The sequence below is a fragment of the Bidens hawaiensis genome, unplaced genomic scaffold, assembly GCF_021521415.1.
Source record: "Bidens hawaiensis isolate Kalapana, Puna unplaced genomic scaffold, B.hawaiensis_p1.1 tig00004126_1, whole genome shotgun sequence".
Classification (NCBI taxonomy): domain Eukaryota; kingdom Viridiplantae; phylum Streptophyta; class Magnoliopsida; order Asterales; family Asteraceae; genus Bidens; species Bidens hawaiensis.
This window is the reverse complement of record NW_027491245.1, coordinates 2,268,410-2,340,498: the sequence shown is the minus strand read 5'-3', so window position 1 is coordinate 2,340,498 and position 72,089 is coordinate 2,268,410. Positions and strand designations below refer to the sequence as shown.

Below are 72,089 nucleotides of genomic sequence, written 5' to 3'. Positions count from 1 at the left end.
TATACTTTATAAAATATATAAACACCCCATCTTTTATAAACCATTTTATAAAAGAATACATAGTTAAATAATCATTCCAATAATAATTATTTAAATAAATAAATTAACCAATTAATTATTTAATACTTTCAAGTAATTATTCAGAAACCCATTTTTCTGAAAGTGTCGTGTTCTGTATTTGTCTTATAGATCTTATCTTAACAAATACATAATTGGTGTGTGTCTAACTCGTTATTGGGTATGACCCGACTTGGATCAAACATAACTAGCCACATTAACTTAATTATGTGTCTCGGGCATACGATATTCCAACACGTCGGGCGTTAGACGCGGACGGGGTGACGACGTGGACGACGATGGTCAGGGATCAAGCGTTAGACGGAGGGTCGACGACCACGTCGATGTTCATGATGCGACGTTTACAGCCGCCGACATCGACAACACTCTGTATTTATAGTTTGTGTGTATTTTGTTTTATTATGTAAAAACTCGATGTTTTTGTATATAATAATGTTTTGGTTTGGTGTATATACGTGTTTATTGTTTTGGTAAAAACATTTATTACAGAAACTTTGTATATAATAATGTTTATTGTTTTTAAAAATTTATTATATAAAAACAATAAAAAAAGGGAAAAAAAAGACATAAAATTTAAAGAAAAAAACACAAAAAATAAACTAAAAAAACATAATAAGACAACAAGTGGGTTTTTTTTCTAAAAAGACCCCTTAATAAGCGGCATACAGTGCTATAGGCCGCCTATTAAGAGGTTTTTTTAGAAAAACCCAAGGTGCCTCTAACATTTCCCTTTATTTTCTTTGTCAGTTGTTGCTGCCCCATGCTTCTCTTTCTTCATCGTCCCTTTCATCTCTGTTGTTTGTCTCTCTCTTTTTCTCCTCACCGACTTTGTCTCTCTTTCGATCTCTCTTTTGTTTGAGAGATCGTCACAAGGTTAGGTCACCAGCTTCGTGGTTGACTTATCGACTTCTGTCGATGATCGAACATTTGCGATTGTGTATGGCGGTGACGGAACTAGACAGGGATGTTTTGTAGATGGTGGCGACGGATTTTGTGTGTTTGGGTGATAAAGGCTACGATGACGAGGTTTGCCATGTCTAAATATCTTGCATGTATTGCTCTTTCTCTGTTTTTGATTCAACTGAAGATAATTGATAAGGTTTAGTTGTATAAGATTAGGTTTAGCCTAATTGCGAGATTCAGATTATGATGTTTATGATATATAATGAGTGACCTAAAAATTACACTAACTAAGATCAGTTTTTTTAATTGTGATTTTTTTTTTATTGTGATGTTTCTTACAGGATAGATTGTCATGAAGAGGGTCTTTTCTAGCCTCAATATAGTAAGCCCTACTCCTTCTCACATGCTAAAATTATTAATAAATGCATGTGTCTTATTTTCGATTAGTTGTAATTTGGGTTTTGGTAGTTCATGGGTGAATAATGAATATGTAGATGGAAGGCTTCTAGCCCCATACAGCTGCTGAGCAATTGTTAGTTTAAAAGGATTTTGGGTAGGATTCAACTTTCTTCACGAGTTATACAGTTTATATGGAACTTTGTGTTTCAACTCACAACCTTTACCGTTTACCCTGCACATCGATGGGGTTTAATGATGATCAGGTAATGAAGATTCATGCTACTAAGGTACTTATGCTGTTAACATCTTACATATTGACGCCGCATCGTTTAACGATGTTTCAATATTGTTTATGTATTTTTATTTTTTTTGCTTATCACAGATTTTACCAAAATAAATGTATTCTTTTCTATTTAACCATTTAATGACATTAGTTACATTACAATATATCAAGCTATGCATGGAGCCGATCGTCATATTATATTTGGCTGTAACATGACTTTGGTATCCATGACAGATTATCTTTGATAATTTAATCTTATTTAAAGTACTTGACTCATTTTGTTGTTTAGTTTATAGTTTTAAATTTCATTATGTGTTTGCTTTTTTTTAGCTTGAAGGCGAATGCAACATTGCTGACGATTGCAGCAACTAGCAAGTGTGATTAGATTCGGTGCTTCTTTGTGTACGACAATCATGAGGAATTTAGTAAGATAGTGACCATGAAATTGCCAAAAGTGGGACTGCTCCATAAGAAAGGCGGTACAGAGGTGCTGGAAAAATTAGTTGTTGTGGAGCTTTACGTTGCACGTTTTGTTTTATGAATTTGCTGCGTTGTTGGAAAGTATTCTTATATTTTCATATTGATTGCCACAGGTTGCTGATTTCAAGTTTGTTTACGTTAGGACAACCATCAGGTAAATATTAATATCATTTCTCTCTTCAGTTTTGTGGAATGCAGTGTCGGTTTTCTACTTTGAAAATTTTTATCATACACGCAACAAAAATCAAAAGGTAGCAGAAAATGGTATTTTATCCACACATATGCATATCCATATACATATTCTGCTAAAACAAAGTAACATCCGATGTCTTTTTTGTTACTTCTAACAATTGACCAACTTACCAAAATAACCATAATTTGCAACTTCAATTGCGTGTGATATTCAAACAATAATGGTAATTGTATGTGTAGTAATGTTATCGTCTAATGAACTTTTGTTCATGCATTCATGTGGCTCATCTAACCAAACGGGCCAGAATGAAAATAGTTGGTTATATTCTTAAGACACGTACGTACAATTTAAAACACTTTTACTTAATGTTGTATACTACATGTATTGGTGAAAAGAAACAAATGATATAGAGCGGAGACGAGCATTTTGGGACCATCTAATAGAAGTTGAAAAAAATACAAACTAATACACAGCACATGATGACAAGAGTGTTGAATGGCATAAAAACTAACTATTGGAAGGACCAAGACATGTCTTCAAAAGACCGTATTTTGTGATAAAAGTGGGATACGGGTATTATCTAGAACACTCTTCGCATGTAGCCGTTGTTTTCAACCATCATAAATAACATATGCCAATTGTCGTAGTCAACTTTGACAACTTTAGCACCATCAAGAATATGCATTAGGTTGTCGTGTGTTGATGCATTGCTACTGGTTGTGTGTCGTTTGTAGTCTGTTATTGTTTATTTGGTATAACTAAATTTTCGCAAACTGCTATTTGGTTGCAGCATTTGTTGTGCTTTGTACAATTTCATTGTTTGTGACTTTGTGGTGAATAACAAGGTGTGACAAAAACTTTATGGCAAGTGGATGATTCATTGTAACATTATTTGACCAAACTTGCATTTACAACAACACCGGATAACTAAACGTTGCGGCGGGTAAGCCAACTAGTTATTATTATAAACAAAGGCTTTACAAATAAACTAATGATTCAAAATATAAATTAATATTTTATAAAGACTTTCGCTAAAACTCTGATATATTTACAAAACATGTATCAACTATTGGTCACACACCTAGGCCCCTAGGTCGGGGTGTGACATGTTGCTATCAGAGCCATCGATCTTAGTGAATTAGGTATTTAATCATACCTAGGCTTTAATCAGATTCAAGTTTATAATAACCATTAGTATTCAATTAATGATATCAAAGAAATAAATTGAATGATTAAAAATTGTTACGGATAAGATATAAACAAATATCAATAAGATAGAAAAACACACTCCTATCCTTAATATAACCTCGTACAGATGTCCGATCGTCAATCTAGCGAAGAATACGTTCAGCTTCGATCCCGTAAAGGGAAAGGCTATATGGGAACATCTTTTCTCCCAATTCCTATATCTAGCAACGAAAGTTCATACCAAACAGCAATGGAGAAAGATTCAGATTCGTTTGATTCTAACATCCTGCTAGCCCAGATTATTCCAAATCAAAACATGTATGGAGACGTATCAAGTAGATCCAAGAAACCAATGGTGTTGAAAGGAAAGAAAGTAATGACTTATTCAAAAGAAAATCCTCAGGGACAAGAATATTATTCAAAGATGCAAGATCTATACTTTACCCATACTGATGGTGAACGTCAAGACATGGAAATGCATGACATTGAAGATGATTCAACTCATTATGAAATAAATGTCACCAAACTAACTGAAGCAATGCTCAAGGAAGGAATGGATGCTGGGGAAAAGCGAAAAGAAAAAGAGAAAGGAGAAAACACCAACAAAGACAATAAGATCAAAAGGTTGATTATTCGATGGAAGAAATAAGAATAGTTGTAAACAAATGCAATTGTAATAAATGTCGTGCAATCTTGTAACAACATAAATAAGTGATATATTTTTCCTCGAAATTATTAATGTATCTTTTCAAATAATTATGTCAAGAAAAGATTGCAAAAACTCTCAAGATAATTCTTCCAAGTACATCTGGAAGTAAGAGAGTAATAGCTAGAAAGAAAGGAAAGGTCCAGTTGGACAAGTAAGCTAAGATTAAAAGAAACAGACCTAGAAAGATAAGTATAGAAATTCTCGTGGTCTATTTATACACAAGGTTTGTACTAACCACTTCAAGAATACACAAGAAAGTACTGATACCTCTCAAGAACCCCATCGACTATCATCGTTAAAATACTTGAAAAATAATATAAAATAATTATCGTTTCATGCGGTTATCTCAAACATCAAGTTCTCAAATAAAGAATAAACAATTAGATTGCGTCATTACAAGACGAACAATCTCAAGAAAGATTAGAAAAATCCTCTCGAAATGCGACAAGCTTAATTAAACATTTCATAAACAAATCAATCTATCGTACTTATATCAATTGTTCAATGTCACACCTCTGTTGTAAATATTCAATAATTAGTATATAAATAAATAATTTCGTTCATACTAAAATCTATTATGTATACAGAATGCCGAACCAAAACAATCAAGAGAATAATGATGAAGCTTTAACTCATAGAAGCAACAAGGATGTAACAAAACCTGCATAGGAGATTTCTGTGCAGTATCTGGTCAAAATCCAAGATATGATTCATAATGCAATGACTCCCTTCATCGATGCAATGAAAGAAGGGTCACACAAACATAAAATAGAGCATTCAAATAAATCTTCTAGAAGTCACCCCTACCGAAAACCTTCTCATCATGAAGAAAGTGTTCATAGCTCCAACGCTGAGAGCAAATTCAATCACAAATTCAAGAAACAACTAGTAATTCAAGGTAGTAGTTTTAAGAACTTCAAAGAATTTGGACCAAAAGAATTCTATGGCGATAAAGGTGCCATATCAGCTGTACGATGGCTTGAAGAAATCGAGTCCATTGTTATCATCAGCAATTGTACTGAGATTCAAAAGATTCAATACTCCTCTCAATACTTCAAAGGTGAGGCTTTGGAATGATGGAATACCCTGATCATGTCAAAGGGTAGAGAAACTATGTACTAATTAAAGTGGGAAGAATTCAAAGAACTGGTGTTACGGAAGTTCTATCCCAAGCATGAAACCGATCTTATTCAAACTAAGTTTATGAAACTCAAAGTGGAAGACACTAATCTCAGAGAATACAAATCTAAGTTTCATGAGTATTGTAGATTGGTACCACATTTGGTAATACCCGAATCCAACAAAGTAACCCGCTACATTTGGGGTTTACCTCGGGAAATTAGAGATATGGTAAGGTCCCATTTGCCTCAAACCGCGGATCTAGCCATAGAATTAGCCGGTTATCTTATGAATGGTCTTATCAGAAATCAAGAAGATGATAAGAATAACAAAGGAAAGAGAGAAGAAACCGAGGAAAAAGAAAACAAGGAATAGCAAAGAAAATGAGGAAGGATCTTTTAAATATACAAGACCAATCTGCCAAAACTGTGGCAAAAGACATAACGGGAAATGTTTAATACCATCTAACTTTCCCAAAAAAATTCCATTGATCACATGCAACTTTTTCAAGAAACTCGGTCATTCGGAAGACGATTGCAGAAGGAAAACAATTGTATGTTTTAGCTGTGGAGAAAACGGACACTTTGGCTCAGAATGTCCGAATAAGACCAATAACGTTAGTGGAAGTGGTGCTAAGAAAGGAAAGGCTAATATGTTAAACATACAAGAAGCATCCGACAATCAAGAATAGAAGTAGACAAGAGTATGCCAACGAAAGTCAAGATCTAAAGGCATTAGAAGTAACTAATAGTTTAGTTAACTCTTGTAAAGTGTTTGTAATCTAGTTTCAAAAGAGAAATTTTGTAATCATATAAGGGTATTTAAATCCCTAATGTATATAAAGAAAATATTAGCATACAGATCGTGTCTTTACATAAGAATGCTAATACCTATGAAAAGAGATAGTTAAATTTGGATCGTTAATCGATCAATTTTTTACTTTTTTCACGAATACCGTTTTTTGAGCGTTTTCTAAGCGTTTTAGGTTTTTGGCTGAGCGTTTTTTTTGTGAGTGTTTTCTGAGCGTTTTAGGTTTTTTCCTTTGAGCGTCTCGCGTACCTCTCGTAAGTTAAGGCATTAGCGTACAGTATCTCTACCATATATATATATATATATATATATATAAGGGAAACTCACCAACACATCGTGTTGACCGTTATTTTAATATGCTTTCAGGTAATTAAAATGAAGTATGGAAGCTTCGCGAAGAGCGCGGAAAAATAGTGACGTGTGTTTGAATGAAAAATGTTGACTTTATGTTGAACTTGTAATTTGAATAATAATCATGTAATATGACACGTGTAATGACTCTGATGGTTAAATAAAGTTCAACTTTCATTATAAATGTATACTTAAATTGTGAGTGGCTGAAACGGCGTCTGTCACCACCCGAATGACTTGGTCAAAGTCTTCCGCTGTCTTAATTAAGATTTTCGGGGTGTGACATTTGTGACCCTCTTTCCTGTCTCGAAATTGGTTCTCTCAAGAACCCTAATATCATCAATAACTATACATCCTAAAGGGGAACTTGACTAAGCTGACAATCATGTCATCTGGATCATACTCTTCTGACGTATGAATTGGCTTGCTCGCCATTTTTTCTGGCGATCGGAGTTCGAACGAACCGATGCTTTAATACCACTTGTAAAGAAAAAGATAAAATAGAGAAAACAGTGAGAAAATTTCTGTTTATTAGGCGTGTAAACGAACACAAACAAGGGCGTGTTCGTGTTTATTCATTTAACTTTAAACGAACCCGAACACTTAAACAGACACATATTTTGTGTCTGTGTTCGTTTATGTTTATTTGTGTAAGTTCACAAACATAAATGAACATAATTGAACAAAGGTAAACAAACATAAATGAATAAATGTAAGTGAACGCAAACAAACATAAACGGATATAATGAATGAACACATATAATACCATTAAGTAGATGACTCTTCAACATAATATATAACTATTTTCTATTAACATGTAAACGAACAGATATAAATAAACAAAAGAAACATGTGTTGATGTTCGTTCGTTTAATTTAACGATAGCGAACACAATTTTTTTGTTTATGTTCATTCATTTATTAAACAAACGACACAAACAAACTTCCGAGTGAATGGTTCATGAAAACTTTGAATAGTTAGTTGGCATTTACAATTATGGCCCTACAACTTCAATTTATTACAGTTAGAGCCTTTCAAAATTAAAATCTGTAACATTTTCTCTTGCGTTCCATCCCCCCTAGGAACAGCCAACGTCCGATGTGATTGATAGATTTGCCGCCATGGAAGAAGGTTCAGTTTCTAAACTATCAGCAACGGAGACAGACGACAAAACATTGATGTTTATTGATTCACTCGACAATTACCTCGTCTTGATCGAAACATTATCTTCCACCTTTCGCCAGGTACTAGTGTTCCTTAAACCAATTCAATATTGGAGATGTTCTTTCTTTCATTTTAGTTATATAGATATTCAACTGTTTATCAAGATTAGGTCTTGTTAATGAGGTAACTGCAACATGAATCTTGGTTATTATTTATTTATTTGGTGGATTTTTTTCAAGCTAATATATGAAACTGATTATCACTAAAGAATAATTGGATTTCATATTTCCTTTGCCTTACCAAATTCCCAAAGTACTTTTAAGTATTATTCGGGGTTGTTTTTTCCCTTCGTTGTACATTTTATGCTATTCTAATGTTATGATTTGAATATTACTGAATACTTTGTGTTCATTGTTATGCTTGTATTTGTAGAAAGTGGGCGTAATCATATTTTTGTAACGATGTGATGTGATTTCAGGGATGGCTGGAGTTAGCTAGTGCTCGGCATTCAATGGGTGGTTCGCGTGTAAACCCCACCTTGCTTAGCCTTAAACCCCATTCTGCTGCTACAACAGTGGAACTAGATTATTGTGACAATGGTATGTACTACCTTCATTCTTGAATGATTTTTTGGTTTTGCTTTAATACGGTTTGGACCAAATAAAAAAACGGTAACGTGTGAATAAATTTAAACCTGTTTATTTAAACGGGTTGGTGGGTTGACTTGTTCAACTAAACAGGGTGGTGGGCTAGACGGGTTAAACAGGTCCGCCCAAACCCAACCCCTTTTTTAAACTGGTTAGATGTGTCAACCCAAAACCTAATTATTTTAAGGCTGAGTCGTGAAATTGCCAGCCCAGATTTTTTGTTTTAGTTGAAACAAGTCGGGATTGACCGGAACACTTATGTTTTAAATTCGCAAATTTTGACTAAATTATTAATTAGGAAAATAGGATTACAAAAATCTAATAAAAGTAATAATATAAATTTAAAAATATATATATTTAGGATGTTCTATGCTTTAAAATTACAATTTAACTGACTTCAGTCCATTGGACTGGTTGCCATTTTTTTAGCATCTCTTCATCGTCAACCCATTTGACCCGTTAAATATAAAACATAACTCAAATAGACAAAACTGATAAATGCTACCATTCGGTTTTCTTGATTTTTCAGCTGCATGCATACTCTACAGAAACATCTACAAATCATATGCTTAGATGCTCACAACGATATCATTTTTAATGTATGTATTTTGTTTAGGAGATATCCAATGCTTCAACTATTTTTCCAATAATAAGAAATAAATTTTTATATTTTTTATAGATCCTTATTATTGCTGCTATAGTTCTTTCTGTCACAATTGTGTGTGGCAGATCGAGTATTTCTGAAATGTCATCTAAAAATTTCATGGTTACAAATCATGGGTATTTAAAATTGTTCATTAATCTCCCAGCTGGCTCTACAACAAAGTCACCAAAGTTCAGTTTATGTAAATGGACATCTACTGATGATAAAACCGTCTCGTTGAAGAACGAAAACATCGAACAGTTAAATGAAAATCTGAGCAGTCAGGATTCTGGTAACCGTTTTTGTCTTCAGTATTTTTGCAATGCATAATGATATAATTTTTTTTATACTTTTTAAGGATTACAACTTAAAAGAAACCTTACCTTGATTATTTTTGTTTATTCTTATTAGGAAATGAAGAGAGTACACTGGAAAGTGGCAAAGGATCTGAAACTTTGACATCACCCCAAAAAACAGAGAAACATGTGAGTGAATAATTAAAGAAATAAATAAACAAATGTACCCTGTAAAATATGTCCTAAGAGGATAGAGAGGTTGCACCCCCTTTTTACGGGTGTGAACCAATGGCGAGGCTAGGATATTTTTCTTATGGTGTTGGTATTTAAACAAACTTTTTGGGTCAGTTCACCTAATAAAAGAGAGTCGTAATAAAAATACACTGTCAATAAAAATACTCATTTAAAATACTGAAAACACTTTAGTAATTGTTGGCTGTGGCTAGCCCCCCGCCAAACACTGCTGGTGCGCCTGGTCAAGTGGTCGCACATTGCAAAAATCAGAAAGACAGAAACGATGGTCGCAAGTCACTAGTTTGTTGCTTTCACTAATTCAATCGGATATTTTTTTGGAACTTAGGTTAAACAATTAAGACTAATGGTATAATTGGTTAAACGACAACAATAACTTTTTTATTCAGTTAAAGTTATATAAAAGAGTGTTTAGTAAAATTTCTATGGGTAATGGGTTCAAAGTTATCACTGATTATGTGAGTGAATACATATGTGAGATTTTAAGACATTTGGTTAGCAGTCACGTCTTATCTGGGGTCTAAGACCCCACCAATAGCTTGTTGTATGTGAAATTTACTGTAACAAATTATGTCTAGCTTAAAAAAAAAAATCTTCATGTTATATATTATATATAGTGAAACAATATCATAAAGTATATTATTGTTGTGTCCTAACATTTTTTTTATTTAATTTATTTTAATTATTTTAACCGAATTTTTATGTTTGAGGTTCCAGAAAGAACGAGCAAAGGTACTATCGATGTTTGGGACTTTGGTTTCTCCAAAGCTTCGTGCGTCTCAACTTTCATTCGAGACCGGTGAAATTTCAAATGCTATTTAAAATAACATCTTGCTCTTCATTTTTTTTCCTGTCGTGGGTTTCAATAACATAAACTATTGTTTCTTTTGCAGCCCTACAAACACTTGTAGAAATAGCGAACGCGCGATCATTAATTCTTGAAGCTCATGATGCGCTTATTAAGGATTCAAAGAACTCAAAGGAATGACAAAATGGCGTGAGCTTATAATTTAATGTTCCATCCATATTTGTGCACAAAGAACAAAATCGAATTTTTTTCGTTCATCTTTAAGAGCTATGGTAACTGGATTTTCGAATAAGAAGAAAAATTTGAAATGTGTTATGTAATGAATAACTAGAGGAGCTAAATGTCTTCAGAAAGTCTTCTTCTGTTGATATCCATTTGGTAAATCGATCTTCGGGCATAGATCAGGTCCTTGCAAATAATCAAATAAATCATCAATTCTCGATACTGGGCACCGAATTTTAATGATCGGTTTGTTCAGTTCTAGTTCCTGGAGTTGTTTGGATAGATTTTGTTTTTCTGATGACACCAATCTGTACGAAGATCTAGATATCGGTGCGTCATCTTGTACAAGATCTAGTCTAAACTCAATGTGTTTTGACGGGAATTATCTAGGAAAAGTTACGGGGAAAACTTCTACATAATCTTGAATTGTAGGTATATCTCAAGGCATAGGGTATTTTTCATGAAAAAGCTTGCGTGTCTTGGCAACAATCATCAATTTGGTATCACACTAGTCACCATGTATTACAAGAGTTTCACCATTGTCGAGTGGTATATGTACTAGCCTTTCCGAACTCACGATCTTCGCATGTTATTCAGATAATTAGCCTATGCCTATATCGAGGTTGTCTAATTCGATAGGTATATAGATCATTACAGAGATTATAGGCCTCTATCGATAGATTACGGTCACGGATGACTATAGCGGTTTTTATTTCAATAAACAAACCTAATGAATACCTTTTATCTAAATCTATTGGTCTTCTGGCAAGACGGGACATTTTGGGTTTTCCGTTTCCTTTTCGTGTTTGTAATCATTACCCGACTTGGGTTCGGGTTCGGATATGTTATCAATAAAGTCCCTTTTTGCTTAATATTTTTATTTATTTTTATATATAACTATGAGGCTTGTTCAAAATCTACCCCCAAACTAACAATTTATCCACTTTTTAACCCACAACCATAGATAAAGGACCTAATTGCAAATTAACAAAAAAAAAACCTTTCCCTCCTCCTTCCTTCATCACCATCGCAGGAAAAGAACCCTCCCCCCCCCCCCCTTTTATTGAACCATAATTCACGGACTAATTGATGAAATTAATATTGCCATATCATTCCTTACCTTAATCCGATCCTACACCCTAATCATGGGAATTGTCAATCAATTAACAGCTAACAATACCAAAAACGAACCGCGGCTGGCCTCATTCCTAAATCTCTATATAAACACGCTTATAATTCAATTAAAACTGCACACACACTCACCTTGACCTGGCGAATCAAAACCCTAAACTAATTGACTCCTACGCCGCTGTTGATGTGAGAAAATGTATCTACGAAAACTACGACTCACAACTAAGCTTTAAATTCAAACGAAATATCCTAACTTAAGTTCACACAACCGGCAAGTGTACCGATCGTATGTAGTAAAGGCTAAGGAAGTCCGAGTATCGTACACAAAGACACGTGAAGTGTGTAAGGCCCCGTTACCGGTAACCCTACTTGCGTGTTGGATTTACTCATAAACACAGTTCTAAATATCAGAGTTAATTAAAAACTTTACGCGGAATATAAAACTTTCATAAAACATTACATATCAATTCATAATCATGTCTTTAAACATTCCTCTTGTCTTTCAAAATCAAAACGTAACTTATAAAACATATCGGATCTTCAGATGCCAGGCTTTAGTCTTCTGCCATGTGTCCTCCACTCAAGCCAGCTGTCTCATCCTACTCACCTGCGTGCATACTAAAAGTCAGCTACGCTGAGTGAGTTCTAGTTAATCATACACTACCATACAATACCTTGTTACATACATACGTACTTAACCTCATAACTTTCTTTTATACACACATAAGTACTCATACCTTCATTCTTACTTACATACTTTCTTTCTTACTTACATACTTTCTTTACATTCATAATCATACGTTTTAAAGAGCCTTTCGCCCTATAACCTCACAGATATTATAAGGGTCTGGTCCCTAACGTCACAGATATTATAAGGGTCTGGTCCCTAACATCACAGATATTATAAGGGTCTGGTCCCTAACATCACAGATATTATAAGGGTCTGGTCCCTAACATCACAGATATTATGAGGGTCTGGTCCCTAACATCACAGATATTATTAGGGTCTGGTACCCTTTTCGTAACCATACAACCATACAACCGTCATTTCCTTCTTTTATTAACTTTATTACGTTCATACACATAAACATACATATCATACTTGCCATATTTATAACGTTGCAACCTGACAGTACGTGCAATATCCGAAGATCGTTCACGAACCATCAAGCAATCATTCATACATATCACATATATCGCATATGGCTTTATAACGTTACAACCTGACAGTACGTGCAATATCCGAAGATCGTTCACGAACCATCAAGCAATCATTCATACATATCACATATATCACATATGGCATACACTTATCACTTAGGATAAATGTATTAACAACACATCAAGTATGCACACAGCCCCGAAAACATAACAAGGAATGGGGCTAGAAACTCACCTGGATCCTGTTACGCTCGCCGTTGATTGTAATTCCTTTCTTTAACTGGGCTCGGCTAACTGTATAATATTTACATATATCAATTACTGCTACCACTATTACTACTACTCATTTTCGATAACCGCCTTAACACATTTTCCATTAGGTTTTTAATTTATATCATAAACGAACTTCACTTCAGGCGAATCTTGGAAACAACTTGGTTCTGGCTTGATTCGATCGAATAGGAACACGTTCGATCGAATACAACACGTTCGATCGAATAGGAACACGTTCGATCAAACAGGAACACGTTCGATCGAATAGGAACACGTTCGATCGAATATAACACTCATTCGATCGAATACAAAACTCATTCGATCGAATGAGTTGGAGACCATTCGGTTGCTTCCCTATTCGGTCGACTGGACTTGTTCGATCTACGCATTCGATCGAATGGACTGATTCGATCGACTGGTTCGATCGAATGAGTCTGATTCGACTCCTTCAAGCTGGGCGACGGAGAAACCCACGGGTTTTCCAGATTTTCCAGATTTTTGACCCAAAATCGAAGTTTTTGACATGGAAATGCTCGGGATTGAAAGGGCTATCGATTCCTAGTACTTTTAAACACAAAAGCTTGCATTTTGACACCAAAACAAGGCGGTTTTTGACCCGAAAACTCAAGTTACGTTTTTGCTCGATTTGAGGCCGAAATGGTTATGAAAACGGATGATTTTCGAGAGGGACTTACCAAAAACGATTAGGAACAAGATTGTGGACTCGGATTTGTGATTTGAGAACTTTCTCTCTCTAGCTTCTCTCTCTAGAAATGAGAGTGTTTGGGTGGGTGTAAGTGAAGGAAGATGGTGAAAATGGTGGAAGTGTCAAGAACTTTCGTTTATATACTACGGGTTTGGTTAGGCTCGGGTTGGCTTCCTACGGGTCGAGACAGGCCGAGTTCATAAAATGACTAAGCCCAAGACCCGTTCCTTACTCGACATTAAATAACTAAAACGTGAATTTACTAAACATAACTTTCTTTTATTTATCAATATAAAAATTTTAGGATGTTACAAGTCTTCCTCCCTTAAAGAGGTTTCGTCCCCGAAACCTAACTATTACATAAACAAACTAGGGTAAAACTTGCGCATCTCATCCTCGACTTCCCAAGTAGCATCAGATCCCTTGCGGTGTTTCCATATCACTTTGACCAAGGGTATAATCTTGTGACGAAGCTGCTTCTCCTTGCGATCAACGATCTTTATCGGTTGCTCGATGTAGTTCAATTGTTCATCAACCTCAATGTCCATTAATGGCACGTGAGACGTGTCATCAGCTAGACACTTCCTCAGATGAGAAACATGGAAGGTTGAATGAATTCCTTCTAACTCATCGGGTAAATCCAGTTTGTAAGCTACTTCACCCACACGTTTTACAATCTTGAACGGTCCAATGTACCTCGGACTCAACTTTCCTCTTTTCCTAAAACGGATAATCCCCTTCCAAGGCGAGACCTTAAGCATCACATAGTCGCCAACGTTAAACTCAATTGGTCGTCGCCGCTTATCCGCATAAGACTTTTGTCTGTCTTGAGCGGCTTTCATTCTTGCTTTGATCTGATCGAACTTTGAAGACGTTTCTTGAACCACTTCTATACTTCCCATTTCCTTCTGACCAATCTCACCCCAACACACCGGGGTTCTACATCGTCTACCGTATAGCATCTCAAACGGTGGCATACCAATACTCGAATGGTAACTGTTGTTATAGGAGAACTCTGCCAGATGCAGATGATCATCCCAACTTCCACCAAAATCTAAAACGCAAGCACGTAGCATATCCTCAAGGGTTTGGATCGTCCTTTCAGACTGTCCATCGGTTTGAGGATGATACGCCGTACTGATGTTCAACCTCGTCCCCATAGCTTCATGAAATTTCTTCCAGAACCTCGAAGTAAACCGTGTATCCCCATCAGACACGATCGATAACGGTACTCCATGCTTGGTTACAATTTCTTTAATGAACAAGCTTGCTAACGTTTCTGACGAGATGGCCTCTCGTATGGGCAGAAAATGAGCACTCTTGGTCAAACGGTCCACAATCACCCAGATGGTATCATGATGCTTAGCTGTACGAGGTAGCTTAGTTATGAAATCCATGGTGATGTGTTCCCATTTCCACTCAGGTATCTCTAGCGGTTGCATCTTCCCATAAGGCTTTTGGTGCTCGGCCTTGACTTGTAAGCAAGTTAAGCACTTACTAACATAATCCACTACATCACTCTTCATTCCTGGCCACCAGTAATCTCTTTTCAAGTCTTGGTACATCTTTGTAGCTCCAGGATGGATTGAGTACCTTGACTTATGAGCTTCATCTAAGATTCGACTTCTAAGATCACCATGGCGTGGAATCCACAAACGGTCAAATCTAGTTTTAACTCCATGAGTGTTTTCCATCAACTCATCTTGCTGGCCATAAATCCTTTCTTTCTTTACTAACCCTTCGTCTACTAACACTTCTGACTGCACTTTGATGATTTCTTCAAAAAGACTTGAGTTCATGATCAACTTGTATGACTTCACTGTTGCAAGGACTTCCTCATTCTTCCGACTTAACGCATCAGCGACCACGTTAGCTTTACCGGGGTAATACTTAATCTCACAGTCGTAATCCTTTATCAATTCTAACCATCTTCTCTGCCTCATGTTCAGTTCTTTCTGCTCGAAGAAGTACTTTAAACTCTTATGATCTGTATAGATAGTACACTTAGTGCCGTACAGATAATGCCTCCATATCTTAAGAGCATGCACTACAGCTGCTAACTCCAAATCATGCGTCGGGTAAGTACTCTCATGGACCTTCAACTGTCTAGACGCGTAGGCTATCACCTTCCCTCGTTGCATCAACACGCAACCTAACCCTTGATGCGAGGCATCAGCACAAACAACAAAATCCTCATCACCATCGGGTAAAGTAAGGATTGGAGCTTGCGTGAGTCTCTTCTTCAATTCTTCAAAGGCTTCCTCCTGAAACTTTCCCCAATTGAATACTATCGTCTTACGGGTCATACCGGTCAGCGGTGCGGCTATCTTGGAGAAACCTTCGATGAATCTCCTATAGTAGCCAGCTAACCCTAGGAAGCTTCGTATATCAGTCGGATTCTGCGGAGTCTTCCAATTCGTTATCGCTTCAATCTTAGCTGGGTCCACGGTAATCCCCTCCGGATTAACCACATGACCTAAAAATTGCACTTCCCTTAACCAGAACGCGCACTTCGAAAACTTGGCGTACAACCTTTCTTTCTTCAGAACTTCCAATACCTCTCTCAGATGCTCGGCATGGTCAGAATCACTCTTTGAATAAATCAATATATCATCGATGAAGACGATAACCGACTTATCCAACATCGGTCGACACACCCTATTCATCATGTCCATAAATGCTGCAGGAGCATTTGTTAGACCGAATGACATTACAAGGAACTCGTAGTGTCCATACCGCGTTCGGAACGCTGTTTTAGGGATGTCTACCTCTTTCACCTTCAGCTGATGGTAGCCTGATCTGAGATCTATTCGTGAGAACCAACCCGAACCTTGCAGTTGGTCAAACAGATCGTCAATCCTAGGCAAGGGGTATCTATTCTTTACCGTAAGCTTATTCAACTCACGATAGTCTATGCACATTCTCATACTTCCATCCTTTTTCTTCACAAACAAAACCGGTGCGCCCCACGGAGAAACACTCGGTCTGATAAAACCCTTGTCGAGGAGTTCTTGCAGTTGGGACATCAATTCCTTCATCTCGGACGGTGCTAGACGGTAAGGCGCCTTCGCGACGGGCTGGGCTCCTGGTACTAGATCTATCTGAAATTCTATCTCTCGCTCAGGTGGCAACCCCGGAAGATCCTCAGGGAATACTTCTGGGTAGTCGCGCACAATAGGAACATTCTTCATTTCTTTCGTCTCGGCCGTAGCGTTGACAACATACGCCAGGTAGGCACCGCACCCTCGCCTTAACAAACCCTCGGCTTTTATCATCGAAATGACATTAAGCCCATAACTCTCCTTATCACCATAAACCGTCACCGCACTACCATCCAATGACTTTAACCTTATCATCTTACTTTTACATACTATCTGAGCCTCAAACTCAGACAACCAATCCATACCCAAGACTACATCGAACCCTCCTAAGGCCATAACATACAAAGTAACAGGGAACTCATGTCCCTCTAACTCTATCTTACAATTCTTCACCATTTTTGTTATTTTCACCGAAGTGTCACTTGCGGTTTCTACTACAAAAGTTTCAGACACTCGGCAGCCTTTCATTTTAGCTAGTTTACTAAACGTCGTAGCTACAAAACTTCTATTCGCACCAGAATCAAATAATACAGAAGCGGAAACATCGTTCACTAGAAACGTACCTGTGACGACATCCGGAATCTGCCTGGCTTGTTCCTGGGTCAGCATGTAGGCTCTAGTTCTGGGCCTAGCTTGATCGGCATCCTTCTTTCCACTACCTCCAGCTACACCTTCAGTGCACTCCCTTGACATATGGCCTGTCTTGCCACATTTGTAACATGTTGGCTTCGCACTGCACTCATTGGCATAATGCCCTACCTTCCCGCACTTATAACAGGCATTCGACCCCATTCTGCATTCTCCACCATGAGCCTTTCCACATTTGAGACAAACATTAGAACTTTTACCCCACTTGCATTCACCACCATGCCTCTTTCCGCAGGTCTTACACGATCTCTTCTCCCACACTTTCTGTTTCTTATCCCTGGAGTTCCATAACTGAGTACCGGGTCGTTTAGCAGGAGTGACCCCTTTCTTCTCTTTCTCTTCGTCCCTTTCCACCCCATCATCCGCGGCCACGTCAGCATAGACCATTTCCGCGAGTCCAACAGCCGAATCAAAAGTAGCAGGTTGAACCGCCCTGACTAACATGCGGACCTTTTGTGGCAACCCCCTCACATAACACTTGATTCTCTTGACTTCAGTGTCAACCATGTCAGGCACCAACCTAGATAGTCGGTTGAACTCCGTGGTATACTCACGATGCGTCATCATACCGGCTTTTAAATTCTGTAACTTCATCTCCGTTCTTTCAACCTCGGCATCTGCACAGAACTTCTTCATTACCAACTCTTTCAAATCTTCCCACTTCATCCCTTTGATCTCTTCACGGGTCTTCCTCTGCTCCACACTCTCCCACCAATACATAGCCTCATCTACGAATGACTGAGTAGCATAACCCACAGCTTGGTCGGGACGGCATTCGCTAATGCGGATAACCTTGTCCATAGCGGTTATCCACTGGAGAGTAGCGATTGCGTCTCCTAAACCAGTCAGCTTAGGCGGGTCACAACCTTTGAAGGACTTATAGCTGCACCCACCTTGTCCTCCTCTCCTATCATCGACTTTCACAGACTTATCCCCACTCGAGGCCCCTCTTTCACCTTCCCCATCCCTTCTACCATCACCACCCGCCCCTTCAGCAGTTCGCTCACGGCTTCCAGCAGATCCTTCGGGATTCAGGTTCTTCACAGCAGCAACTACAGCCTGAACGATGGCTGCTTGAACTGCGGGGCTAAGTTGAACTTCTTCGTTGTTGTTCTGGTCTCCTCCAGCTGCGCTTCCTTCATCTTCGGTGTGGGAAGCTTCTTCCACCGAGGGTTGCCGGACAAGACGAGGCCTGCCACGACGCCCAGTGCGACCCCCAGTTTCAACAAATTCTCCAGCTCCAGCCATCAGTATCCTATATGAGAAAACACAAACATCATCACTCAAGGAACTATTTAGTACAAGGATAGTAAGGCTAACAGGTAATAACAGTGGCCAGTTGTGTTTAGCTGATCACGTTACTTTCCGTGTCCTATACACTTCCCTTTATGAGTCTATTTGTGCTGGTTCTACCTAAGCAGTTTGTCAAATCAAACAATCAATTATTCCTATCCCTGACGTTCACATATCTTTCCTTTCTCATTAATATATATCATTTAATCATACACCTTACCTTCACTGATCTTGCTTGAGCGACACATGGCATTCTTGAACTGGCATCTTCTTTCCTTTCTTACTTAAATCCCATTCTCTGTTCGAGTCTAAGCATGTAGGATGCTTAAATCTCTCGAACTTTGCTCTGATACCAACTTGTAAGGCCCCGTTACCGGTAACCCTACTTGCGTGTTGGATTTACTCATAAACACAGTTCTAAATATCAGAGTTAATTAAAAACTTTACGCGGAATATAAAACTTTCATAAAACATTACATATCAATTCATAATCATGTCTTTAAACATTCCTCTTGTCTTTCAAAATCAAAACGTAACTTATAAAACATATCGGATCTTCAGATGCCAGGCTTTAGTCTTCTGCCATGTGTCCTCCACTCAAGCCAGCTGTCTCATCCTACTCACCTGCGTGCATACTAAAAGTCAGCTACGCTGAGTGAGTTCTAGTTAATCATACACTACCATACAATACCTTGTTACATACATACGTACTTAACCTCATAACTTTCTTTTATACACACATAAGTACTCATACCTTCATTCTTACTTACATACTTTCTTTCTTACTTACATACTTTCTTTACATTCATAATCATACGTTTTAAAGAGCCTTTCGCCCTATAACCTCACAGATATTATAAGGGTCTGGTCCCTAACGTCACAGATATTATAAGGGTCTGGTCCCTAACATCACAGATATTATAAGGGTCTGGTCCCTAACATCACAGATATTATAAGGGTCTGGTCCCTAACATCACAGATATTATGAGGGTCTGGTCCCTAACATCACAGATATTATTAGGGTCTGGTACCCTTTTCGTAACCATACAACCATACAACCGTCATTTCCTTCTTTTATTAACTTTATTACGTTCATACACATAAACATACATATCATACTTGCCATATTTATAACGTTGCAACCTGACAGTACGTGCAATATCCGAAGATCGTTCACGAACCATCAAGCAATCATTCATACATATCACATATATCGCATATGGCTTTATAACGTTACAACCTGACAGTACGTGCAATATCCGAAGATCGTTCACGAACCATCAAGCAATCATTCATACATATCACATATATCACATATGGCATACACTTATCACTTAGGATAAATGTATTAACAACACATCAAGTATGCACACAGCCCCGAAAACATAACAAGGAATGGGGCTAGAAACTCACCTGGATCCTGTTACGCTCGCCGTTGATTGTAATTCCTTTCTTTAACTGGGCTCGGCTAACTGTATAATATTTACATATATCAATTACTGCTACCACTATTACTACTACTCATTTTCGATAACCGTCTTAACACATTTTCCATTAGGTTTTTAATTTATATCATAAACGAACTTCACTTCAGGCGAATCTTGGAAACAACTTGGTTCTGGCTTGATTCGATCGAATAGGAACACGTTCGATCGAATACAACACGTTCGATCGAATAGGAACACGTTCGATCAAACAGGAACACGTTCGATCGAATAGGAACACGTTCGATCGAATATAACACTCATTCGATCGAATACAAAACTCATTCGATCGAATGAGTTGGAGACCATTCGGTTGCTTCCCTATTCGGTCGACTGGACTTGTTCGATCTACGCATTCGATCGAATGGACTGATTCGATCGACTGGTTCGATCGAATGAGTCTGATTCGACTCCTTCAAGCTGGGCGACGGAGAAACCCACGGGTTTTCCAGATTTTCCAGATTTTTGACCCAAAATCGAAGTTTTTGACATGGAAATGCTCGGGATTGAAAGGGCTATCGATTCCTAGTACTTTTAAACACAAAAGCTTGCATTTTGACACCAAAACAAGGCGGTTTTTGACCCGAAAACTCAAGTTACGTTTTTGCTCGATTTGAGGCCGAAATGGTTATGAAAACGGATGATTTTCGAGAGGGACTTACCAAAAACGATTAGGAACAAGATTGTGGACTCGGATTTGTGATTTGAGAACTTTCTCTCTCTAGCTTCTCTCTCTAGAAATGAGAGTGTTTGGGTGGGTGTAAGTGAAGGAAGATGGTGAAAATGGTGGAAGTGTCAAGAACTTTCGTTTATATACTACGGGTTTGGTTAGGCTCGGGTTGGCTTCCTACGGGTCGAGACAGGCCGAGTTCATAAAATGACTAAGCCCAAGACCCGTTCCTTACTCGACATTAAATAACTAAAACGTGAATTTACTAAACATAACTTTCTTTTATTTATCAATATAAAAATTTTAGGATGTTACAAAGTGGCTCAGATTACTAACCCTACTCAAGTCATGCCTAAATAATATATTTGTTTTAACATATATATCTAAACTAACTTAACTTAACGAGCGGTGTAATGAAACTAACTGGAAACTTAATGGGATTTAACGATAATAAGAAAACGAATCACCTAGGTAAGATGACTTAACGGGTATAGGATGGCTTATGTGCTAACAAGTGTTTGAATCCAGCTTCTAAAGATGAACTAAGATATATGTAATCAAGGCAACTGGGTCCCTACGGTCAGTTTTACCAGAAAACCTAACAACGTCTATTTAGCTTTTAATTTACGGTTGTTTATTTACATACCCTGATGATTTATTACTTGGTCCGTATCAAAATCACAATCCTCACTAAGGCTCGAGCTAATTACAAACCTAGGAAGAGAGGGCTAAATCAATAATAAGGACAAAATAACTCAACTTACAAACTAATCTAGTCGATAGCTAGAAAACCGCACGTGGTCTCGCATCGGGTAACTAAATCAACTAAAGCAGATAGATAAGCTAACCCCTAAGGTTTTGGTACAACTCAAAGAGGATGATTCTACTGACCTAAATGATTCAAGAAACAAAAACCCTAATGGCACGCGTCTACCAAAATCAATCAACACACTCAGTATTAACCGAACTAGCAATTAACGACTACACGAAACAAATTCATGCAATAATCAAATACTCAGGGACCATGAAACCTAGAATACATCTAATGGCAGCAAGGTTCATGGAATAGTATCACAAGTTATGAACTTTACAATAACTAAACAATCAAACTCGAAATTAGCACCGAAAAGTGATAAATCAACCGTTAAACATCAAACCTAGGTGATTTAAATAAGTTTAGCCAAGCATAATGAATGAACAACAGATAAAATAGATAAATATGATAAAATTGTTCATTAGAATCTGATTACAACTTGTTTGAATGTCTAAAACTCAAAAACGAACACACAATCGTTAAAATACTCAAAACCGACAACCGTGTGATGAAATAACGAACTGGCTGCTCCCCCTCCTTGGAATTTCGTCTGGAACAGGTCTTGGACGGCTGTAATGATCTAAAAATCGTTCATAGGGTTTATGCTCAATATATAGATGTTTAAACACCTCCTTCCTAATATAAAATAGGTTAAAACAAGCCCACAAGAAGACAAAATAGACGGGGTAACTGATTCCTGAACATTCTTGGCAGCCTTGGGGACATGTGGAATGTCGTGTAGCATGGGCATGGATGCGTGACCTGGTCGCGTAGCGACGCCAGGTCCTGGGTGCTTGTTTCTTCGTTTTTTGACTCGTTTATCTTCAAACGCGCATACCGGCTTCATCCGAATCCCGTTTGAGCCGATTCTTTCTTCATTAAACTCGTTTTTTCGCTCTCTTCAACATGGGAACTATCTTATACACAAAAGTTTAATTTCATTCAAGAACAAGTTATATTCGTTAACGGTTTACGCACAAAACAACACAAAAACGGGATAAAACGCTATGTGTTTTGCAACACATAAAATATCACCACACTTGAACCTTTTTCGTCCCTAAAAAATAAATCTACACAGGATCATAACCAAGTGAAAAACAACAAACTCCCAGATTATTTAACATTAGTAAAGCACAAGAAACAGCTCGACATATTGACCACGATTGTCGGTATTGTTGTCCACTTAAACCCAGCCACTAACCAATCAAGCCCCCAATTGCATTAATCGTTTTAAGACCAAAAATCAAGGCTACACCTACCCCATCTCAGACAAAGAGAGCTAGAAGAACTATAGTAGAAGCAAACTGGTTCGACAAATCACCATAAGCCAAAGACTCGTTCATTGTACTAATTAGATGCACTCGGTGAAATTTGATGGATGAATGGTCCTGTGGAGGTCCTATGAGCTATTCCTAAATATTATTAGACTTTGTCCTATAAATTCCTATTTGATATTTATTGACTAAGAACCTTCGAGCCCCAATAGTGTGTCCTCAGAGTCACTATCCCCTTGGCAACACGTAAACTCTAAGTCTCGTCTAGTATGTGCATCTTTGGCCTCTTTTACTAACTATAAAGAATGCTTCTTTGGCATTTTACAGTACATAACTTTCTCACAATCATTTGTTTTTTTTTTTGAGCAACTTTTCGGAATTTTCGTAACATACTTCTTTTTTTATATCACCCTAAAGTGTATAACTATTTCTAAGCTCGTAAAAAGATGGACATGTGGTGGTGTGCTGGTTTGAGTGCATATAAGTCTTACCATCTCAAAGTTTTTAGATTATGGTAATCCTCCCTAAGCATCGAAATTCGGTCTCACCGTTTTTCAAATTATTATATATAAAAAATATGCTAAAGAGAACTATCAAAACTAGTTGGGCCTACCGACACATCCCAAATCAGATATGCAAACAATCTCTTCTTTTATTATTATATTATATTTCTCAAAAGTTCTGAGAGTTCGTTAAAACAACGGTAATAATATCATTTTTTGCTTAACGTAGAAGAAAAACAATTTTTAAGGGACATTTTTCTTTAAAACTTTTTTTTTAAATATTAACTCCCAAGATTTTCAATATTCTTTTATTTTTCTTAAAAATGAAAACGTCAATTCCCCATCACCACACTAAATTTCACAGTGTCCTCAATGTGAGACAAGCAAAAGACAAAACTAAACATAAAGAAAAATAAAGTGGAACAGACTCCCCTGGTATATGTGATCATGAAAGTGTGCGATGAATCATGTTCCTCGACCTCCTATTCGAATGCAAGCTTATATGACTATGTGTTTAATTTATGTTGGTTGGTACCTCATCCTCATCCTCATTAGTATGATCATACGCCGTCGGAGTAAATTGTTATCAATGCGATTCGGTTGAAAAGACAACTTTTATTTATTGTTTACTAGTTGTAGTAATTTACGATTATTGCATGGAATTGTCATTTTAGTATTATATGTATTTCAAAAACTGTGGTTTACTTGCTCAACGTTATGTTGACAAAAATATATATTTTCACGCATGACGCATGTAGCTTTATTGGATGAATCAAGTATGGAAGTTAGATGAAACCTTAGGTTGCTATGATGAATGAAGAACACATTTTTTATGATTTATTTATGTTTTGAATGTTTAATTGTATCGGTATTTCTTTTGAGACAATGTTTGTGCTTTTGAAATTTGATATACGAATGAATAATTTAGATATTGACTTAGTATTGTCGTGACCCGGCATGTTTCGCCATAGGTTATGGTATGACATATTGTTATCAGATCCGAAGGCTATAAGATAGGTGGTTAGACGTAACGACCTAGTAGTATGCTTAGGGCCCCTATACGTGTTCCTATACGTGCACCCTACTTGTTTAAATTTTTACACATAACTTAGCATATTTAAATTTTTTATCATATACAATTGTACACAAAAGCACACACTTATTCCGAGGCTATGCCTCACTTCTAAAAATTATTTTTAAAACTCTAGGACGATTTTTAATCGGGAAATTCCTTAAGAAATCCCACCTTTTTACTCCCCTCTCCTCGAGGATGATTCATGGGATGGATATGTAGTAACTGTAAGAGGGACGCACTTGTTTACCGAACGCTTGACACCAAGGCTTGCGGGCCTAAGTAAGTGCAATGCGCATAAAACTCAATCAACCGCGAGACCTGGTTGCCTTCATGGAGTGTTCGGTAAGGGTGTGGAACTTATTCGGCCAAAGCATATCACACCAAACGTACCCGAATATACTACCCTCATTGTATCAAACGTGGTCATGTGACGATCACATCCTTAAATTTATAACTGAATTCACGGTGGTACGTGGCTAAACTCGGTTTTTCTGTATTGTGTTTTGAAGAAGTTGATGGGAGAAGTATGTAAATACGGGGTGATTCCCGAATTACTTCAACCGTCTAACTCAACACCCCCACCCCCCACAATTCGATTTTAAATGATTTTAATTGAGTTTTCAATGTTTTTCATTTTGTTGGAAGGACCCATGGTGATTCATAAAGCCCTAACCAACAAATGAACCCATTTACATTTTAAGATATGTTTTCATAATATTAAATAAAATGACAGGACTTGTATAATCAAAAGTTTTCCCTGAGTAATGAAATTCTCAACCTCAAACACAATCCCAACCTCAATTCACGATTATTATATTACGACATTTACCCGAGTCTCATGAACTTTACACCTTTTACCCTTGCAGTATGTCTTCCCGCCTCATTAACCGTAACCGTCGCACCGGCAACTCTGGCCGAAACATGTCATCCCACATTGCTAAGGGCGTCGTGGAAGCCCTCCCAATGATCATCTCTCAATTGCAAACTGTGAATGGTCCTACATCATCCACAACTCCGAACCCAATTGCTTGCTCCATCAAACAATTCAAGAGTGCCAACCCGCCCGAATACTTCGGTATCAACGGTGCTACTATTCTCCTCCAATGGTTCGAAGAAATTGAGAGCGTGTTCCTCCACTGTGAATGTCCCGAGGACAAGAAAACCACTTACGCCTCTAGCGTACTCAAGAAGAATGCCCTCAATTGGTGGAACGGTGAGAAGCGCACGCCTGGCGCTGAGGTTGCCATGGCCTTGCCATGGGATGACCTCAAGAAACTCATGCTCAAAAAGTTTTGCCCTAAACATGAACTTCGGAAGTTGGAAGAGGAGTTTTGGAATTTGAAACAAGAAAGTGGTAATGATACCATTTACAACGATCGTTTCCATGAACTGAGCCTTCTCATCCCCCACATGGTCACTCCCCTTAAACGTTCAATCGACAAGTACATCTCGGGTTTTCCTATGCAAATCCAAGATCTCGTCCTAAGTCGTAACCCTCAAACCCTCCATGATGCCATCACTCTTGCAGGTACCCTCACCGAGAACCACGTTAAGGCTGGGACCTTGACGCGAAAGAATTCTAAGAAACCCAATGATAAGCCCACACCTGAGCTCACTAAGGAATCTAAGCCCGAATCCTCTAAGCCTGAATCCTCCAAGAATAACAACCACAACAACTCATCCCGCTACCGCAACAACAAGAGAAAACCCAACTCCCAGAATTATGTCTTAGCCCAACCATAAACCCAACAAGCCCCTCCAAACAAGAAGCCCTACACCGGACCACACCCGTACTGCAACACTTGCCAACGCTACCACCCGGGCCAAGCCACTTGTCGGGTGTGCACTAATTGCCACCGATTCAGCCACCTCCCCCAATATTTTCGAGAAGCACCTCGTGTGCAAGCTGCTCCTCCGCGGTTCGCATCGACAAACCAACCCAGCCGAGCCATCCCTCATACCCCAATAATTAACCCCGTTAGGGCTTGCTACAATTGCGGTGACCCAAATCACCTCCGAAACGCGTGTCCCCGACTCGCCCAAGTTCTCCAAGCCTATGTTGCACCGCAACCTTACTACACCTCCCAAGCCTATCAAGTGCAAACTTATCAACCCCAAGTACCCTAACTCATGGCTCCTCTAACTCTTCAAGTTCAACCCATGGTCATGCAAGCCTATCAATCCCCAACCCCTCAAGCTTCGATTTCTCAAACCCAAGCACCTCGAGGAACTCAAGGACAAGCTTTCACTATCAATGCTCATCAAGCCCAAAACTCGAATGATGTGGTGAACGGTATGTTTCTAGTTAATAAGCACCATCCTTCGGTACTATTTGATTCGGGAGCCGACAGGAGCTTTATTTCCTTTGATTTTGAATACATACTTGATGTGCCCCGTAGTAAATTATCTAAGCCCTTCACGGTAGAGATAGCCAATGGTAGTTCGATCACTATTGACTCCGTCATTCTAAATTGCATGATTACTCTCAATGGGAAAAAGTTCTCTATCGACCTTATCCCTATGCAAATGGGTAGCTTCGACGTTATTATTGGTATGGATTGTCTCTATCTCCACCATGCCGAAATTTTATGTTTCGAGAAACTTATTTGAATCCCTATCGATGGGGGAGTGATTCTAAATATTCTCGGAGAAAGACTCTCCTCAAAGCTAAACCTCATGTCGTGCCTCGAAGCCCAACGTTACTTGCACAACAAGTATGTCGCCATCTTAGCCCACGTCACCACAAAATCCGACGAAGAAAAGAAACTTTCCGACATCCCGATTGTTCGCGACTTCCCTGAAGTCTTTCTCGATGACGTTTCCGGACTCCCTCCCAATCGTCAAATGGAGTTCCGTATTGATCTTGTACCCGGAGCAAACCCCATAGCCAAAGCACCTTACCGTCTTGCACCTTCTGAAATGCAAGAACTCTCCAACCAAATCCAAGAACTTATGGACAAGGGTTTCATTCGCCCGAGTTCGTCTCCATGGGTCGCCCCCATCTTGTTTGTTAAGAAGAAAGACGGTACTCTTCGTATGTGTATCGATTATCGTGAGCTCAACAAGCTTACTATCAAGAACCGTTATCCCCTTCCGTGTATCGATGATCTCTTCGATCAACTCCAAGGAGCCACATGTTTCTCTAAGATTGATCTCCGTTCAGGTTATCACCATCTCCGTGTCCACGAAGAGGACATACCCAAAACCGCCTGCCATACTCGTTATGGCCACTTTGAGTTCCGAGTTATGCCTTTTGGGTTGACTAATGCTCCCGCCATTTTCATGGACCTTATGAATCGTGTTTGTAAACCCCACCTCGACAAGTTCGTGATTGTTTTCATCGACGATATCTTGATATACTCTAAATCCGAGGCCGAGCACAAGGAACATTTGCGCGTCATTCTCGACTTGTTACGAAAGGAACAACTTTACGCCAAGTTCTCCAAATGTGAATTTTGGCTAAAGCAAGTTCAATTCTTGGGCCATATTGTTAACGACAAGGGTATTCACGTTGACCCCGCAAAAATCGAGTCCGTTAAAAGTTGATTGACCCCATCCTCTCCAATGGAGGTTCATTCATTTCTTGGTTTAGCGGGGTATTACCGTCGTTTTATCCGCAACTTTTCGAAGATTGCTTCACCCCTTAACGCACTAACCCACAAAGGGAAAGTTACGAATGGGGTTCCGATCAAGGGGAAGCATTTCAAACTCTTAAGGAAATGCTTTGCAATGCTCCATTCCTTGCTCTTCCCGAGGGCAACGACGATTTTGTTGTCTTTTGTGACGCTTCTATTCAAGGTCTTGGTTGTGTAGTTATACAACGAGACAAGCTCATTGCTTACGCTTCGTGTCAACTCAAGGTGCACGAGAAAATTTATACGACACACGATCTCGAACTTGGTGCGGTCGTTTTCGCCTTGAAAGTTTGGAAACACTACCTTTACGACAAGAAATGTGTGGTCTTCACCGACCATAAAAGTTTATAACACATTTTCGACCAAAAGGACCTCAATATGGGACAAAGACGATGGGCCAAATTGTTAAGCGATTACGATTGAGAAATTCGCTACCACCCCGGGAAAGCGAACGTCGTGGCCGATGCTCTTAATCATAAAAGTCACATTAAATCCATCTTGCTCCATTGTGTCACCATCCAATCTGACCTCCAATACCGCATCTTCGACGCACAACACGTCTCCGTCACCGAGGGTAACTTACATGACGAGATGTCGTGTGGCGCTGAACTCCAACTTGAAACCAAACGTAATGTCTTGCTATATTATTTGGACCGTTTATGAGTTCCCGATCATGACGGCCTTCTCATGTTCATCCTCGATGAAGCTCATAAGTCACGATACTCAATTCATCCCGGTGCGGATAAAATATATGCATATCTTCTTTCCATATTTTGGTGGCCGGGAATGAAGAAAGATATCGCAGTGTATGTATCTAAATGCCTCACTTGCTCTAAGATTAAATCCGAGCAACAAAATTCGTTTGGTTTGCTCGAGCAACCTCTGATCCCCGTTTGGAAATGGGAAGACATGGCCATGGATTTCGTTACTAGACTCCCCACTACTCAAAGCCGCAATGATAGCATTTGGGTGATTGTTGATCGTTTGACCAAGTCGGCTCACTTCATACCGTTCCGTGAAAAGTCCTCCGTAAGCGAATTAGCCTGACTCTATGTCAAGAACATCATTTGCCGCCATGGAACCCCGTTGACCATTATCTTCGATCGTGATGGTCGGTTTACCTCTCATTTTTTGAGATTGTTGCAAACCTCTTAGGATACCCGTATTAATCTAAGCACCGCTTATCACCCGCAAACTGATGGTCATCCAAACTCTCGAAGATATGCTCCTCTCTTGCATACTAGACTTTGGTAGGAATTGGGATACTCGCCTACCACTAGTAGAGTTTTCCTACAATAATAGTTTTCACACTAGTATTGGCATGGCACCTTTTGAAGCTCTCTATGGCCGAAAATGTCGTTCCCCGATTTGTTGGAACGAGGTTGGTGAATCGCAAATCACCGGTCCCGAGCTTGTTCAAGAAACTTCCGACCGAATCGCTCTTATTTGTCAAAATCTTCTTGTCGCTCGTAGTCGTCAAAAGAGCTACGCTGATAAGCGCCGTAAACCTCTCAAGTTCAACGTTGGTGATCGAGTTCTCCTTAAAGTATCTCCTAGGAAAGGGGCAGTTCGTTTTGACAAAAGGAATAAATTATCTCCTCGTTTGGTTGGCCCGTTTGATATCGTTGAAAGGGTTGGTAAAGTTGCGTATCGTCTAAATCTCCCGAAGAGCTCTCCAACGTTCATCTAACTTTTCACGTTTCCAAACTCAAGAAGTTCTTAGCCGAGGGGAATCTCCACTTACCCCTCGACGAAGTTCGAATTAATAAATCTATGCACGTTGTCGAGAAACCTATTGAAATCGTGGATCATATGGACAAAGAAACCAAGCGTAGCCGTATTCCGCTTGTCAAAGTTCGTTGAGAATCTAGACGTGGTCCCGAGATCACTTGGGAGCGTAAAGACCAAATGATGACCAAGTACCCGCACCTCTTCGTTACGGCTTAATCTCTAATTTCGGCACTAAATTTTCAAAAGTAGGGAATGTTGTGACATTTTGGGTTTTCCGTTTCCTTTTCGTATTTGTAATCACTACCTGACCCGGGTTCGGGTTCGGAAATTTTATCAATAAAGTTCCGTTTTTGCTTAATATTTTCATTTAATTTTATATATAACTATGAGGCTTGAACAAAATCTACCCCTAAACTAACAATTTATCCACTTTTGAACCCACAACCATAAATAAAGGACCTAATTGCAAATTAACAAAAAAAACCTTTCCCTCCTCCTTCCTTCATCACCATCGCGGGAAAAGACCCCCCCCCCCCTTTTCTTGAACCATAATTCACGGACTAATTGACGAAATTAATATGGCCATATCATTCCTTACCTTAATCCGATCCTACCGAAACCCTAATCATGGAAATTGTCAATCAATTGACAGCTAACAATACCAAAAACGAACCGTGGCTGGCCTCGTTCCTAAATCTCTATATAAACACGCTTATAATTCAATTAAAACTGCACACACACTCACCTCGACCTCGCGAATCAAAACTCTAAACTAATTGAATCCTACGCCACTGTTAAGATCCAGTTTGCATACAAGTTAAGAATCGTGACCCTAGTTTGTCGTTCTCCTTCAATCCATCTCAAGTTTCAGTAATTAAATCATGCTTTCTGGTTATCTTTGCATGCCGAATTAAAACCCTATCTTAATTTTAATCAACATCTTGAAACTAAAGGGATTTAGAACCTAGGGTTTATGCATAAGTCTTGTAATAAAATATTTTTATAACTATTTTTATATTATCGTAACAAATAGGGCCTTTCTTCGACGTATCTCGAGGAGTTAAATCGTTGTTTATTTAATCTTCTATCGCCAACACATCTTCACTTATCCTACTCTATAAAGTAAGTAAATTCACATCCCCTTTTTTTACTGCTTTACAATTTTGGGGGCATTATGCGTTCAAAATCAACTTATTGTTTTCACTACAATTCCGCTATAAGCATAATTGTAATTGCTCGATTAGTTGTTACGTGCGAATATGACTATGTGTTTAATTTATGTTGGTTGGTACCTCATCCTCATCCTCATTAGTATGATCATACGTCGTCGGAGTAAACCGTTATCAATGTGATTCGGGTGAATAGAAAACTTTTATTTATTGTTTACTAGTTTTAGTAATTTACGATTATTGCATGGAATTGTCATTTTAGTATTATATGTATTTCAAAAACTATGGTTTACTTACTCAACGTTATGTTGACAAAAATATATATTTTCACGCATGACGCATGTAGCTTTATTGGAAGAATCAAGTATGGAAGTTTGATGATACCGTAGGTTGCTATGATGAATAAAGAACACATTTATTATGATTTATTTATGTTTAGAATATTTAATTGTATCGGTATTTCTTTTGAGACAATGTTTGTGCTTTTGAAATTTGATATATGAATGAATAATTTAGATATTGATACGTGTATTTCACTTTGTGTCTTCTGAGCTATGATACAATATTGTCGCGCCCAGGCATGTATAGCCGTAGGTTGGGGTGTGACACAAGAGATAACCCTAATCGTTTAGGAACTAACCTCGGCTCTAGTATAGATAAATAGTTGAATCCTTACGGGTTTTCATGGATCTTTCTCTAGCATTCTACTTTTTGAATTTGGGACAATCCTTTTCGGGTGTGTCGCTCATTTATCAAAACAAAATTGGTTTTGCTTATTGCTAGCTATCGATTTTCTTGTTCAACATTGGATTTGCTTATCGTTATCAACCAAATTTCTTGTTTACCTAATATTCAACTTAATGTATACTATTGGGTTATAATAACTCTTGGAATCATTACAGACACCTTCAATCTTATTCTTCCTAGTGCATTTCAACTAGTGGCTCTATTGCTGGTGTATTTTCTTGCACTACGTCCTTGATTGTTGCTTCAACGTAATGTTAATGTATTGGATGATTTATTGAGCTAATTTTTCAAATAGGGTCGATAAGTTAAATTTTCTAATGGCGGGTGTTTTTCTTAATTTGGGTGGTTTATTATCATTTCTATTATTTTTTTAATAGTAGAAATAGACAAGGGTCATTATTAAGTATTGAAGACGTGTGAATAAACATAGAAAATATTCACATCCACATAATAATCAATAAATCAACTCAAAAGATCATTGTGATAATGGAAAATTATCTTACTTGTTTAGAGTTACTAAAATAACTACTAAATAGGTGTGAATACACATCAGCACCAATCACAAGTTTACAACTTTTCATTACCAAAATATCTAAGTTGTAGGGTATCTAACTAGAGTAATAAGAGGGGTTACTAGAAGTCCAAGTATTCCATAAATAGGTTCTAAGAGCTAAAACAACAACATCATTAACGGAGTTACACATCATGAGACTCTGGAGAGGTAGGGTTGCATCGTCATCCTTTAACGATTTCAAACAGATCTTGCGTAGGAAGATAAAATATGGCCTAAGGTTATTAGGAAATAGGCTCTGCGAGTGTGTGTGAATAATTTCTCTAAAAGGAATATTAAGATTCACAGAAAAGGCACTAGCGCGGTGCAAGATTGATGGCACAACAGAGGTCGTTGGGGGCGATCCTTTGACCTATTGTTGATGTTGCGAATCTTGATAATAGTGTGTGAACTAGGCTTTTGTGACATGCAACAGAATCTATACTATGTAATCGCTAGTCACTAAAATATATATAATCATATAGACAAAACTTTAAAATTTACAATTTTATTTATTTATTTACTTATTATTATTATTATTACTATTATTATTTATTTATTTTTAATATTTTTATTATTAAAAATAAAATACAATCATTTAATTTTTTATACATTTTCTTCACGAGGAGGGAAAATTGTGTGTTTGAACATACGGGGTATAGTTTAGAAATTTTTATCCAAAATTTCTAATTCACTATAACCATTGGCTCTGAACTAACTTCTGTCACACTCCGTAAATCTTAATTTAAACAGCGGAAGACTTTGACTAAGTCATTCGGGTGGTGACAGACGCCGTTTCAGCCAATCACATTTAAGTATACATTTATAATAAAAGTTGAACTTTGTTTAACCATTAGAGTCATTACACGTGTCATATTACACAATTATTATTCAAACTACAAGTTCAACATAAAGTCAACATTTTTCATTTAAACACACTTCACTATTTTCACGCGCTCTTCACGAAGCTTCAATACTTCGTTTATTTACATGAAAAGCATATTAAAATAAACGTCAACACAAATGTTGGTGATGTCTCTTTATTGAAATTAATATATATATATATATATATATATTTACACACACATATATAGGGGAGGGTTATCCTAAAAACAAGTAGTTTTCTAGGAAGACTAAGAATAAATCATAGCCATTAGATCATATCAATCAATGGTTGAGATTTAAAATTACCAAAAACCGTCATAGTTTCTTAGAATTAATCTTTCATCATTATAATCGACATAGTTTCCTAGAATTATTCTTTCACCATAGGTTTTAATGCCAAATGTCAAAATCTTATTGGTTCTTACCATTCTTAGGAAACTATTTCTTTTTATTTGAACCCTTTTCTATATATATATATATATATATATATATATATATTTATGAAAGTATGGCAAACGAAAATTCAATTCAACTCATCATGAAAATCATAGTAAACAACATTATATAAATTTATCAAGTAATATAATAAATGAATACTTATAAATCTCACCATAAAATGGTTCATCGACCATTTTTTACATAATCTATTACCATATGCAAGGACAGTAATCTTTTCTTACCGTTCGGTTTTCGCGACCGAGCCGTTTAGGACCAAGTTTTGTTATATTGTCCTCTTCTCATATACTAACTTATGTTATATATGAGTATTTTATAACTTTAGGGGTTGTTATAAAACAGTCCCTAACCGTCGTGTCGGTTTACGATTAAAAGCTGATTTTTCGACCGTTAAAGTTACCGACAAGTAAAATAAACCAATTAAGTCCATACTAATTATCCTATGAACTAAATATACACATTATAACATATAATTCATCCTTATTTCTAGATTTGATCACATAATTTCATATAACACATTTAAACCAATTGTAAGCTCCTATTTCATAACATAAGTCTATTAATAATGACAATAATCAAACTTATCATTTCATACATGAAAAAACATCATAATAATACCTAAAATTAACCATCTTCATGATTTCCACAACAAGCCAAATTAACACTTTTCAACTGTATTCTTTATTCCTATTTGGAATATTCTTAACATGTGTGTTTAATCATATATGTTCTTTCTAAATCAATCCAACAATCATATGATCATTCATATCATCATCAAATCATCAAATCATATCATCATCTATGCACAAATTCAAGAATTTCATTGTTAACTAATCAACTTTTTTTGAATTTCCTAAGTGTTTAATCAACAAAGTTTCCTATTATAGTAACTTTCAATATTTAATAATGCTATCTAATTCAATCTTTCAAACATGATTAAGTGTGAATATTGTTTATCTCATTCAACTAGTTTGACATAATTTCATGCATCCTATTGTTCTATTTAGATTTTGATTATTCCATTATTCAAGTTTTCAAAGTTTCTATTTCTAGCAAGTAAGTGACAACTGATCCATATGATAATCCAATATATACTTTAACAATGCATTCTATCCTAATTCAAGTATGTAACTCATTATCTATCAAATACACATATGCTAAGTATTCATATCATAATCAAAGATTCAACTATTCATTCGACAAAGTTTCCTTATTTGGCAATCTAACAATTTCAACAATCTTCAAGTATTACCTTTCAAACTAATAGTATTTATGATTCAACTAGCATACATCCTATTCAATATCGTCACTTAATATCAATCCATATCCCTTTTAAATTTCATTAATTCATCAAAATCATCAATTAATCCAAGTAATTCAAAAATCCCAAAATTGCAAACTACGGACAAGTTTTTGCCAATTTCAATTTCAACATAGCAATTCAATAGATTATACTCAATCCATTAATCCTATTGATCATTAACTACCCAAAATTCATCCTAACATCAAACTCAAACATCAAATTCATCCATGATTTCACCTAAATATCAAATATTCTAACAACACTTATAATCAATGTTAACAATCCAAATATGATCTTCAAGATGAATGTATGCATGTATGAGTGGGTTCAATACCTCCCCTTAAACACATACACACACATGGCTCGCATACACACACACAGGCATCCATAATTTCCAACCTTTAAGGTCAATCTCAACTCAAGAACACTTAATCTAACTTATTTAACCGTAGAAATTAACTCATAATCATAACTTACTTGAGTTCTTGAAGATCTTAGGATGAAGATGAGAATGTGGTGGTTGTGTGTGTGGTGTTCCTTCCTCTAATACTCCTTTCTAGTTGCTAATCACCCTTTGATCTTGATCTTACTTGAATATGAGTGTGTGTGTATGATTTGAATATTGAAATGTGAATGAGTGTGGTGTGTGGTGTGGGTGTGTGTGTGTGTGTGTGTCGTAAGATACAGAGAGAGTGAGGGTGAGTGTAGCTTAGGTGAGTTGGGTGTTAGAATGTTAAGTGGATGATCTCAAATGTTTACAACACATGACCTAGGAGTTAGGGAGTAATGATTGGAAGGTTGATTTGGTGAAAGGTGATTGGGGGAAAAAGAGGTGGAAGGGGGGGGGGGGTGAGGTGGCCGGTCCAAGGAGGAAGGGGAAATGGTTGGGTTGGTAAGTGGGTATTTAAACACTAATCTTAAGTTTTCGTTTTAACGTCTAACGAACTTTGGCTAATCAGACGAATCACGTTTCTAATATTTTTTTGTCAGGTTTGATTCGATATTTAATTCCAAATAATACAAGCCTAAGTAACTAATATTTGGAAATAGTTGATTTCGGGCTCATATGGTGTCCTACACTGGCCTTTGGTCGCTTATTTTCTAAATTCCGCGATTCGAAAATTACTTTATATATTATCACTGATATATTCATAAGAATTTTAATTTTTCGAGGCCATTTAGACACGTTTATGATTATATCTGTTTCTAAGTCGTCACCCAAGGTCATTTTGCGTAGTGTTCGTTACGCGACAAAATTGGACTTTTTCAAACTTGATTAATTATATCTCATGTATTTTTGGAGTTTTTGAACTAAAATAATATCCTATGTTTATTATAATCATTTTATTTACGCAAGTAAGGATATATTAGTCACGGAATTATGCTAATTTTTAGCCAGGTGTACGTCACATCGTGCACTTTTTCCGGTAAGTTGATATCGGGATTTATCTTTTCGACTTTATTATCTAGCTCGCACAGTATTTTTGCGCCTTTGGTTCCTACTTTTTGGATCTCGTTTTTGAACATGTTTCTTAGTGCATCACTTCAGCTGGTGCCTATTGAGGATTGCCATGTCAGCAAAAAAAATTAAGGATTGCCATGTCAATAAAAACAAAAATAAGGAAAAAAGTTTAATAAGTACTTGAATTTCTGTGAGTATACAACCATGCATTTCCATGACCATAAAAGCACAATGTTTAAGTGCACCGCTAACTTTAACATAATTACTCTAAGGATAGTTTAACATTTTGTAACTCTTGTGTGGCGGTTCCCAAACCGCAAAACGCATCTGTAAAATGAAAATGAAACATGTTAAAAGACTCACTAATGACATTTCCTAGTTAAGTATGTGTATATATATATATATACACACACACACTAAGAGTCATGTTGGGTCGGTTCTGGGGTCAAACCGAATAAATACCAGAAATTTTATTTTCGCTTTTACCATTTAGGATTGAAAATTTTGGGCTAAAATAACCCAAAACAATGAATTTGGCCCTAAATTATTTTTCTAACTAATGATTAATTAATTATTAAGCATTTGAACCTAAATTTGTTGGGCTACATCATTTATTAATCTCTTAAATTACTTAAGATCGGTTTTCAGTTTTTGGCTAACAGCAAAATCAAAACCCAAAACACGATTTTTTTAATAAAAGATAAGACCAAACCGTCAATTTTCAAAAAAATGTTTACAACATTTAAATAAAAGCTAAACTTTCTAAAAAAGCTAATTGAGTGATCAAGGAAGAACAATGGTGAAAATTGATCACTATTTATTGACATATGTCTTTATAACAATATATATAAAAAGAAAAAGAAAAGCGTACCAACGCATCTTCTTGACTTGTTGACTATACTGCTAACCGATAACCACTATAAAGAGGGTCATCGGACGCTTGATACACAAGTATTTTCGAAGGTATCCTTTCATATCCAAAATGCTAAAGGTATTTATTAACGCAACCTATAAAAAACATTAAGAATATTAACAAAACTACAAAATAATCTAAACACGCAGACACAAAAAACGTTATATTACCTTTTAAAGAAGTCGCAACGCCCCTAAAATTCTTGACATCTAGTTTATGCTGATCTTCACCAGCCCAAATGGGATACACAAAAATATTTACAACTAAACACACACCAGCACCAACTGCAATTAGTAGCAGTCGAGACACTGTTGTTTGAACAAAATGTGAAGTACCCAATACGAGTACTATACAAAAAGTCAAATTTAAAATCATTTTAGCAGCCTTGACCAAAGTACTAATGAATATTAACATTTTTCCAAGTCTTACGCCTCCTTAACCAACTGAGCTACACGGCGGGGACAATGAATCTTAACATGAGTGCAGTTTATTTGGTTATGGTTTTAGTTTCGATATTATTTTGGTTTTTTGATTCATTACAGTTTCAGTTTTTTTAGGTTTCGAATTTGGTTTTTTGTTTCGGTTTCAGTTTGCGCAGTTTTTTATTTCGGCTGTTTTAGTGTTTGGTTTCGTTTCTTTTTGTTTCAATTTCAGTTTGCTCAGTTTTTTATTTCGGCTGTTTTAGTGTTTGGTTTCGTTTCTTTTTGTTTCAATTTCAGTTTGCTCAGTTTTTTATTTCGGCTGTTTCAGTGTTTGGTTTGGTTTCAATGCAATTTTTTTAGTTGCTGGTTTTGGTTCGATTTCAGTTTTTCTGGTTTTTGGATTCGGTTTGTAAGTTCAATTTCGGTTTTTTATTTCAATTTCAATTTCAATTTCAGTTTGATTTTAGTTTATTCATTTTTGGTTTCATTTTGGGTTTTATTTTCATATAAAGTGTTTTTGTTTCATTTTGGGTTGATTTTCTTAAGTTTTTTTGTTTCATTTTGGTTTTAGTTGTTAATGAAACCATAAGAAAACTTGCAAGAATAATATTCAAAATAGTACTTATTACTGAAGGTGGTGTTTTCAACCACAACTTGTATGACCGAGGAGACCGTCAGATGCAACTGATTTTCTCAAGTTTTTTTGTTTCATTTTGGTTTTAGTTTTTAATAGAACCATAAGAAAACTTGCAAGAATAATATTCAAAATAGTACGTATTACCGAAGGTGGTGTTTTCAACCACAACTTGTATGACCGAGGAGACCTTCAGATGCAACTGATTTTCTCAAGTTTTTTTGTTTCATTTTGGTTTTAGTTTTTAATAGAACCATAAGAAAACTTGCAAGAATAATTTTCAAAATAGTACGTATTACCGCAGGTGGTGTTTTCAACCACAACTTGTATGACCGAGGAGACCGTTAGCTACAACTGCATTGTCTTGTGCCTGAGACCGAGGAGATCGTAAGCTGCAATTGCATAAAATAGTACAACCATGAAACATGGTGAGAGTTCACTATCATGAAATATGAGAACTGTAACGTGAAAGATGTAATAAGTGGTGTATAATACTTTATTCGGTAATTAAATATGAAAGATGATTAAATATGATCGGTAATTATACAATAGTTTTTGTGTATAATTACCAGGAAACATGGTGGCATTGGTGGGAGTTCATTATCATGAACAAAAAGAGAACTGTAACATGAAAGATGTGTAATAAGTGTAAATCTACTACAACCATTAATTATATGTGAAATGCAACATAAAAAGTAAGTTATAAAACTTCCAACATGTACATGTGACAAGAAATACAACTGAGTTTGTATTAACATGTACGGATTTGCTGACAGTAACATAAAAAAAAGAAAATGTAATTAGAAGAATATTATGGTTTTGTCCATGAATATATATAACAAAACACTAAAATTACATGATAAGTAAAGGAATATTTTACCTCAGTGGCGCTTTAACTGGTGATCTGTAGGAACCCCCCTATGAAGAGCATGTTGTAGAACGACCAAGTACAAAACCATCACATGATAACAAATCATAAGTCAGTCATAACAATCTTCAATTAACAAATTAAAAGACCGAGCCAGAGCCTTGAATATATATCATAGGAGACCATGTGTCAATTTAAAACCCTAATTGAAACCGTTCTCCAAGTAACAAGAGACACCAAATTAATCAAATAGCACGAAATAGCACTATTAGAAATCAGAAACCTAAAAGTCTATAATGTACCTGGTGTGACCAGAATGGCTTATGCCGGACTTTTAGGCCCATCATCATCGGTCAATCTCTCTGTCATCGTGTTTTATATTGAAAATAAGCAGCAGTGGATGAGATTGATATGATAATGAATCGTTCAATTCATCAATCAAGTAAGTATTATGATGCACAATAAATCAATTAATTGCATAACCGTTCATTTGAATTGGTTTCACATTGACTGCCATTGAATGTTAGCCGGAGATGAATTGTAACTTATCGCCTGAGATGAATTGTAAGACGTCGTGAATTAAATTTAACGGCGTGGCGTCTTAAATGGGTTAAATTACAACCTTGCCCATCAAATATGCTTTATATGTAATGTATAGATGTATAGATAATTTTGTGACTTTTTGAGGAGGTTGAAATAAGGAATCCTAAACACCATACTAGGCATGATTAGATTATATTTAATCTAAGAAGATGGAATAATGTAATTTTTACTTGTTTTTTCAACTGGTTTATCAGCAGTTTGGCTATGGAATAATGTAAGCCGGGATGCGGGGTTTATCAGCAGTTTGGTTATGAAAAGGGCATCTAGCGTTGTGGAACTGATGAGCCGTCTCCCAAGACTCTGGGATCCTCAATGAGAGCTTCTTTTGCTTCGCTCATGTATGGGAGTCACAAAGCTTTTGTTCGGTTTGAGAACGTGCCAACCTATGTATGTGGGGGAAGTTGTTTCTATATTTGACAATGGCCTTCGAAGGGAGATTGAGGACATCGTGGTTTGTGGGGGTCCGTTCTTTGGGGATCTCCAATGAAGGTTGACGTCACTTCCAACCCGTTTTGGGGGGTTGGGTCTATCTTCGGCCGAGGATGTATTCACATATGCTTTTGTGGCTTCGAGAGCATAACCGTGGTGTTTGCAAGACCATATTCTTCAGGGTTGTGATATTTATGGGTTGGACTCTGATTATGGGTGTGCGATGGATTGTTTACGTACTTCACTTCCAGATTTTGATCTTAGCGGGTTCTCTAATAAGGACACCCCCCCCCCTAAGGCCCAACATGTTGTGGCGAGTGCCTTATTTAGTGGAATCGTCCAAAGTTTTGAAGTGAAGTTTAATCTATCCCCTCGCCAAAAGGCGATGTTTGAATGCCTTCGGGCTCCTCGAGCTCAGGATTTTCTAACGGCCATCCCCATTGTAGGATTGGGGCAACATATGTCGGGTTTGGAGTATCGGGCTATTCTTAAGTACCGGTTAATGATACCGATGCTCCCGACTGATGAGCCTTGCCCAATTTGTCGCAAGGTCTGTTTGGATTCTTTTGGAGACTATGCGGTGCATTGCAAAGAATTGCTTGGCTTTAAGTACAGACATGATTTGGTTAGGGATGTTTTGTGTGATATTCTTAAACGGGCGGGGATTTCTGCTAAAAAGGAGGCCCCTGTTAACTTTCTCACGGATTCTCTTTAAGGGAGGTCTACTTTACAATCAGCTGATATTCTTGTGTTCGGGTGGCAAGGGGAAACACGCTTGTGTGGATCTTACAGGAGTGTCTCCTGTGACATTCGTCAATTTAGGGTCTCGTTTTATATATATTTTTGTAATCATTTTGTAACATGTCTATTTTGTTTGTTATTCGCGTTTTATTTAATAATTTATTCTTCGTAATTTTGGTTAAGCTTGTAAATCCGAACCGAAAATTTATCAAATCATTGATAATATAACTCTAGCGTGTGCTAGGTTTGTCAAAGTACAGTTATTTATAGTTTATAAGCTCGGTTAAATAAACTTTAGGGACTAAAGTGGATTTCTTTAAAGTTATACAAGTTTTAAATCATTATAAACTAAATACCAAACTTGAGGGGCCATTTTTGAAAATATGTTATGCATATATAATGAACAAAAACCCTAACCCTAATCTCATATAACCAGCCACCACTTCCCTCCTTAGCCGATTTCTGGCGACCGATTTCCGGCGCCGTTTCCGGCGACCGACGACACCACCACCGACCTCCGAAGCACCACCACAAACCCTAACCCTAACTCATCTAACTCAGCCGACACCCCCCAGGCCGTTTCAGGCGGACACGTTTTTCCTGCAAAAAGACCGGAATCGATCTCCGGTAACCCTATAACCCTCCTCCCCCGTTTTCCGGCGAACACACCACCACCGAACCCTCCTTCTCTCCCTCGTTTCTTCTTTCCGGCAACGTCTCTCTCTCTACGCGTTTTTCCGGTGACCGGAAAACCGGCCACCGGTGTACTGTCGTCTCACTCCGTCTTTCTCACATCTCTCGACTCTCTCACCTCTCTCTGCTCTCTCAGCTTTCTCACCTCTCTCGGATCTCTCACCTCTCTCGGCTCTCTCTCTCTCTCTCTCTCTCCCAGCGTCTCTCTCTCTCTTTCTCTGATTTGATTTTCCAGCGCACCTCCGGCGGACGGAATTGGCTCCGGTGACCCACCACGTCTCCGACAACCTTCCTCCGACGACTCGTGAACACCTAATAGGTAACTTAACAATTTTGGGTTTAATTATGGGTTTATTTAACAATCGTTATTTTGGTTCGGTTGATTTGTACGTTAGTTATTAAACGAGAGGTCACGGGTTCAAGTCTCATCCTAGACCGGTTTCGGTGTTATTTTTGTGTACTTAACAAAAATTTTTATTACTATTAATACTAATATTACTACTTAAAGATTATTATTAGTATTATTATGTTTAACTTATTATTATATGTATTCATTACTAATATTATTATTATCATTATTCTTATAAATATTAAAGTTATTATTATTAATAAATACCAAATTATTACTATGTATTAAAATCATATTTTTATCATTAATTATTAACAATAATATTATTATATTTATTTTTTGAACTCGTTTAAAAATCGAACCAACATCGAGTATGGTATCGTTATTACTATCAATATTATTTATTATTATTATTATTATTATTATCAACATTATAATTAATACCAAAATTTCTATTCTATAGCTATTAATATTAGTATTATTAATAATAATTATTGTTATAATTATTATACTATATTAATATTATTAAAAATAATTATTGTTATTATTATTAACATCATTATCTTATATATCTATATATATATATATATATATGTATGTATATATATATATATATCCAACATATCTTTTTAAAATTAATATTATCATTACTATCTTATCATTAATAACATCATTATAAGCTTTATTATATATTCATTTTTTAAAACCAAACTCTTGAATTAAACCCGTCTTGTTTCTATTTAATATTGGTTTAGTTATTTAAAAGCCCCATAAAATAATATCATTTTATTCTAAATTATCAATTAAGTACGAGTCCCTAATCGTTAACAAATTAACCGGTACCCCGACTAACAACCGAACCTTCTCGTTCAACGTTTCAATGTAGTTTCAACTAAAGTTCAAGTTCATTAATATATTATTTATTCTTTTTCAATTAGCTTTCAAGTCGGATCTGTTCGTTTACCGTTCGAGCTTCATTTATTTATCTATTAGTTTCTCAATTCGTCAATCGATGTGAGTACTTTCATACCCCGTTTTCCATCTTTCGTTTTGGGGTGACATTTCATACTTATCAAACTAAATGCTTTATTTACTTGAATCTTTAAACCCACAAACGTGATTGTATACTTTACTTAAATAATTGCTCGATTTGGTGTTCTATGCTTACATGCTTATGTGTTTATCGCTTTTGGATGGTGGAACTATAAATCCTAGACCATTTGGCAACCCCTCATGGCAAGGTGTCGTTAACGTAATGTAATTAACGATAACTATAAAATCCTAGACTACTTGGCAACCTCTTGTAGCTAGGTGGTGCTAATGTGTTTGTCAATAAAATCCTAGACTATTTGGCATCCCCTTTTAGCTAGGTGTCGCTAACTTGGTTAGCGATAACTATTTTATCCAAGTTTACAGTTTTTATTTATTGTTTTGTATACAAGTTTTGTGGCTTTTTATTACTATATACTTATATTCTCAAACTTATGAATTGCTCACCAACCTTTGTGTTGACAAACTTTATTTTATGAAATGTTACAGGTTTGACTTTTGTTGACTCGAGGACTTGATGAAAAACGTTACCAAGACTATTAGGATATTAGTAAAACGAACAATATGATTACTACTTGTTTTCAAATTTGTTTATATGAACGCGATGTGTTTGTTTATTGATTAATGAAATAAAATGAGTTGATTAAATATTGTCACTTTAAATAGTGTCTTGTGTATTTGGGTAATCGGTTGCACCCCGGCGTGTTCCACCGGCTTTGGTCGGGGTGTGACATCTCCACTTGTTGGGCTCAGGGACCGTGGGTTTGTTGTGGGTCAGGCTACGTTGAAGGCTGAATCAAACAAAGTTTTTAAACACGAGAAAGCTTGTTTAAAGAATCAACATGTTATTCTCCCATTTGCTTTTGATACATTTGGTTTCCTAGCCCTAGAGGCTGTAAATTTTTTGATTAGGGTTCAGCGTGTCGTACATGGAACCTCTTCAACTTCTAGGTCTCAAAGCTTCGTTTTAGTAGGATTGGCTTTGCTATTCAAAAGGGGTAGCGGCGCAGCTTGTTTCCCGTTTGCCTGCCACTTTATTGTAAACGTTTTCTAGAAATTGAAGTTTGTATAACAAGTTCAAGTAAATGAACTTTCGTTTAACTTTTAAATTGGTCAATGAATTAAAGTAGTTTTAAGATGTGTGCATATAGTGAGGGAGATTGGGGAGGAACCCCCCTCTTTTCTGAGAAGTGGACCAAAAAGTGGATGATGGAGAAATATTTCTCGGTGAAATTGTTAAGGAGATTGGGGGCTCACCTCAATTTTATTAATTTTGTATCTACATAACCAGTAAAATTGTGACACCTCTCTCCTGAATTTCTCTCACACCACTACACCACTAAAATACAATCCATCTTCTTGCCGATTGGGTGCCACGTGCCCCCCCCCCCCCCCCACCTCCAATTCTCCCCTTATCACAACGCATGGTCTTATAATATCATGTGAGTTTGATAATCGTCAAGTGTGTTTATTTTCAATGAAAATTAATAAAAGAGAAGGCCAATCACTATCGAGGGTTAGCTTATATTTGAAAGAACCCGTGTTAAGTCATGTTTATCTGCATGTTGTGCTATCAAAATTTTAAAAGCAGAGACAAAGTTAAACTACTCAATTTCAATAGTGGAGGTAAATTTTCAAATAAAACTACATATGTTGCATAGAAAGAAATATGTAGAGATTTATGAAGCTTCAAAAATATAATTATTATTTATCATATGGTGTAGTGTGTAATTTATTCCAACTATAATACATCTTTATATAATATATATAAAACACATAATTTATAATTTGTTGCTACAAAAAATAATGAGAAGGGACGTATACATCTATGGGATTGTTGGTTTGTCACCTTGGATTCCTCTGGAAACATGAAAGAACTCTTAGAAAACGGGCAGAAGATTGGGGTTTCTTGACCAATCTCTGACGCTCAATATTAGTATAGATGTCACATGAGAATATAAGTAAGACAAACATATATAAGTATATGTATAAGATCAAGAGCATGGAAATGTTAGAAAAATAATAAAACAAACATGTTAGAGATCATTATTCACATCCTCTACCTATTTAGTGACTCTAAATATGCAAAGATCACAAGTCAACTTTGGACCGTTGGAGTGTTAAAATCAAGGATTTCTTTTCCTTTTTATTTCTATTTTCAAAAGAACAAGAGTTTTAAGTATTTAAGAGTTAGTTTTTCTTCTCTGTAGAAATAATACAATCAATAAAAGTTTATTCAGATTTCCATTCTTTTACATGGTATCAAAGCAGAGCTTACGGTCTTAGGACCAACCTGCTAAAAAACGTTAGTCTACCTCTTTCTCAAATCCATCCAGCCCCTATAAAAATCAAAACCCCAAGACAAAACAATCTCAGCCAACATCAAAATCCATCAAAACACCATCAAAATCCATCATACCCTGTCAAAATCAAAACACCATGATCGAGAAAAATAGTAGCGATGACTCACATTAGAATACCAAAACAGCCAACATCAAACCCCAAAACCAAACCCTAAAGGGCAAAACAATCACGTTGGAGGTGGAGTCCACCGACACGATCAACAACGTGAAGACGAAGATCCAGGACAAGAAAGATGTCATTACGAACACAGAAAAAGAAACCGAGGAGGGGCAAAAGCCGCCGCTACCGAAAATCTGGAAATAAGCGCCGCCACAGTCGGAACTCTAGAAATAAGAGATTACTAAAGTGATACTAGATGATTCGCCGGAGATGGAGCCCTAAATCAACAGCATGATTGTGCCGCTCTCTCAGGTAACGGGTTTGAGAAACCCATCTCAAACCCCCTTATTTGTAGTTATAATTTTATAGACCCTATAATTTTGCAATTGTTAGAAGTCCCCCCCCCCCCCCCTGAAGAACTTATTACTTCTAAAACCCCCTCTAAAATATCCAATATTTTAGACACATGCCATAATTTTAAAACTAGTAACACTAAAGCCCCCGAGGATTCTGTTTTTGACAAAAATAGCACAAATAAAATTACAGGGGAAATCAATATGGCCGAAACATGTACAAAAATTAGTAAATCGTGGATATTTGATTGCGGTGCTACTGACACCATGACTTTCGATCCCTCCGACATAATTTCAAAATCTAAACCGAAAATTAATCATATTAAAACCGCTAATGGGGGGTGGTTCCGGTAAAAGGAGGAGGAACTATTGAAATATCGCCCATATTAAAACTTTCAAATTGCCTTTACGTTCCTTCCTTGTCACATAAATTATTATCCATTAGTCATGTGACAAAGGAATTAAATTGCACAATTTTAATGCACCCGACCTTCTGTATCTTACAAGATATCAGGACAGGAGCGATTATTGGGCGTGGTACTGAACACCATGGACTGTACTATGTGGAAGAAGTGACTCATCATGGTACTGTGACGTTAGCCCATGGAAAAATAAATAGAGAAGCTTGGTTATGGCACAGAAGATTAGGACATCCGTCTATTGGTTATTTGCATATTTTATTTCCAAAACTTTTTCCTATTAATGACAAATTAAATTGTGAAACTTGTGCCTTGGCCAAAAGTCATAGACATACTTTTAAACCAACCAACACAAGAGTCAATTCCCCGTTTTCACTTATCCATTCTGACGTATGGGGTCCAACAAAAATTATGTGAGGACAAAACTTTCGTTACTTTGTTCTATTCGTTGATGATTGTACTCGTATGACATGGATTTATTTTTTAAAATAAAAATCTGAAGTTTTTGATAAATTTTCTATGTTTTATAGCATGATACAAACCCAATTCAAAACGAATATCCAAGTTCTTTGGTCTGATAATGGGGGAGAATTCGTAAACGATTTTATGAAACAATTTTGCCAAAGAAAAGGAATTATCCACCAAACATCTTGCTCCCACACTCCCGAACAAAACGGCACCGTCGAGCGAAAAAACTGTATTTTACTAGAAATAACCCGGGCTCTTCTGATCGAGTCCCAAGTTCCAAAATCTTTCTGGCCCGAAGCTCTTGCTACCGCTACGTATCTTATCAACAGACTTCCAACAAAGGCCCTTGACCTAAAAACCCCTCTTCAAGCCCTTTCAGAATTCACCAAATTATCACCACCCCTTACACTTCAACCAAAAATATTCGGGTGTTCGGTTTTTGTTCACATACCCAAAATCAATCGAAGCAAACTTGACCCATGTGCTGAAAAATGTGTTTTTATAGGCTATGGGGTCAACCAAATGGGGTATCGATGCTATAGCCCAACAAAACGTCATATATACACTACTATGAACTGTGACTTTCTTGAAACAGAGCTCTTTTATACCTCCCAACACAGTGGTGAGGGGGAGAGAGAGCATGACACCTTGAGTTGGTTACAATGGGTTCCAAAGTGGACCTCATCATCTGAAGAAATTAATCATGGTACCCCAGATGAGTCACATACCTCACATCAATCAAGTGAGCCTTCAATCAGTGTTCCAGACCCAAATGCTCCCGAACTTACTTCCGGTGTATGTAATTCTCAAATACCTGAAAATATAACTCATGATAATATTGATGTATCTGATATTCATGAAATAGAAGAAGAACAAATAGTGCAGGAAACCGTGCAGAACGAACAAGCAAATATTGATATATCTAACATTCATGAAGTAGAAAAAGAACAAATAGTTCAGGAAACGGTGCAGGAGGAACAAAAATCTATACAAGAAAAAACAAGAGAAGAAGAAATGGGTGAGAAATATGTCCTCCCACCATGTAAGGCCCCGAACCCGGTAGCCCTACTTTAGCGTCGGATTTACTCATAAACATAGTTCTTACAATTCAGAGTTCATTAAAACTTTTCGCGGAATATAAAACATCAATCATTTGTTACAAAACATTAAATCTTTTCTTTGATACCATAACACAAAACTTTATGTTTAAAACATCTTTTCTTCTTTCTTCAAATGCCAGCCGTTCAATCCATGCCATGTGCCATCCTCATGCTAACTCTATAATCAGCTCACCTGCGTGCATACTAAAAGTCAGCTACGCTGAGTGAGTTCTAGTTAATTGAACGCCATACAATACATACACATACATACACATCCGTAGATACATATCCATACTTTACTAGTTACCCTTCTGTTCTACGTACATACTTGCTACCATACATACATACATATCTACAATCACTAACCTCAGTCTACCGAGAGTACGTTCATAGTCCGCCGTCTATACCTGTACTCAGGGTCGTGAACAAGTACAAGGTCTGTAGTCCTTACCTATGTTCACCATTTATGGTACGTACAAGGTCCGCGGTCCTTCCCTATACCATCATACATCCACAACACGTACAAGGTCCACAGTCCTTCCCTATGTTGCAACCTAATTCATAGCACGTACGAGGTCCGCAGTCCTCCCCTATGCTACAAATACAGCACGTATAAGGTTCACAGTCCTTTCCTATGCTGAAATACATCCACAACACGTACAAGGTCCTCAGTCCTTCCCTATGTTGCAACCTAATTCATAGCACGTACGAGGTCCGCAGTCCTCCCCTATGCTACAATTACAGCACGTATAAGGTTCACAGTCCTTTCCTATGCTGAAATACATCCACAACACGTACAAGGTCCACAGTCCTTCCCTATGTTGCAACCTAATTCATAGCACATACGAGGTCCGCAGTCCTCCCCTATGCTACAAATACAGCACGTATAAGGTTCACAGTCCTTTCCTATGCTGACGCTTATCTACATTACGTATAAGGTCCGCAGTCCTTATCTATGTTACGTATAAGGTCCGCAGTCCTTATCTACGTTTACATCTATCATCTACATCACGTATAAGGCTCGCAGTCCTTAAATACGCCATCACCAGCCGAGTCTATGTCCGACAGAAGCTAGAGGGATTTGCCATCCTAACTTACTATGTCGAACGTAGAACTCACATGCCATTCGTGTACCTATATACACATACTTCACATATACAATAATTACATTATAACATAAGAACACTCTAGGCGTTCTTTACATCATTCATTTAACAACCATACCCCTTGTCGATACGTGCAATATCCAAAGATCGTTCACGCCCCGACAAGTATTCATTTGAAATATTCATACATCTTCGATATATAATATTCTTACCTTTATTTTTGACCTGACAGTACGCGCAATATCCGAAGATCGTTCGCGTACCGACAAGCAATCATTCATATCCATCACATATATCACATATGGCATACACTTATCACTTAGGATAAATGTATTAACAACACATCGAGTATGCACACAGCCCCGAAAACATAACACATAAATAGGGCTAGAAACTCACCTGAACTCTGCTTCTTCCTCTGATAGCTGTAAATCCCTTCTTTAACTGAGCTCGGCTGACTGTATAAGTTACACGTATCAATACTCGCCTGATCCAATCTGGTGGCCTAGTATTAGCATACTTTTACTTATCGTTTTAACTTATTTTCTAATCGAACTTGGCTTTAGGCGAAGTTAAACCTTAGGCGAACTTCGCTTTAGGCGAAGTTAAACCTTAGGCGAACTTGGCTTTAGGCGAAGTTAAACCTTAGGCGAACTTGGCTTTAGGCGAAGTTAAACCTTAGGCGAACTTGGCTTTAGGCGAAGTTAAACCTTAGGCGAACTTGGCTTTAGGCGAAGTTAAACCTTAGGCGAACTTAGCTTTAGGCGAAGTTAAACCTTAGGCGAACTTAGCTTTAGGCGAAGTTGTCATCAGGCGAACTTGGCTTCAGGCGAAGTTATCGCTTTGAAGGCGAAGTTATCGCTTTGAAGGCGAAGTTGCCCAGTTGCAGGCGAAGTTGTCCAGTTCCGCCGCTGTGTTGGTTTTATCAATCATTATGGCGATTTTAACACCCTTGTTATGGTTCAACATCACCCACTACGTTCCCCAACCGTTTTCGGTCGTTTATACACTATAAAGCTTGGATCTTTAAACTTCAAAGATCAAGAATCATACCTTTTTGAGCTTGTTTGGATCTTGTTTAACTTGTTATCACAACTAATCGCTCTCTCTCTCTCGGATCTGGCTCGGTTCTTCCCTCGGCCGGCGGCGGTGTTGGTGTGTGGTGTGTGTGTTTTGGAGTGTTTAGAGGATAAGGTGAAATGAAAGATATTTTAGGATTTAGGGGATATTTATATCCCTTAAATCCCATGGACCTAAGGCCCATTCTCATTTAACCCATCTCAAGTAATCCAAGTCCATAACCCATATCCATTACCCAACACTAGCCCGACACATACCAACTCCTACTCTATTTATTTATTTCCCGATAACCCGAGTAAACTTTCCCACTATTAATAAGTAATATAATTAATATCATTTTGGAAATTTCGGGATGTTACACACCAAGAGTCAACAGAGGAATACATGCGAAAAGATATTCCCTAGAGAAACAATCCAAATTCTCCAGATACCCTATGGCAAACATAGCCGAACCAAATCTATCTAAAGAAGCCAAAGCCTTTAACGCTTCCTTATATGCTGAACAAATTCCAAACTCTGTAGATCAAGCCTTAAAATCAAAGAACTGGAAGGATGCAATGGAGACAGAGATGAAGGCATTGATAAGAAATGATACATGGGAAACATGTAACCGTCCACTAGGGAAGAAACCAATAGGATGTCGATGGGTCTTCACTATTAAACACAAACCAGACGGAACCATTGAGAGATACAAAGCACGACTGGTGGCTAAAGGCTATACCCAAACGTATGGAATTGACTACCAAGAAACTTTTTCTCCGGTAGCTAAAATTGACACCATCAGGGTCCTATTTTCGACCGCTGCCAATAAAGGATGGCCTCTTCATCAATTTGATGTTAAGAATGCATTCCTTCATGGAGAATTAAAAGAAGAAGTCTATATGGAAGCTCCACCAGGGTTCACAGAAAATTTTAAAGCAAAGGAAGTATGTCGTCTAAAAAGAACTATTTACGGGCTTAAACAATCTCCAAGAGCTTGGTTCGGCAGATTCACTTTAGCAATGAAGGGATACGGCTTTCGACAAAGCAATTCCAATCACACACTCTTCTTGAAAAACAGAGGTAACCTTGTAACTTGTTTAATCATATATGTTGATGACATGATTATTACAGGGAACGATGAAGAAGAAATGAAGAAATTGAAGGCGAGCCTATTTTCAGAATTTGAAATGAAGGGCCTAGGAAGACTAAAATACTTTCTTGGAATTGAAGTACTAAGGTCAATAAGGGGTGTCTTTATATGCCAGAAAAAATATATCATTGACCTCTTAGCTGAGACAGGAATGATCGACTGCAAGCCGGCTGACACACCAATCATTGTTAATCATAAACTCCATATGGAAGAAGGAGGAGAACTGGTAGACAAAGGAAGATACCAACGCTTGGTAGGAAAATTGATATATCTCTCACACACTCGACCAGACATTGCATACGCTGTAGGGGTAGTTAGTAAATTTATGCACCAACCCCAAGTCACCCACATGGAAGCAGTATGGAGAATTATTAGATATCTCAAAGGAACAATAGGTCATGAGGTTCTCTTTCAACCCAACAAACACCTAAAGATCCAACTATACACTGATGCAGATTGGGCAGGGGACAAAGACAATGGAAGATCAACATCGGGATACTTCACACAAGTTGGTGGAAATCTAGTTACATGGAGAAGCAAAAAACAGAAAGTATTAGCACTATCTAGTGCCGAAGCAGAATTCAGAGGGATTGCACGGGGCGTGGCAGAAGTTTTGTGGATACGTAAACTTATGACTGAAATTGGCTTTCCCCAAACTGAAGCTAGTAGGATTATGTGAGACAACAAAGCTGCAATCCAAATCTCAAAAAATCCGGTTCAACACGATCGAACAAAGCATATTGAGGTTGATAGGAACATCATCAAAGAAAAACTTGAAGCAGGAATTATAGAACTACCTTTCGTCCGATCAGAAGACCAATTAGCAGATATATTAACCAAGGTCGTCAACGGAATAATATTCAGCGAGTGTCTTGGCAAGTTAAGCACCGGAGACCCCACTACTCAACTTGAGGGGGAGTGTTAGAAAAATAATAAAACAAACATGTTAGAGATCATTATTCATATCCTCTACCTATTTAGTGACTCTAAATATACAAAGATCACAAGTCAACTTTGGACCGTTGGAGTGCTAAAATCAAGGATTTCCTTTCCTTTTTATTTCTATTTTCCTTTGTAAAAGAACAAGAGTTTTAAGTATTTAAGAGTTAGTTTTTCTTCTCTGTAGAAATAATACAATCAATATAAGTTTATTCAGATTTCCATTCTTTGACAGGAAACATGATCTCTACATAATAACAGAGAATTTTCTATTAAGGATCTTTGAAAGCATATTCATTGAGCCTTCCTTCCTTCCCTACTCGATGGAATTCTTTTGTTCCAAAAAAAGTTAATATCATGGCTTGGAGGGTGCTTCGGGACTGACTGCCCACCAAATGGAATCTCAGTCGGCGTGCATTCGATATTCAATATATCTTTTGTCCCTCTTGTAGTATGAAGGTTGAGGACAACGATTATGTTTTTGGTTCGTGTGATGTCGCTTCTAGGGCGTGGAGCTTGATTGCATCCTGGTTAGACATTGATTATCTGGTGGCAGTACGACCTAAAACATTGATGGAGTTGCTTGATAGTATGGGGATTAACGCTAAGAAGAAAAGGCTTATTGAGGCGGTTGTTTTCTCGACATGCTAAGGAGCGGAGAGATTTTTTACACTATTTTGTACTATTCGTATTTATGGTATGCTTATAGGAACCGTAAAGTTTTACTTTCTTGGGACGAGTGGTTAAAAAACCCTCTTCTCTCGATGTAAGTTGTTTGTTTTGTTTTTGGCTTCTTGCCGAATTCAACGTTTTTTTAATAAAATCTATGTCGTTCAAAAAAAAAGAGCATGAAAACATAGTCACGTGGCTGCTTTCCTTAGCGATGAAATTCTTCATCAGCTCATAGACTATTTCTACAGCTATGTAGATATAATAGGTGAGAGATAGGTGCAGATGATATTGAAGTGTGCCAAATGCACCCTATATATAGAGGGTTGTTGAATTAGTCAACTCTTTGTAATAACCGGAAGACCATAAGGGATTTGCTGCCAGATGCTTTCTACCTTTGCACATAAGGCTTACTACGTTGGGGAAGTGAAGAGACCCTCCTTTTGGTGATGCCATGTAGTTGTAATGCTAGAATGATGTCCTTCGACTCTCTAGAGCATTCAAACATTGAATGTATGAATATGCCATGAGTATTGAACTTTGAGGCTTTGGTCTTTTGGTGGTGTCCCCATCCATGTCATTATAATTTATATAAGTTTATATAAACTTTCAACACTTTAGAGCATTCTCAATAAATCTTTTAAATTTTATGAGATATTTTTGTAAATTGTAGAATAGAGCTAAGAATGGTTGTGAGTAGAGAAAAGCGAAAAATTAGTGATTATTTTTTTGAAAATTTGGGAAAATATATTTTCCTCATTTGTTTTTTAGTGTTTGTTAGAATTGGTTCTAAGTAGGAAAAAGAGAAACTATGATAATAAATATAAAAAGTTAATATTTAATTAAACATTAGAGATAAATGTAATGTAGTGAATTTAAGGTAATACACACGATATCAAACCTAGTATATAATACTATTAAATGAAAAAATGAATAACACTAGTAAATTGTATTTTTTACATAACATTGTATATTGCCTTTAAAAAAAAACATAACATTGTAATATTGTATATTACGAATTAGGTATCATAAAAATGAAAAACACTAGTAACATTGATATAAACACGTACATCATTTGTAAATTGTAAACAAACCGTGGGGTTGCGTAATAAAACAAAAGCCATCATCATATGTTGTTTACCAAAGGAGCAAAACAACAACATATGTTTTTCCAACATTAGATCGATCGTTTTGTCCTTGAAAAAGTGTCTCCCATTTGAATTTCTCTGGTTGATTAATGGGGTGTGCAGCCAGTAATTCGGCTGATTCTAAAGCCGACCGCCTCTCACGCTGGCAAGCCACCGGCATTGTCGGCTTGCGTGACGCCAAACTGAAGGTAATGAAGGTAATATCTTCCTTCTTCCATTTTCTTTGTTTCTTTTTTCTTTTTTAAATTAATGATTAAAAAACAGGGTTTATTAAACATGTGATGTGATCCATCATCAAATGGATAATCTATGTATGAATAGAGATTTCATTTCTGCCCATTTTTGTCACGATTTTTTATTTAAAAAAAAACATATTAACAAAACAAACAAAGAGGATCTCTTTGTACACTTGGAAAACCGCATTACAATTACCCTATACAAATATAAACAACAAGAATTACAAAAATAATCCAATATAAGTATGAAAGAAACCTTATTCATACCCTGGTCCTTCGCTTGTGCTTGCCTATCGAATTCTCGAGCAACTTTAGACGAGTCGGAGTCGCCTTGATCACCAAACATTGTTCTCGGTTGTGGCTAAGGGTTTCTGTTAAACAGAGGTCCCTTAAAACATATTTGGGGCTACCTCTGCGAGCCCCTCTGTTTCCCAGGGTACAACAGCCGAAGCAGTGTGTACTGCAGAGATTACCCTAACACCCGAACTGTATTTGTAACGCGAGTTTGGGATCGAATGAGAGTTGGAAATGAGAGAACGTATCATTGATAGGAACCGTTTGGTTCATTGTTTTTGGTGAACGAACTGGTTCTAGCTTTTATTGTGTCTAAATCTGGTCACCCGAAATTCCTATATATAGTAGGAGCACATGGTGAGTCATCGGACACTTGGTAGCATATGGAGCGTAGACACCGAGCAGTTGACTCGTCATCACACCTGACACTTGTCACAACATGGCGCCACTTGTCACAACATGGCACCACTTGTCACAGTGTCGGTTGGTGCACACAACTCTTCAAAGGATGACACGTAGCAGGTGACTCACCACTCACATCGACACTTGGCAATAATCATGACACTTGTTACATGACCCGGTCAAACCACACAAAAATACTAAGGCGTCTCTCAAGCGTTCTACCATTATGAGACAAACCCATATCCCTGTTTACCAATGTTCAAGTTCTCAACTACACACTTTAGAGTATCTATATTGCATTCATCTTTACACTTTGGACTTGTTAGTAATTAGTTTATCACTAAAACATATTAATAATTATTATTAGTCCAAAAATTTCTAACAATTTGAATGATGGGGAAGAATTTTAAAGGTGTAGGGTTGACGGCCCGAAAGTGATCAAATGCGAGAAAACGTGTCTTGACAGCCAACACTTGTTTGTTCCATTCACATTTAATACTTTTAGTTTCTTAGTGCCTTATGCAGTAGAGCTACTTAGTTGATCCCACGTTCTATTAGTTTTGCTATCCTGAAAGGAGTAGCGGCGCAGCTTGTTGCCCGTGTGCCTTCTGTATCGTTGTAAACGCTACTTTTCAATGGAATAAAAACGTGCTAATCAAGTTGGTGGGTTGTAATAAAGGTGGATAAACGTGTCTTTGGACTCGTATAGAATTAGTTTATCACTAGCACATATTTATAATTAATAATTATTATTAGTCCAAAAATTTCCAACAATTTAAACAATGGGGAATAATTTTAAAGGTGTAGGGTTGACGGTCCGAAAGTGACCAAACACGAGAAAACGTGTCTTGACAACCAACACTTGTTTATTCCATTCACATTTAATACTTTTGGTTTCTTCGCACCTGAAGCCGTAGAGTTATATCCCACGCTCTATTAGTTTTGCTATCTTAAAAGGGCTAGCGGCGCAACTTGTTGCCCGTGTGCCTTCTGTAACGTTGTAAACGCTACCTTTTAATGGAATAAAAACGTGTTAATCAAGTTGGTGGGTTGTAATAAAGGTGGATTAACGGGTTAGTGGGTTGGCTTGTTTAAGTAAACGAGTTAAATAGGTCAGCATGAAGAGGACCCATATTTTTATTTGTGTAAAAGATAACAACCCAAACCTGCACACACTTAAAAATTAAAATCGTGTAACCCAAACACGATTCGTTTAACCCGTTTATTAAACATGTCAAACGGATTGGCAGGTGACGACCAATTTTTAAACTTGATAATCGAGTTAATGGGTCTACCTGGTTTACTAAACGGGTTAACAGGTCCACCCGTTAGATATGTCAACCCAAAACCTAGTTATGTTTGTGTTTGTGTTTTGGCAACCCAAAATTGCCACCGTTAAGGAAGATAAGAGATTCGGGTGTTTAAAGATATAATTTAGTTTATTTAATGAAACAGTCATTTCCAGATGAAGTTATTGAGCTGGATCGATCTGTACGAATGCTTGATTTAACAAACAACAAAATAGGTATTTATTTCTCTTTTTAATCAAATTGTGTTATGTGTTCTTCATGTTTTTGCTTGCTATCATATGGTTGTTTTCTATAATGTTTATTTATTTATTTTTGATAATTTTGTATTTTATGGTGTGTGAACTTGTCATATGTATTTATTGGATGTTATCAATCTTGATGGTCGTTTGTGTTTGATTTTATCAGTCTAATAGTTTTTAATAAAATTCTGATAATTTTTTTTGAACAGCTGATATTCCTGAGGAGATCAGCAAACTAACAAACATGCAAAGCCTGGTATGTTTTATAAGCTACCACTATTCTTTTTATTTATGTGTACATATTTCTGTATTATTTGATCCTCAATTTTGATATGGTTTTCTTGAATTTATTGGCAAGTGGCCCAAGTTTGTGATTTGACTTTTGTCATTTATTAAGATATGTTCTGTTTGTGCTTTCATGATAATTTGTTTAATTTATAAAATATTAATATCTTACACATATTTTTTTTCTTCCAGATTTTGGCTGGTAATCTTATCGAGCATCTTCCAACGAACACGGGCAAACTACAGTCATTAAAGCTGATTAATCTCGATCAAAATAGAGTTTCTATTTTGCCTGATGAATGTAATAACGACAAAAGTTCATCCCTGCAACAATTTCACTTCTTTTTTGAAGCCCTAAAAACCAGATAATATAACTACTTTCTCTTATAGACTGGTTGATTCATAAAACCTTCTATTAGTTACCCACCACTCTCAACTTTCACCATATTTGTCATTTATTAAGATATTGGTTTTTAATACTCACAACTTTCACTTGTTAGATGATACATCACTCCCAACTTTCGATATGTTACCCACCACTTCCAACTTCCACTCTATTTGTTTTTGTCGTTAGTGAAGATGCTGATGTGGATGTGTTGTGGATGAGTTGGCAACTTGGCATAACAATAAGTGGGTCCCACCCTGTCACCCTTTTCTTCTTCCATTACCCCCATCCCCTTCACTTATGCAGACCTACAACTAACGGATCCGATATAGGTGTCGGGACGGAGGATGATGTGTTCGAGTTGAGTTTTCTTCCGGTAGTTTTCTTCGACAGTTTTGGTTGATTTGAAGGTTTTGGTGGTGGGTTGGATGTTGTCGGTGGTGATGGATTGTAGCGGCGGACGATTTTTCGATCACCATGGTGGTGTTAAGGTTTGAGTTACATAAACATGATGTATAGAAATGGAGAATTAGTTAAATGGTGGAACTCAACGGTGATAGGATGGATTTGAGGGCAAGGTTTTGAATTTTGAATTTGGAATTTTGAATTTGGGATTTCTCATGAACAAAACCTGGATGTGAAAATGTTTTAAAAACCTGCTCTTATGTCCACTTTATTTGATTTCCTGAAATTCGTAAATGAAGAAGGATGAGGAGATGGCTGGTAAGGATTGCAAGTGGATGATGAGAATAGAGGAAGAAGAAGAGAAGGGTGGGTGGGACCTTATTATTATTATTATTAAAAGGTGGTGAGATGAAATTATGATTTTTTTAAACAGAGTATTTTCCACTTAGGCATGGAAGCTCATCCACAAAATGTCCAAATCAGCATCTTGATTAACGACGTTAGTCGTCTGTAAATGAAGAAGTGACAAAAACAAATAGGGTGAAAGCTGGGAGTGGTGGGTAGCAAATCGAAAGTTGGGAGTGATATCAATCAACGAGTGAAAGTTAGGAGTATTAAAAACCAATATCCCATATAAGAAACAATATAATATTTTTTTAGGATTATTGAATTAAAATAATCTCACCTTTAATGTGTTGGCCAATAATAATCCCACCAAAGTTATTTCCCTCTGGCAGTCTTACATTTTCCATGTTTTTTGTTTTATGATCCCCCGTTAAAAATAACTAACGGGGTTAGTTTTTGGCTAATGTGGCTTGATGAGTTGGCATTTAAAAATCCTACATGACTTTTTTTTTTCTTTTTAGGTATTTAAAAATCTTACTTACTTCAACTTAACCTTGCCGGACCTCCAACGATGAGAACCCAATGAAGTCACCGGAGGTTTTTTCTTCACCATTTTCAGCTCAGCCGGCAAGAAACAATGGCGGGGTATGGCGGTTTCGTCGTCGTTCGCCAACGCTTCCAACGCCTTCATCTTCTTCTCCGGCGCCGTCGCTGCGTTGCTTCTCGTCTGGACTTTCTCTACTTTCTCAAACCCTCAAACACCCACAACACCAAACTATGAAAGACCTGTTTCTGATCCTAAATCCTCAGTTTTCGTCACGGGTAACGTTTGTGTCGGCAGTTTTACTGGTTTAAACCCAAGAACCGACCCGAATTTCTATGACGACCCGACAGTTGGGGTACACTATCAACAACCGGATTAAAACTGGGATGAAAAGAGAAATTAATGGTTGAAACAACACCCTTCATTTGGATCGGGTTCCGAAGAACGGGTGGTTGTGATATCTGGATGTGGAATTAGGGCTCCAATTGATCATTTGGGGGTTAAATGGGTGAGGGATTCCAGTTAATTTGCCCAGGAAGACAAAAAAAAAGCCAGGTAGGATTTTTAAGCCAACTCATCAAGCCACATCAGCCAAAAACTAACCCCGTTATTTATTTTTAACGGGGGATCATAAAACAAAAAATATGGAAAATGTGAGACTGCTAGAGGGAAATAACTCAAGTGAGATTATTATTGGGCAACACATTAAAAGTGAGATTATTTTAATCCAATAAACCTTTTTTTATCATAATTGATGCGCTATTAATTTACAAACAAAATAAAATTAATTTTGGACAAAAACGTTTTATAGGTGGCCCGACCTGTGCTGACCAACATCTAATAATTACGCTTTTGACCCGTTACCCGATCCGCCTATTAAACTAAAATGTTGCAATTGTCTTGTCTCTTTTATTCTTAAATTTTTACATTTTTTTACAAATTTTGTTGATTTTTTATAGTTTTTTTGTTCAGTGGAACAATTGGTGAGACTTGAAAGATTATCCATCTCAGGTAACCGGTTAACTACCCTACCAGAAACTATTGGAAGCTTGCGCAATGTAAGTGACTTTCTCTAAGAACTTGCAAAAGGAATCAAGCCTGAGATTGGCTTGTTTTGACTCACAAGATCTCGAGCTCGAGCTCGGCTCGTTTCAAGCACTTTTTCTAAAACTTGAGCTTGGCTCGTTTATTATTGATTAATTAGTTTATATACATTTCTAATAATCTTTATATATATATTAAAATTATAATATTTATATGGTAACATTATATATTTAATTCAGTGATTTTTATCTTACTTATATATATAATATATATTATAATATAAATTTATACTTACTACATTAAATAAAAGTTATATACATAATAGGTTCGTGAGCCAGCTTGAGCTTGATAAGTGAAGCTCGGGCTCAGGCTTGTTTATTGAAAAAGCTTATTTTAAGGCTCGAACTCATTTAAATCCGGTCTGAGTCGAGCTTTTAGCGAGCCGATCTCAAGTAGCTCACATCACATCACAAGCTAGCTTGGCTCAGCGATGCCCCCAACTTCCAAGTATTTTTGAATTTTAATATTATTTATTTTATTCTGATTTTAAAGTTTAATTATTGAAAATGCAGTTGTTCCTGTTAAATGGGTCTAAAAATCAGCTGAAGTATCTTCCCGAATCTATTGGAAGCTGCTATTCATTAGAAGAACTACAAGCAGATGGTACTTATTATAGTATAATATAATATTTTTTAATCATTAAAGTTTGTGCAGTGATAAAGATATCAATTTTGTTTTTGGTGTTAATTTTCTATTAATTTGTCCATTTTTGTTGGGAAAAAAAAAGGATTGCTAGTTTTGCACAAGGGGTGGCAACTGGTAAAACAGGCAAGTCTTGGGTAACGTGTTAACACAAGTAGTTTTATGCATGGGTTGGGTTTAGGGGGCCGTTTAACCCATTTAGTTTTTTTTAAATGTGTTTTATGTAATAAGTTAGATTGGTTGGATATCTTGTGCTACAATTTAAAATTAAAAAGGAAATTGACATAAGAATTTATAATTAAATGTAATTGTTCATATAAATTTGTATATTTTGTGGTAAAAATGTAAATTTTAAGTATTAATATGTGAAAACAATAAGAAAAATACATAAAACTTTCGGGTCATATGGGTCGTTCTCGGGTTTACGTATTTGACATGGTTTTCAGGTTTGGGCCATGTTCGTGTTCGTGTTAGGTTGCACCCTCACAAACATGACTCGTTTAACACCCCTAATTGGATTGACCGCATCCATTTTTTTCCATTAAACAAGCAGTTAGTGTGTTAATAATGCTTTTTTAAAAACTGTAATTTTATGATAGTAATTTTAAATTTTGACTTAAAATTTTTTTTGTACTGTTTGCAATAAAATGCATGTTGGGCTACTTTAGACTCGTTTATGTTTTAGCTGATATTTTTAATTTGACCTGATTCTTTTAGCTAAAATTCTTCAATTTGACCCGTTTTGTGTTTCTAATTTTTTTTATTTCTTTTTTTTTTTTAGAAAATTCAATTGAAGAAATTCCATCTTCCGTTTGTAATCTTATTCACTTGAAGTCGTTATGTTTGGATCACAACAAGGTGAAACAGGTAGCTTCCATTTGCCAAATATTTATTCTTATTATTTTGAAATGAAGTACAAAGGAAACTCCTAAATTTATAAGTTCCAAGACATTTTTGAACAATTGTAATTTAATTGAGGGGAAATACATGAAAAAGTTTGGATCAAATACAAATGAAATTAACGTGCTAATTGTGAGAATCAAGTAGAGTAATTATATACAAGTAGGATAATAATATAACAATGTTGTTACATAATTATCATACTTGTATATATAATTACTCTACTTGATTATCACATTTAACACATTAATATCATTTGTATGTTAACTTTATCTGAAAAACCAATGTACTTTCTGTTTTATCTCACAAAAGTCGCGAGTTTTTAAAAATTGATGTTTATGAGGTTTGACCATGTTACAACTTTAGTCCTAAAATTCAAAACGTTACAATCTGAGACCAATTGTTTGGATGAACATAAAAAAAAATCCTTTAGTCTTCAAATAGATGGGGTTTAACTATTTTTTTTTCGTTAAACAAGTATGCACCAAAATACCCTTCACATAAATAAATTAAAATAAAATATGATAAGTTAGTTAAAACAATGGAGTAGATAAAATCCTTTTTAACTAGAATTCAAATAAAGTGTTATATTACTATTTACCACCACCCTCGATCATCTTGTTCACCGGCTGACGCCTACCAATTGTCACCGTACTCATATTTCCAGCGACGCGGGTATCCATGTTTTCGCCAGCTTTGGTCAAGCCAACTGACTTGTTTCACACATTGGCAATGATGTTTGGGTGCGGTGGTGTCGAGTCGCCTGCCTGGAAGGAGATACCGGACTTGCAAAGGGGCGATGAACAAGCGACTTCAAGTTCCACTATTGGGGTGGGGTTTACCTTCAAACATGTGGGTTCACTTCATATATGAATTATATAATCGCCTTCTATTGTTTTGGATGGAGCTAGGAAACATATTTTGTCACATTAAGTTTATTTTAGGGGGATTTCATTTAATGGAAATAGTTATACAAACAATCGGTCTTAAATTGTAACGTTTTGAACTTGTGAACTAAAGTTGTAACATGGTCAAACATCATTTTTTTTTTTTAAATAACAATTTTATTCAAAAATAACATGTAGAGGGATTTTAGTGTGCAAAAAGTTGTTCGAGTGACTTTTATGAAGATAAAGATAAAGTACATTGGTTTTTCATGATAAGTTACTAACTAATGTTTGTACAAGTAATCCATTTTTGCATCTTTTAAAAAATCAATGCTAGTTCAAGAAATCACATTTCTTTTGATGCTAAAGATTTTTTACAACCTTCAAGGGCTGTAAAGAGCTGAGCCGGTGTGGGCTCGGGTTCGGCTTGTTTACAAACCCCTTGAAGCTAGGGCTGTAAACGAGCTGAGCCGAGCCACTGTGAGCTCGGGTGGCTTGGCTCATTTACAAACCCAGCCGAGCTGATTCGGCGTGTTTATCTTACGATGTTGAGCTCAGACCAGCTTGTGGCTTGTCGAGCTAGCTCGTTTATTTTTAAGTTAAAACTTTTTACATTTTACACATTATTATATGTAGAAACCTAAGCTAGTATTTTTAACATGTATATGCTGCAGAATCTATAAGCTACAAAATTCACAATTTATATTTTGTTAAAATATGGGTTATAATTCACAACATATATAGTAAACGAGTTGAACAAGAATTTTCAGTATGTTACTAATTTTATACATTAATACGGCTTTAAGTTACACACACACATATATATAAACTTGGGCTTTAATGTAAACGAGCCAGCAAGCGAATCAAGATGTGAGTGAATGAGCCGATCGGACCTTGGCTCGGGATCGGCTTGGATCATTTACAAACGAGCCAATCTCCAGCAGACATTTTCAAACGAGCCGTGAGCTCTCTGAACATTCCTACTGTAAGCCCACATGCCTGGTCCCACTACTTAGCAACTATTGGTGGGGCCCACAAGTATTCTCAACAGAATATCATGATAACCAAAAATAATGGAATTTACACTACAGATACCTCCGAGTTTATTAAAGGCATGCAAGACTCTACACAATATTTCATTGCATAATAATCCCATATCTATGGATCAGTTCCAATCGGTAAATTTCACAATTATTAAGTTCTGCAATTTAGTCAAAGGAGTCAACTTTGTTTGTTTATAAAAATTAATGATTTCAGATGGAAGGGTTTGAAGAATTTGAAGCTCGTAGGAAAAAGAAGTTTGATAAACAGATAAATTCGAATGTGATGAATGGTTCTAAAGGCCTTGATGAAGGTGTTGGTTGATTCATGACATTAAACTTAAAAGTCTCTTTCAGGTAAATGTTTTTACTTTTTGTTTCTTAGTTCATCATAAATTCATAATCATACTTGGATAATTAAGCATGTCCAGGTTTGGTAATTAGAGCGTGTTTGGATAACTTTCTAAAGTGATTATATTAATTTGGATAGCTTAAAAGTTTAAACAGCATAAGTAAAATCCAAACACTAGTTTTCATCTATTTATTAATATATTAAATAATCAAATATCTTCATGTAATTAAAATTTTTATCATATGATTTTCAACACTCCAAATGGCAGAACATCCAAGCACTATTTTCTACACAAATCAGTTTCAAAAATGCACATCCAAACAAAATGTCAACATAACTTTTGTAACCAATCTTTCTTTTTAACGACATTAATTTGATTATTATTATTTTTTTTCTATTCCATAGCTAGCAGGATGGTATCTGCTGATTTTTTTGAGTCGCTTGCATGATTAGGGCTTTTTATGATTTTCGAATGTCTTATCTTTATTTTCTGGTCTGGTAAGGAGCCCCACATATTGTACATACAAACATATTAAAACTGCATTTACATTATTGAAATAGAAAAGAAAAAAAAAAGTGTAAAAGTTTTAAGAGTAAAGATGCCCCTTTACAACACTTTCTTTATTATTGACTTGTTACTTTCTAAGTCATTAAGAGATCCTATTTAGAAGTCAACAGTCATAGGAAGTTGTTGACTCCAATGTTAAGTGTGTTTGGGTGAGAGAAACTCACAATTAATAGACCTCTTGATAAGTTTGGGGAGGTGGCGAGGATGGGTGCTTGGGCACACTTTTGATAACATAGGTGTCAAAAAATATTGTCTATATGTGCTCGCTGGAGGAGGCTCGTGGATATAGTTTTGTTACACGAGACTTCTGAGGTAAGTACACATGACCATGATGTATTATCATTCGAGGCCAAGTTACCAAAACTATATTGATAAGGTGTTGTTTGTTTTTTAAGATGTAACATGTCTGCAGTCTACGGACCACATCTACAGGCATCTGTAGCAGAAGAGGTGGACCAAATCTCTGCAGTCTGCAAGAAGAAGACTGTTTGTTTTCTAACGTCTGCATACTGCTAACATAAAACAGAAATTTTTAAATAAGCTGAAATTTAAATAAAAAAAATCATTCAACATAGGAATTTATATAATAGTCAAACAACACTGAAATAATATTCATAAAACCACAATAACTACTTTTTTAAATAATTTGTTCTGTACTTTGCATTAACTACTCAATAATTTCATCTCGTAACTGCTTTATATATTTCTAATATGATGCAATGCCATGTGCTTCAACCTCGTCTTCTTCAGCATCAACGTGCACACGAATATTTTGCAAACTCAAACCTTTTCTACCCATCTTTTGTCTTCAATGGAAGTCTCTAATAAGCATTTTAGATGCTCATTTGACCATTGTTGTTTATCTCTCATTTCTATTAATTAACAACCAAACCAAAACGTAAACAATATTCAAGTGCTCAATTAACATTAATCAACAACAAAACCAAAACCTAAATTAACATTAATCAACAACAAAACCTAAACATAAACAAATCAAATCTACTAAAAATTCTTAACAAAACCAAAGATAGAAACAATTTATTCATAAACAAATCGAACCGAACGAACTAATGGTAATCAAACCTATTAAAATTCTTAACAAATAGAAAACCTCAATTAACATTAATCAACAATAAAACCAAAACCTAAACATAAACAAATTAAGCCTACTAAAAGTTTTAACAAAACCAAAGAAATAAACAAATTATTCATAAACCCGGTTCTTGACTAGAACCGGTTTGAAAATACCCAGTTTCTACCCGGTTCCAGGTTTTAAAGTTACTCGATTTGTGCACATATAGCCCTGTCTAGTTCTTACTAGTTGGTTTTTCTTTATAATATCTCTGCCGTTCAAACAAAACATGTGTAATAGCGAATACAACACGATTTAATATTAATATTAATAGTAATAAACTATGATGACAAACATCATATGAGAGATTAATGGTAATAGTATTAATTAATTAAATTTTGAACAAAGATGATCTTATAAAACAAGTGAAACTACCTTCCACAAGCTATAAGAGGTAGGGGTGTGCAAGAAATCGAAAAACCGATTCGAAACTGAAAAATCCAAACCGAAAAAACCGAACCGAAACAAAAATTGACGGTTTGGTTTTATGTTTTTGTAAAAACTGCACTAATGGTTCGGTTTTGGTTTTGCATGTAAAAAACCCGAAAAAATCGAACCGAACCGATCTTAAATTTTTGTTTTTTCTATATTTTATATTAAGTAATTTATAAGAATTTAATAAATATGTAACTCCAATATTTTGATCAAATATATAATAGTATATTATTTTAAAATTAACAAAATTATTTATACCTAAATTCATTATTTTTTGCCAACTTTTTTTTAGTTTTAAAATTTTCAAGCTCAAATGACAAAAAACGGAAAAACCGAAACTAAAACGAAAACCCAAAAACCGAAACCGAACGGTTTCAAAAACTCCAAAAACTAAAGTTTTGGTTTTCGGTTTGGTTTTAATTAAATACCGTACCAAACCGCACCACGCACACCCCTCTTAGTAGGTAGCCAAAAATTATACAAAGTTACACTATTACATCTCCAAAGTTAAAATCACGTTATCCATTCCAATCTAAACTATGATATTTGTGTATATTTTCACCAAAATTAGATTTTGATTTTTTCTTGATGTCTTAATTATACAACAAGATTGGTTTTGGGGCAACTAAGCGGTCGATATTTTTATGAGTCAACATTTTGCTTTCACTTGTGATAGGAAGACTAAGGAGCTGTTTGACAAATGTTGAATCATTAAGTGCTGAATCAGAAAGATGGTTGAATGATTAAGAGACTCTGAAACAGTAAAGAATCAGTAAGTGTTGTTTGATAGAACCTCTGAATAAGTGTGCAGAATAACTATTTTACCCCTCTGAACAATTTCGTGCAAGGATGAACTAGCAGAATTTTTTTCCCCTTTTCATTCCAATATACGCAAATAAATATATAAACAAAAACGGGTCAATCTCTCTTAATCATTCAGAGAATTTGCAAAAAAGTTTTAAATATATAAACAAAAAAATTCAATGTACCACAGATATATATGTTTAAACATGAAAGTTATATACAATAACTTAACCAACGTCTTCATTCTTACAACCTAAACCGATTTCTTCATTCTTGCAACCTGAACCGATGTCTTCATACTTGCAACCTGAACCGGTGTCTTCACCTAAATTGTAGATTTTGCCTAACAAAACATAGTTATTAATAAATGAAGCTTAAAAGATATATGAAAATGTAGAGTGTGCATGAAATGGGTTTGATTTGTGAAACCGTCCCGCGAAACCCATGAACCCCATACGTGTATTTTAACTTAAATGGGTCAATGTCTCTATTTTTCTTACCAAACAGTTCCGGGTATACTTAGCAGACGGTCCGGTTTACGGGTATGAGTTTCAACCTTATAAGGTTCCAGTGTAACATCAGGGAAATTTCGAGCCAAAAATATCAACTTTTCAAAGTTAGGGACCAAATCTGCCAAAATCCTAACTCCAGGGACTAAAATGAAAATCTGTTTTCTTGTCCTCTCGCGCTACGCGACGGGACAAAAGACAAGCCCACCGCATACCGCCATGGGGCTTTGTCAAAACTTTTGAAAGAAGTCAACAACGATACGCGATCGCTGTTGAGCCTACGTCATCGCGTACCGCGATGACGTGGCCTGACACGTTGTGACACGTGTGCCACGTGGCACGCGGGGGCATTGCCTGCCGCCACGTGTCACCACGTGGCAACACCTCTGCCACGTGTCAACACGTGGCAAACGCCTGCCACGTGGCGACACGTGGCAGGTCTACTGGGTGACTGGCCAGGCCTACGTCGCGCTACGCGACGGGCCAGGCAAGGGACCCATCTCGTACCGCGATGGGATCCAAAATCTTGCCTATAAATAGCAAGCCCGGGTTCTTCACAATCCATCCCAAGTTTCATTATATATCTCTCTCACTAACTTCTCACTACACCTCGAAAAACATACCCTCGATCCACCTCGATAAACGTGCCCGATTCCTCGTTTTCCGTGCCATACCTCGATAATCGTGCCATTTTCCGACAACGTGTATATCAAGAAGGTGATACCATACCGACGTCCCGACGATCATTTTGGAGTGCGTGCTGCGAAGTGTTGGTGCCTCGAGAAGCGTGCCAACGAGTGATAAAGATTGGTGATTTCGTTTGGCGTAAGAAGTGTTGATCAAGTGGCGTGGGAGTGTTGCTCGAATCCTTAGGATTTCCAATACGCCAACAAGGTTAGGCGTAATGTCAAATGAATAAAATATAATATTTTATTAAATGCTTAATACCCTAAGTCGAAATTATAATTAATACCTTGAGAATAAAAGAAATAACAAAGAAAAGAAAGAAGGAAAAGAAATGTATGTGTGTTATATAAATTATTTGTTATAACTATTATTATTTAAGTATAATGAGTATTCTTAAATAATAAAAAAAAGAATACGTTCCTTAAAGAAGAAAAAACGCAGGGTTTTTTATAATAAACTAAAGGGTTATAAACAATACTTTTAAACTAAAGGTTTTTAAGTAATTGAGAAATGAACTAAAGGTTCATCGAAGTAAAATAAAGACTAGTGGTCTTAAGCCTGATTGTATATCCGACTAACAAATGGTTATACTCGTACTATAGGTGCGAGATAGCAAGAAAGAGAACTCAAGGACGGTGTTGGAAATCGATCTCAATCAAAGGTGAATACGCCCCACTTTTACAAACTTGTTTTCAAACAAATCAAACGTGTTATGTGTAAAACTTTACATGAGGATACGTGTCTCTAAAAACATTGTAAATAAGAGTATGAGCCTAGCTCTCAGGCTGTACTATACGTTTGTTTGGATCCTTACATATGTGGTTAAATGCGGTGGGCACATCGCACCACGCCTGGCCACGAACTCCAGCCACAATGGGCTGAACCAAAGTATGTTCGAGTGAGAATGACCTTGTGTATATTTATGGCACCTAAGTACGTCGAAGCGCTGCGGTGTTTTGCTTGGGTGACCTAGTGTATAGACTCGAATTTATAATGATGTTGTTTTAACTTTGTTATTCCTAAGCCAAGATGAGCCGAGGCTTGCGTAACCCTCGAGGGGTGACAAAGTAAAAGAAAATATTTTAGCGTCAACATATTCACCAGCAAATCTTTGCTGACGTATTTTTATAACATTTTGCAGGTAACCAAGAATAGAGCTTGAAGGACGAAGGCTCAAGAATCCGATGGCTCGGATATTTTGTTTGAATATTAAAATATGATGATTTTTGTTAAACTCATAAACAAGTAAATCTAAACGAAACTTTCGTCTCGTCTTTTATAATGTAAATATTTTAACTTTAAATCCACATGTTTTGTAAAGTCTTCCGCTAATAACCCGCAACTCTGATTTATTTACAAATGTGGTACTAACTGTCGAGTCACACACCTAGGCCTAAGATGGGGGTGTGACAGGTTGGTATCAGAGCCATCGATCTTAGCGAATTGGGTATCATAAAACAATACCTAACCTTCGATCCAAGCATAGGAAAATAATTTACTTGTTTATTTGAATAGGGATAAGATTGGCTGGTAACCCTTTCTTTCCCTCTCTACATTCTAAATCACCCATCAAGATGTCTTATGAGAAATTAATGGAGTATTATGATTGTGAAGCAAGAAGGGCAAGAAAATACTACAAATTCCCAAAAGACATCATGAGTGAAGATTACTTTGAGGCTTTCTTCAGCTGAGATCAATACATTGAACGACCCAAACCAATATACTTCCCTGGAACTGAGCAATGTCCAATTAAGTTACCCGACAACCCACCCAAAAAAATAATCGAACCACCAAGACACTCGAGTTATCATCCACCAACAATGCCTATATATCATCCATCTGAAATACCGACGTATCACCCATCAGAGATCCCCACTTACCAACCATCGAAGATACCTCAATACTTTCCCACCGGATACTTACCAAATTCACACCCGTATTATGCCTTCCTTTCAAACCGACCAATCAAGGAAGAACCAAAATCCCCATTCTCTGACTGGATGCAATGCCACTCTGATCAAAGAAGGTGGCATACTGGAAGCTCCACCACTCTCGAAGTCAACTCGCAACCCAACAAGGGCGAAGGGTCATTCCGTAAACCAAGAATGAGGGTGTAGATGCCTTACGAAAGTTTTAAAATGCCCTCAATGATCAACGAGACCACCCAGATATGGAAGAGGAGGAAGAACCTATGGAGGAAGAGGAGGAGGACCCCGAAGAAGAGGAGGATCCCGTGGAAGAGTCCGAACCAGAAGAAGAGCATCCCGACAATCCTAATGAGATATCAATGAGTGGATCACTCACTTCCCACAACCCAAGCTACGGTTCCGTCGATCCGTATGTTCAGGTGCTTGAGAAGATCAAGAACCAATCTTCGTCAAGCTTTCCACCGTTCCAAGGTGTCATTCCAACTGAAGAAGAACAAGCCAATGAGATTCGCGAGCAAAACAAAACCGCTAAGGCCTTATCCTGAACCGAGGAATCACTATGAGATGGTGACATTGGGTTACAGCGACCCACCTCCACAATATGGATACCCCGACGTTGTCCCGCAGTCATATGAAGAACACCTGGATCGCGCTCTGCACGAGACTGATGATTGGAGAAAGAAGGTGGTTGAGGAAGGGAAGAAAAAGTAGAAGATGGGAGAGAAGCTTCTTCGTAAGTGCAACAAACTGACATGGGTTGTTAAGAAGTTTATGAAGGATTGAGAAGATAGTGATGATGGCGTGTTTTCGAGAGATGAAGTTTATGTGATGTTATATATAATGTAGTATTATGTGTTATGTGATGTATGGATTTGAATATATATACATCTAGTATGAATGTATATATATATGCGTGTGTTGTAATAATCTATATATATACCTTGTATGGTATATACAAATGTTGAAATAAATAAAATGTATGTTTAATAAAAAACATTCGTTAAAATTTTAGATCTAAAGAATAAAAAGAAAAAGATAAAATGTCTCAACAAAGTAATAACTTTGAGGCTTCCCGAAAGGAAGCCGAAAAACAAGAAGAAAAAGGAAAGGGACCCGAAAACGAAAAAGAAGAACCGATCCCTGATAAGTACATGAAACAAATTCAAAAGTTAGTAAAAGATGCTGTAAGGGCCGAAACTAAATTTAGATCCCAATCGAGACAAACAAAACATTCACAATACGTTCATCCTTCTCGAAAATTCGTTTCTAAACCCCGTTCTAGACCTTCACATATGGATGAAAGTGTACATGAATCAAACGCTAATGGTGGGGTTCGTCAAGAATTCAAGAAACTCAAAATAGGTGGGTGTACGTTCAAAGACTTCAAGTACTATGGACCGAAGGAGTTCCATGGTGACACCCCATCACGACTGTAAGGTGGCTTGAAAAGATGGAGACGATAGTAATTACAAGCAAGTGTTCGAATGAAGAGAAGATTCAGTATTCCGCTCTCATGTTTAAAGGCGAGGCTCTAGAATGGTGGAACACGTTGATCTTGAGTAAAGGAAGGGAGGTGTTGTATAACATGACTTGGAATGAGTTCAAAGAGTTGCTAATGTCGAAATTCTGTCCGATGCACGAGACGGACCAAATTCAAACCAAATTCCTATCTCACAAGGTTTTCGGAACGAACCTTCGTGAGTATAATACAAAATTCCACGAATACTGTCGCTTAGTTCCCCAGCTGGTTACCCTGGAATCCATCAAAGTCACACGCTATATATGGGGACTACCACGAGAGATTCGTGACATGGTAAGGTCACACTTGCCAACCGTTGTCTCCGCGATGGAGGTGGCTGGGTATTTAATGGGCAGAATGATCCGCAACAAAGAAGAGGACAAGAGGGTCGTGACAACGCAAGACCCGAAGAAGGAAGGAAATACCCGTTTCAAGGGTAAAGGAGTTGACCTACGAAGGTCTGGCTTCAACCCCAGCATCCCAAAATGCAAAGTTTGTAAGAAGTACCATAGGGGTCAATGCCATCTAACTCCACGACTTTGTGAATCGTGTTACAAGCCCGGCTACGCCACGGCCGATTGTTGGAAGAAGAAGATGACTTGCTACAATTGCAAAGAAATGGGACATTTTAGCTTCGAATGCCCCAAGAATAAGCCCGCGACTGGTGGTGCGGGTGGTAGCGGTCAAAAGAATGAGCCCAAGAAGGGCAATGCAAGAGTCTTCGTCCTGGATACAAAGAAAGCGGCCGACATGCCGGAAACCATTACCGGTACGTTCCTTGTTAACAATGCCTATGCTAGAGTATTGTTTGATTCAGGAGCCAATTTAAGTTTTATAGATTATAAATTTTGTAGTCTACTAAATGAACCTTTAATCAAACTTAATAAAACTCTAAACGTCGAAACCGCTAATGGCGAAATTGTTAAAATCTCTGAAGCCCTA

General features: G+C 36.8%; 2 protein-coding genes and 1 pseudogene across 3 annotated transcripts; 2 read left to right on the top strand and 1 right to left on the bottom strand.

Annotated features, from left to right (window-relative positions):
• The first annotated feature begins 7,611 nt into the window (after positions 1–7,611).
• Positions 7,612–10,537, top strand: LOC143625602 (uncharacterized). Of its 2 annotated transcripts, none has more exons than XM_077095893.1 (6): positions 7,612–7,757; positions 8,156–8,267; positions 9,134–9,259; positions 9,379–9,452; positions 10,233–10,314; positions 10,409–10,537. In XM_077095893.1, the coding sequence occupies exons 1-6, from the start codon at positions 7,635–7,637 to the stop codon at positions 10,501–10,503; spliced, it is 612 nt and encodes a 203-aa protein (XP_076952008.1). In that variant the 5' UTR covers positions 7,612–7,634; the 3' UTR covers positions 10,504–10,537. The 2 variants fall into 2 exon arrangements, with proteins under 2 accessions (XP_076952008.1, XP_076952007.1); XM_077095892.1 differs by having other exon boundaries at positions 8,156–8,276; positions 10,409–10,535.
• A 24,797-nt stretch (positions 10,538–35,334) lies between these two features.
• On the bottom strand, positions 35,335–37,943 carry LOC143625605 (aluminum-activated malate transporter 5-like; annotated as a pseudogene).
• A 16,341-nt stretch (positions 37,944–54,284) lies between these two features.
• LOC143625604 (plant intracellular Ras-group-related LRR protein 7-like) lies at positions 54,285–63,538 on the top strand. The gene is made up of 9 exons (XM_077095894.1): positions 54,285–54,392; positions 56,583–56,652; positions 56,886–56,932; positions 57,154–57,262; positions 59,613–59,698; positions 60,257–60,347; positions 61,168–61,253; positions 63,265–63,351; positions 63,431–63,538. The coding sequence occupies exons 1-9, from the start codon at positions 54,285–54,287 to the stop codon at positions 63,536–63,538; spliced, it is 792 nt and encodes a 263-aa protein (XP_076952009.1).
• Positions 63,539–72,089: the final 8,551 nt, after the last annotated feature.

Excerpts from the sequence above, each read along its gene's own strand:
- LOC143625604 (XM_077095894.1), top strand. The coding sequence starts at position 54,285 with ATGGGGTGTGCAGCCAGTAATTCGGCTGATTCTAAAGCCGACCGCCTC. Across the intron at positions 60,348-61,167 it reads AGAAGAACTACAAGCAGATG|AAAATTCAATTGAAGAAATT; the intron begins GTACTTATTATA and ends TTTTTTTTTTAG. Across the intron at positions 63,352-63,430 it reads CTATGGATCAGTTCCAATCG|ATGGAAGGGTTTGAAGAATT; the intron begins GTAAATTTCACA and ends TAATGATTTCAG.
- LOC143625602 (XM_077095892.1), top strand. The coding sequence starts at position 7,635 with ATGGAAGAAGGTTCAGTTTCTAAACTATCAGCAACGGAGACAGACGAC. Across the intron at positions 7,758-8,155 it reads TATCTTCCACCTTTCGCCAG|GGATGGCTGGAGTTAGCTAG; the intron begins GTACTAGTGTTC and ends ATGTGATTTCAG. Across the intron at positions 10,315-10,408 it reads TCAACTTTCATTCGAGACCG|CCCTACAAACACTTGTAGAA; the intron begins GTGAAATTTCAA and ends TTTCTTTTGCAG.